Source organism: Dermacentor silvarum, chromosome 1 (genome assembly GCF_013339745.2).
Source record: "Dermacentor silvarum isolate Dsil-2018 chromosome 1, BIME_Dsil_1.4, whole genome shotgun sequence".
Lineage (NCBI taxonomy): Eukaryota > Metazoa > Arthropoda > Arachnida > Ixodida > Ixodidae > Dermacentor > Dermacentor silvarum.
The window spans coordinates 320,718,361-320,790,449 of record NC_051154.1 but is presented as its reverse complement, the minus strand read 5'-3'; the positions used below and the strand labels follow the sequence as shown (position 1 = coordinate 320,790,449).

The following is a 72,089-nucleotide window of genomic DNA, read 5'->3' as shown; positions in this document are numbered from 1 at the left end:
GTTTCCCTCTTTCCATCGCCAGATTGTTGTTCCGAATTTATGAGCTGATTTGCAACAGAGCATTTAGCCAGTAGCCTGCTTTAGCGCTTTCATGCGAAAAAATAGCCCATGCGATGCTTTCACCAAGGTTCACCAACAACTGATTCATTGCCTTACCCTCTACCTTTTGAACATTTTTATAGCTGCAGTGAGAGATGAATCAGGTACTGTATTCGGTTTAGCTGCAACTCCAGCATAGCCAAATGTTCTTTCTTTTACAAAATGTATAGCTTCTCTTCTGGAGCAACGTCTTTTAGCCATGACTTCTAGTATCTGTATTTCTTCGGCCCGCACAGATAAGTTGGAGTAATCAGCCGGAAGGTTTCCATCACAAAGGCAGCCTCGTGCGTTTTCGGAAGAACAATCACTTGGAGCGTGACTTTCCCCGCATGTGCAGCACCATTGGCTTGATTTACACCCACCGATACTATGGCCAAATTACCAGCAATTGCGACATTGAAGCGGACGCGGTGGAAGTGGTTCTATTTTGAATACAAGGGGCCATATCTTGATCTCTGATGGGCAGAAGTGCCAGCAAAAGTGGCCATCACTGATTCTGTTGGTACACTGTTATTATCTACAACTTGATTGCAGCGATATACGGCAATCACGCCAGCCGCAGCTAGCTTTTCCAAATGTTTCTGCCGGAGTTAGGCCTGGGTCGACACCTCGTACCCGCCTTGGTGCGCGTGAGGTGAGTTGGGATAAAGGTACTCAGTGGAGTAGCAGCGAATAATGTGCACTTCACTAAGTCCGCAACACATGTCTGGTCGGGCGACCTACAAACAATGCCTCCACGACTGAAATGCCTTACGTCCAAGATGGTCTGGTATAATGGAGTAGCAGCATGAGGAGCCTCCTGGATAGCCTGAGGGTTATTCCATCTGATGAAGCCTCCATTCGACGGCACAATTGCCACGGGGTTGTTGGTTACACTGCTGCGTGAGAAGAAATTCGAAGGTATCTGATGAGTAGGAAGAGAAGCCGTCCAAGGGGAAAAAACATCTCCCCGAGGAGTTCTTGGACATCAGCCTAAGCGGAAACGGCTAGTACTAGGCAGAGAATACGCTAATAAAGGACGAAAATCGATAAGATCATTCGATACTTAGTGGAACTGAGTTTTGTTTCCGATACTATCAGTCACCGCGATTGTATTCAAATACAGTTGCCCAAAGTGAAAGTGTACAAACATAGACGTGCCAAACATGGTTTTCTCACATATGAAGTATAATTACTACAAAAATCGGTAAATGATTTCATGCCCTGCGTAACATTTATGGTTCTACCAAGAATTGTTCGAAGAGTGCTTGAAGCCTAAAACACGTCACAAACAGCTCAGACATAAAATAACATTACTTGTCGCACATTACACAGTACACAGCCTTTTATTTTTCTCTTTGAGTAGGAAAGCTTCGGGTAGGGCATCTGCCACTATGAGGTACATTGTGGACAGGAAGAAGTTGCCGCCCGAGACTGGAACAGTCTGGTTGTTCGAAATGATTTTTCAAGTGGTACACAATCATGACTGCGCGGTACCAGTTGTTGCTCTGAGTTTATCAAATAACCGTAAATACGAACAGGCAATGTTAACGCTGCAATTCGCTGTCGAAGTCGGTGAGAGCTTAGGCATTGGCATCAAATGGTGTGGAAGCCACGCCACGCTGGGGTGCTATGTCCACTGCTCTAGTGCTTCAATCAAATGATATTTTGAAGAAAAGTGGCTGCGCATTCTTCTTTTGAAGAAGGGTGACCGAAAATTGTCTCGGGAACCTGTTATCGGTGATCCGAATGATCTCTCCTATGCCCGTGTGCATATGACGTCCAAAATGCACTCAGAATCGTATCAGTTCCTATATGCTCAGAGCCTAAAAGATTACCTAAAAGCTCAGAGCTGCCGACAGCAACTAGCTGGTGCATTGATTTTCTGCAGATGTACAAGTACTGCAGACAGAATCTAAGATTCATCGTATGCTGATGACTGTACAGAGATTGGGCCATTGCCTCCAGTAGAAAGTGACATTGTTTCTCACTTGGCCGGGTATGTGGTGAGGCCCTTGTCTCTACTAACAAACCATGCTCTACCGGCACAGAAACCCTCACTGATCATGACGCTTCTGAGGAGCATGGTCTCGTGCAGCTCAACGAGTACAAGCAAGGCTTTAGAAATCTGGTGTATGTGAGCCGTATAGGACTGCACTTTGTTTCTTCCTGCAAAAGTGTGGTAAATACATTTTCATAGGAAGGGGACATTTATCATTTCAGTTATCCAATCAAAACGTTGTTGAGGCTTACGGAGCGATCCATTTCTCTGCCCCCAACTTAGTGCACTCACCCCCAAAGCGCAATGAGAAAAGTGATGTGCCGCTTTGTCGCCATGAGACTACGTAACCTGCGCTGCCTCAGCGACCCTGATTATTCAGACGACGGCTATGGCAGTAAGACTGTGGCTGGCGTAAACTTGCCGTATAGCACCTTGCTTCGCAGGTTACACCACACAAGACATCATCGTCGTCATTAGCCTGTTTGAGTCAACTGCAGTACAAAGGCCTTTCACATTCCTCTGCAACTCTCCTTATCCCGCGTTATGGGTGTCCAGTCTGCCTCTGCGAATTTTTTTCAATCTCGTCTTTCAACCGAATGTTCAGGGTGCCACACTCTACATAAGAACTTTTTACCCCTCTGTCTTGCTTCCTGACTTCGTGGTATGCATCTTTTTTATTCACAATCGACTGCACTAAACACAAATAAATAAATCTACTTCGCACATCTGTCGTGTTCTTGAGCGAACTACACAAGGTTGACCCAGGAAAGTTACGTTACATATTTGTTTGCAGCAGTAATACGGCGTCACTTTCACGTCGTATTTATTTCTCCATCAGCCACACCAGCACCACACAATTTTGCAGGCGAAAGGGGAAGTGTACGCGTAGATATTGTTAAAAAATGTCACAGTTTCGCCCTAAGGGCGAAGCAATGAATGCGATAGCAACACAGCAATGTCATACGAAGTAAGGTGAGCGGCCTTGGTAGCAATATGAATTGTAGTAAACATGAGCTGATTAAGTAAGAAGGTGTGCTGCGGCGTAAGTAGACCGACATGAAGAGAGACTCGATGACCACGAGAAGGCGCGTGTGAAAAGGTGGTGTTGATGAGAAGCGCTTACCGTGGGCAGCGCGTGCGAAGGGACACACCTGTAGTGCTGCACTGCCGATCTGGGCAGCATTGCATGTGTAGCGTGCGTTGGAAAATGTGGCCCGACTATTACTAACTGAATGAACAAGCGTGGTGTGAGCGCGCACAAACAAACATGAATAGAGCACACTGAATGACTGCAGCCAACGACTGTCAAAACGCTGGCAGCGAGCGCATACGCCGCGCAGCGGGCGAAGGTACGTGCGGTCTATCGCTTCAACGGAAACTGAGCGGCGAATGCACGGCGCATAAAGGTCAGAGCCGTGTGGAGATAAGAGACGGTGCGGTCGAACGAACGACGAGCACGGTTGTTGGCAGCGTAGAAGTGCGCCCCCCCCCCCCCCCCCACACCGCTCCCTCCGGCGCTGGCTTCCCGCTTCCTTGCTTGCGCGTGGGAGAGATAAGATGCTGTGCGGACGAGCGAAGAGCGCGGTAGTTGGCAGAGAAGTGCCCCCCCCCCCGGCCCTTGCTCCCTGTGGCGCTGGCTTTCGGCTTCCTTGCTTGCGCGAGGGAGATTGAGTGCGTTCGCTCTCCGTGATAGCGCGCGTCCCCGCACTCTTCCGCTGGGGCATACGGCGCGCGGCGAAGATTTTATCTATGCGGAACCTCACGGCGACGGCGACGCCAACGGCAGAAATCCGGTTGAAGTGTCCATATAATTGCTATCGCAATAAAAATTGCACTATTTTTGAACGATCTAACCTTTTGTGAGTCATTTTTGAATGAGAACGCGATCCCTAGTCAATTTTTGTTATTGCAGATTTAAAATTTCCAATGTCCTGTATGTATTAAAAGAAGCCTCAGTTTCGCTTGAAAGGCGACGCATGGATTGCGATTGCAAATTATATGAATTAGGCAGATATATGAAGTAATTATAGTTTTTATAACTTTGAAAACATTCGCTTACAAACTTAATTGAAAAGCCTGGTGTCACGTCCGCAGAGGCAAACAAACACATTTCACTCGATGACCACGGACACTTTGTCAACACGCTTACGTGAGGAAGAGCGGCAGCATCAGGGAGCGAATTGACCTTCGTGCTGCCTGAAGATAGAGCCCGCGCTCAGCCGCCCCATACGCAGCCACCACTGGAGTGCAACAATTCTCCATAAACTCAAATCGCCTCCGTGGTGCCACCTGTACGACAGTCGCTCACGAAGCACCTAGTCTGGCTTTACTGCGGAATGTCTTTTGGGTTCCACGACTTTTATATACCCACTGAAACGTTATGGTGGTGTTTCTTTTTTTTGCAGGTTGACATCAGTGTAATACGAAATCATCCGTTGAAGTCATTAAATACTTACGTAACCACCACGATACACTATTCGTACATGACTGTCTTGGTTTCATTCGGGAAGTCGCCAAGGTGACCGAGGTTAGAAATGCGCTTTGGTAAGAAAGTCTACGTTGAAGCAGTATTACAGAGCCATGTGCCTTTTTACTCGAGCATCGGATGCCCAATCACAGATGAGCTAACCTTCATGGAGACGGAAAAGAGCAGCTAGCCATTGCTCAATAGCACGGTCGAAAAAGCACTTTCATAAATGAGATATTCATCATTAAGGCGGCTACATCGCATGTTGTGCCTGAACTAGAATTGTGTTTTATCGCGCTAGCACCTAGCGACATTATGTTTCTCAAGGAGCACATTGGAAGTCGGCCTCGATCAGGCAACCGGAAGTTGGTGTCTCCGAAACCGTGGGAATAACAAAAACTCATCTAACAAGAGGTAATGTTTCAAGTTAATAGTAGTATCATCAGCAATTATGATGACGATGATGATGATGATGTCCTCAGCACATGGCTCGTGCCCACTCCGGGGGATTGGCCAAGAATTGAGCACCTGAACTTTTAGATATGCATTCTGAAACTACAGTTAATGTGCAATTTAGTAATCAGAACAACAGACAGATTAATTTTCCTGAACTGCATAATTTATAATAATAATGCCATGAATTAAAACTAGCTCGAGCGTCGTCGACTTCTTCCTCAGCTGGCTGCGTTGCCGCTTATCATTCCAGCGTAGAATTTCACTTCTCTTCTGTCGTCGTAATGAGGAGGCCGCGTTAACGGGGGTATAAGCCATTGCTTAAGGGGGTATGAGCCATTCACTGTTTTTGTCCTAACGCGGTGGCGGAGCCCGCGTTAGAACACGTCATCAGTTACTCCTCTGGGTGTGGTAGGAGAAGGACGTGCGTTAACCTCAGGTCTAGGGTCCAGCGCCATTAAAGACGCTTAAAGGGAACATTATGGTCGCCTAAAGTTTTTTGCTTTTTCAATAAATCGCGTCCGCTGCGCCCCGAGCTGCACAATGAAGCAGACGTTAACGCATCTAGCTCGCGATTGCACATTCTCACACAAATTTCAGTTCAAATTTTGGACGGCAGTTGGTAACGAAATTATGAAGCTTTTCGTTGGTTATCTTGCCTGTTATCGCGTTCACAAAACTTCAATACATTACCATGACAGTAACAATAGAAAAAAGAAAGAAAGCGCTAGACAAAGTGGTTTTATTTCTCAGACGGCACGGCAGCTCACTGCTGCTTGACCCGAGATCGCAGCCGGTGTTATAGCGTTTAAGTTAGGCCGGCAAGAATAACCGGCGTTTCACTCTGGTGCGGTCGCTGTAGAATTGCTGGTCGGTGTTCGCCCTGGATAAGCAGGTCTCCAAAATGGCCACCGGGCGGCACTTGGACGTTATTGGCGCTTGAAGCACAGCAAAGGGCACTTAACTCTGAGGCGTGCGTTGAGGATCACTTGGTGCAGCCGGTGGCGGGCCCTCAGCATTCTCCTTCCGCGTCGTCTTCGCCGTGGCCACACCGCACCGTCGCCTCGGTGCCGGTAGCTCTGGAACACTCGCCGAAAGCTCTGGAATAATCCCTGCCTTCCTTAGCCTGGCCGAGCGTGCGCGAGTCATAACTCCGGTGACTCCGGTATCACCAGGACCCGATGGCCCTCTGCTGGGAGGAGATGAGGCCGAAGGCGCCGGGGCTGTCGTCCGGTCAGTCTGCATTCTCCACCTGATGGGGCGTGCTCGTGAGTCGAACGGGTGATGATGATGATGATGCCTCAACACTTGGCACAACCCTCTGAGGGGGATAGGCCACGAACCGGGTGGTATTTTGATAGAAATTTAAAATAAATTAATTTATAAATACATAAGTATAAGAATAAAAATAAATGACTAATTGAAAATTAGAAATAAAGCAATAATAAAAGAATTAAGTAGTCTATACTAAGTTAGTCAGCCTTGCCTGAATAGGAATAGTACTATGAATTTAATAATAAATTAAATACACCAAAGGAAATACATAGATTTTGAATAATAATAATAATAATATAATTGTGGTTTTGTGATTTACTTTTTGAATTTGCTAAAGCTATAATTTATTGAAGGATAAATAAAGCAATCACGTAACAATGGGAAAATATTAATAAGGCAATCTTTTTGTGTCACATAGAAAGTTATAAATGGCTCGGCAAACATTCCCATGGCCATATCCTAACACCGTGGCTCCAAGTGAGAGTAAAACTGAACTGCTTAACGGCAGTCCTAGATTACGAAGTGGGATTTCTAAACATCGTTGTCGATGACTAGAAAACCGCCGACAGGATAATAAAAAGTAATCGATGGATTCTGGTTCATTGCAGAGGTAGCATAATGGTGATGCCGCCAGACCACATCTGTGCAAGTAAAAATTTAGTTGTGGAATACGGCAACGCAGTTTTGTAAATGTTACTTCGAATTGCCGGTTGGGACACCACTGTCGATTCCAAGAATAATTTAGATGTATAAAGTCTGTTGATTTTGCTAGTGTGAGGCTTTTCTTGTCTTCAGTCAAAGAAAACTGTTGAACGGGCCCCGCAAGAGCAGCACGTCAACTTTCTCTTCTTCCTCCACAGCAAATGTCTCGTTGGCCGGACAAGTAATCGACAAATGGAAAATTGATCAATCCATCATTCAAACGAATTGATTATAGCACGAAAGTGAAACGTAGATTCCAAGAAACAATGGCCAGCTTCATTACACATTCCCAAATACAAATAACGCGTTGTGATGCAGACCTTTACGGGTATAAAATGGTGGCAGGGCCCCTTGCAGTTAGTCGTACTTTTTTTCGTCGAAAATAAAGAAAATAAACAGCATGGAAGACCCAGGCTCCTTTAAACGCTTTCATTTGTCGACATCCTCTACAACTTTTGCATTGAGGCCTTATCAATTAGGTATGATAATTCAATGTTCAATAATTAAAACTAAAGAACTAAAAAAACAGACGCCTTACTTTAGCATCAGCCACGCCGATCAACACACATTGATTACCGTTCGGGTAATACATTCCGTTAATTTTTAAAGCCCAACCCACATGGAGTGATTTTCTTGCGAAAAACTGGCGAACGGCCGCGCGCAGCGTTCGCCCGGCGGCCGGCGGCTTTTCCCCGTTGATCAAGGCGGGCCAGATATGTTCGCAGGCGGTCAACCGCTCGCCGGAAGCGGCGAATGACGGCTGTGAGCGCCGACCAATCGGGCCGTGGTCGCATCCGACTTCCTGCCGCCGCATTTAAATCGGCTAGCCAGCCAAAGAGCCTTGAGTGAATATGGCGACAAAAGCTGCGCGCATCGCGTACAATGATCGACATATCACAGCTGTCCAGGCGCGACCAATATGGTTCAGTTGTAGATAAAAAACTATTTTTTCACTGCATTTTACTGGGAATGGAATCACGCTGTTTCTAGCAACAATGAAATCGTGGCGGCGGCTGCCTGTTTTTCGCCGCATGTGGGTGCACCATGGCGGCGGCACGCTGGCGTTCCGCCGCGCTGGTGTGGGCCGCGAGAATTTCGCCGTGAAAGTTCACTCCATGTGGGCCGGGCTTAATTCGTTACGACATTTAGTTGGGACAAGCGATATACACAAAAAGGAAACAGTCCGAGTAATAACGCCGCCCCAAAGAAAATAAAGTTTTTTTTTTTAACAGCGGAGCTGTTTAAGCCGGCCGTTAATCCGTTAGTCGTCCACAAAAAATGTGGGCCGATCCTGGCGGTCGGGCAGAAAGGGTCCAAGCGCAACGGCACATACCGCTGTAAACTAGCGAAGCTGAGCCTGGCTAAGTCTAGCAAAGCATGGTTGGGACTAGTTAAGCTTAGTCAATCATTGATAGCCAATCAATAGATACTCGATAATCGAACAATAATCAATAAATTTCGGAAAAGGGTGGGGAACACTTGGTAGGGCTTATTCTAGCCCAAATACGTGGCCAATACCTTGCGATAGCCAATCGCTAGCTAATCACTAGCTAATCAATAATCGATCGACACTCAATAAATTGCGGAAAATGCTGGGGATGACTTGGTAGTGCTTAGCCCAGCCCAAAATTCAGGACTAGCTAGGTGCCCATCAGGTCCAATGTCTCTTTAACACAGCACCTCCAGTGCAAGCTACACTAAATTTTTTGTGTTAGATTAAAGAAAATTGCTTTAGCGCCTTACTTGTCGTGTGTCTTTTTTTCTTAAAGTTCTCAAATTTATCATTATCACGAGCAGGACAAACTAATTAAACCGTCAAACGCCTCTACAACGAATGCCTTTATGTGAAATGATCTCTATAACGAAGGATTATGTCACGGCCAATGTGCTATCTTTCACATGTATTGTAAACAGACTTAGGCACGTTACAGAAGAAGAGTGAGCAATTGCAATTAAAATCACTTCTTTCAAAAATATAATAATTCGGATTGCCAATTACTTCCCCGCGAAAGTAATTGAGTCATCAGTAAAAAGTACTCGATTCATTTAACGTTACTTTCGTCGCTATGCTTATTAACATTGTGCGAATACAGTAAATAGAACAACCTGACCTGGATCTTTCATTGCGGATCCTCTGCAAGCCTTCCCATGTTGCCAATCTTCACGAAGAATTGCTTGTCGAAATTTCCGTCGCTAACCTTCCCTCGTTTATTTGAGAAGGCGCGTGCAACGACACTGAGAACTCGCTCGATGTACGCGCGGGAGAGAAAGCTCCCTATTGAAAATTTGCCCGATGCCGGGCATGATGGAATCCATCATCCATCATCACGGTGGAATCATGGTAATGGGCATGCTGGGTGATGCTGGGTGATGGGCAGCATCATGGGTGATGCTGGGTGATGGGCAGCATGCTTGGTGGTGCTGGCAACATGCTGGGTGACACTGGCACCATGCTGGGTGATGCTGGCGGCATGGATATGACAGTGGGCACAGCAGGTCAAGGGCAAAGTGTGCAATGGATTGAAGGAGCAGCCACTGAAGTTGAAAAGCTCATGATGGGCTATATTCATGCGGTCTTGATTCTCGTAAAGTGTGCAGTCTGTATCTACATGTGGCCAAGTTTGCGGCTACATGTACATGCCATATGGAATCAATGTATCCATAATAGGTTGCAAATCTTGATAAGTTTATTTACAAAATACATGCTGTCTAGGCCTCTGTTTTCTTTTGTTGCCTCAATCGTTTGCCCTGCCGGCCAGCTTCAATGAAGAAGCTTCGCAGGTGCTTCCTCACAGAAGCAAGGCGGTGCTCTGGAGGTGGTGCTGGTGGCCCCAAGGGATGCACCTCAATATACTTCTCAAGGCAGTCTGAAAAAGTGCAATAAATGTAGAAATAATTTTTTTACGATTTGTAGGAAATTTGCTGCAATCACTTCAAGCAAAAGATTCAATGAAAGTTTCAGATATTAAAATGCAGCACATGATTTATTACATGTGAACATGCTACCCGGCACACATGCCAGAGCAGCTTTAGTTGCAATGCAAGAACGCATACACATGCTTCACACTGTTTTGCTGAGTTGTACGAGATTTTCATAGGTTTTTGCCAAAGCCGCATCTCTCCTCGTCGAGAGGTTGGCTTGACTGCAAAGTTCAGTCACATGGCAGCTGCACCGAAGCCTTATAGGACGGATTTCAGGCTTCCAATTTTGCATAATTTGTCTGCTCTTCGACCGCCCTAATTCCTGTCGGATTTGGCGAGCTGCAAGGCACTAGCTCCCTGATTTGTCCACTGTGTCATCTGCTACTGTTACATGTTGCTTGCGCCCTGTATTATGTGCAGTAGTTGAGATGGGTCATAACCTTAGCATAGCCATACATATACACACACACACACACACATATATATATATATATATATATATATTTAGTTGCTGGCACTTAGATTCATAAAACAATTGAAACTGCGCAGAAAAAAATCCCAGTTACAGCTACACTATATGGTCGTCCGTTCTAATCCAGGCTGGCAGCGAGTGCTTGAACTTTGCATGATGCCCAATTTATAGGCGGCTTTGGCAGGACAAGCTCAGATATTCATGTCATAACGTACATGGAACGAATGTGTGAGGTGCTCTTTGTGTATTAATTCATTTCTATGCCGAAATAAAATGATACCACTGAAAGTAAGCTGAAAGTGCTGATAGGCCATATCTTTCAACCAATTTAAATAATCAGAAAGGTACGTGTGTTTAAAAATTGCGTGGCTGTGAATGCTGCCGATTGTGAAGCCCAGCAAATCAATTTACCACAGTCAAAACATTGAAAAGGCAGACGCTTAAGAAGCTTCTTTCCAGATTACACAATTTGCCAAGTTATGTAGAACCCAAATAATTTTCTTCACAAAGATTTCTTCAACAACAGTGAAATCAATGCTCCAGCATGGAAAACTATGATTACACATGTGAAGTCTACATTACACTTTTGAAAGACCATCAGATGCTTAAAATCACACTTCTGTAATAAGCTATAGGCACTGACGATAGGCACTGGCATAATTCTTTCTTTGGACTTTCTTTTCGCTCTATGTACACATCAACGCTAATCATACAGATAACTTTCAGATATAGAGTATATAGTGTTTCTTAAATCAGCTGACTGCTCACTTACTCATGACAGCGTCCACTTTTTCTGGCGTTGCCGTAATCTTTCCAGAAGAGTCTGAAATCGTCCGGCAGGCCTGCCCAGTCAGGTTTCTTTCGCTAGCTTCCGCAGGGGTCCACAAGTGGCGTGCCACATCTAAAGTGCACTTCGCATCAGATGTGCACTTTAGAATGAACTGCCACTTGTTTAGTGGCATTTTAAAATGGGCACCAATCTGTAGCTGCAATAGATATGAAGTATTTTTTCTTTGACCAGTACTCTTAACACTAAAGCACACTTGTATAAAACAATATTGTATAAAACAAGGTACAAATACATGCAAGTGTTACTAAACTAATAAAATTTGCCCACCTTGTGTGAGCAAGCAGACATATACAGTCGAACCCACGATACCGGTTTTAACAATGAGAAGCTGCTGCACGGTCAACTTTTGTATGTTTTCTACGGTGAAATAACCCGCTTATTACAATGCCCCCATGCCGCATTATCGGTTACAACGATAAAGTCTGGCTACTGGGTGTCCGTGGTGAAAGTGAATAGAATGCGAACTCCTTGAAAATAAAAAAATAAAAGAAATTTGAGCCGCTACACGCCGCCGCGCCCTGTTTTCCATCCTTCATTGCATCGCCAGCCTCGCGCACCTCTGTCCCAGTGACCTTCCACCTCTCCGAACACGAATGGGCTGCGCCCAGAGCTCTGCGCCATGCTACCCTCCGAAACACAAATGGACCACGCCAACTGCGCTGATAGCACTGGGCTGGCGGAGCGCAGTCATCAGTGAAAATCGTACTGGAAAGAAAGCAATGCCAGACCGCTTCGTGCCTATTTCTGCCTTTAAGGGCTTTATTCTTGCATTCACTGCCGCGCATAGCACCCCGTTGGCCGCGTGCCTTTATGACTGCGTAGTCACCATCCATGATCACGCCGATAGCGGCCGCGATTTCGTCTGCAGTGGTTGCGGCAAAGAGTAGTTTCGCTTTGACTGAGTAAACGCGTCGACGGCATGCCTTCATAACCGAGTAGTCGCCATCCATGATCGCGTCGATAGCGACCGCCATTTTGTCCGCAGTTGCAGCAAACGGTAGTTTCGTTTTGACTAACTGCATAGCTGTCGAGGATGAAGAGCACTTTCTATATCACGATGGGCAAAAAAGGCGAAAAAATAATCAAAATGCGCGCTCGGTAATGAAAAGCGTGTCTCAGATCAAAATGCGCACCGCGGCCACACTGTGACAGAAGTTGCAAGGTCTTCGCCGCTGCGAGCGATGATCAGTCACGAGATGCTAATAATTGCTACTTCCACAGTGCTTTTGCGCAAAATAGAAACAGTATTCTGCTGATTCATTCAGTAAATACAAGCGTGTTGACGTAGAAAGCATTTGTTTATTGTTTCAATCGGACATTGTTTCGGTCCCGTGAAATCCGTTTAATATAGCAGTGCCATTGAATGCCAACATCCGCAACTTATTACACACGATCAGAGTGCGCAGGAAGCAGAGTTAAACGGTGAAACGAGTCAACACAATCAGCAGCCGGATGGAGGAAGGTGGTGGGGAGGGGCAGTGGCCTCCCCGCCATTGTAGTTTTCTCACAACAGCTCTGCAATTCCATTATTTTGGTTTGTTTCATGCAACTTGGTTATAAGAATGGAATTTTCGTGGCACTTGAACACTGTTATAAGTGAGTTCGCCTGTATTATAGTTTAACCTTGCAATAAAGAAATCGACGGAAAAGCAAAAACATTGGTTCAAGTAAGTATAGTGCTGCTCATACAACAGTACAAGAATAAGTTCCATTCATTGTGGCCTCCAATATTGCAAGCGGTGCCACACAGAGGACAGCACAGCACACGACTTAAAAAAGCCACGCGAGCCATTCTCCAAGGCCAGCGCCTTTGTACACTGCACGGCCTGTTCTGAAGCACATTGGAGGGATGCCTTGAAAGCACTATTACCCTTACATAATGGAAAACAAGTCAATTTCCTTGCGGCTTCTGCAATCCAGGTGTGGTGCTCACTCGTCTTGGAGGTTGTGTCTTTGTCAAGATTTAACTGGAGTGTGGAACGCTGCCGCACGCCAAGTCCTGTCGCAATTCCATAGTTCAGAACTTGACGTGCGCCCTCCTTTTACAGCAAGTGGGTTTGGAATGTTTGTTGTAATAGTACAGCGCTATTGAATATGTTCATTATATGCGGACGCACTTTCTATAGAGATATGGTCAAAAAACTGCAAATGCAATAAAATGTAAACATTCTAGCAGATAATTTGTTATATCCAGGACGGTTATCATTGAGAACTGTAGTGCAGATAAACAAAGCCGCAAGAGTATTTCAGATGGTGCTTTTACAACCACCGATAAGCTACCGCTGTTTCTCGCTCCACACCACTCCTGACGCGCGCCCTCTTTCTACAATACAAAGTGCAGCTAAAGCAAGGAATTGCATTGGCATGGGAGAACTGTGAATTACGAGATTTACTGAAAGCACCAGAGTTTAAAATTTAACTAGGGGTAGTTCAGGGCAACTTGCTTTCTCATTGCTATTGATGCCTACACACTTGAGCTCATTTTACATAATTATGCACCTGACGAGCAAAGTGGTTGTGGGGAAGCTTCACAGAATTATGCATGGGACAAAAAATTTTGTCGGAAATCATATCCTGCTGATCTCTCCCTATGTTAATGTGTGTACTACTTGAATGAAAATTCTGAAGTTCAGCACTTTTGCACTGCAGTATCTCACCTTCCCATGGCCCTTTTTGTACTGATGACGAGTTTCATAGTTCAAGCTAACCCATTCTCAAGCTTTGTCCTACAAGTAACAAACACGAGGGTGACTTTTCTTGAGGCCGATGTGTTTATACTGGGAGTCAACCATGTATGCACACTAACGTTGCCTTCCTGACGTCGCAATAGTTGATGATACAAAGATGTTTTTTCTTTGAAATTTCATTGGAAAGCATATCTATGAAGACAAAGTGAAAGAAAAATTCGGCCTCACCTGCCCATCAACAGGAGAAAACAGTCCCCCTGGAGGGGACGATGGCCCTGCAGATGCCACAGGAATGCTGCACCAATTGTATGCGGCACCTGCCGCAGGAACAGCCACTGGAAGTGCACTTTCTTTATCGGTGGCCTCCACTGCAATCAATTCCCGCAGGGGCGTCTGCGTCAGCAGGCGTTTGGTGTGTTGCGACACCACGGACCCGAGCACATGAGGGTTGGCCCCTCCCGCGTGTAGCCGTGCGCGGCTTAGCCGTGTCCGGGGAAAAGAGGATCCTGGAGGTTGAGCCGATGCCGGGTGTTTGGACCTTTACGGCCCCTCGGTGGAGGCAACACACCTCTTTGGCCTCCGCTTCACGTAGACGGCACCCCCGGACTGACCCACCCGGGGGAAAACGGTAGTTGCCTTTTCCTGTCTCTCTCTCTCCAATCTTCGCCTATCCCTCTCACCTTCAATCTTTCCTGTATTCTTCTCTCTTCCATTTACTTCCAACATTCCTGGCAGCAAGGGTTAACCTTGTGTGTTATGATCTACCTTGATTATAACATATGCGGTTATAGTAACAATGTACAGTTGGCATGGCAGTGCTTGCTTCATAACAATCTCTGCCGTGTCCCCTCGTTGGGCTCGGTGGTGGGTGACTGGCATTGATACCGAACAAACAACTCATTCCATGGGACCCTCGAAACCCTTCTCACCTGATCGTCCCCCAAAAAGGGGGCGCACCAACGCAACCTTTGAATTCTTTTTGAAGAAACGAGACACATTCCCAAAGTATCATGTGATTCACTGTGAAAACACTCATAAAAAAGCAACAAACATTTCACCCTTCTTGGTGTCAAAATGTCTCACGGAGGTAATTGGAAGTGGCTACAAAGCCACCAAGATGGCAACTGGGGACCTTCTGATTGAAGTAAAAGACAAGATGCAGTGCGAGAAACTAACAAACCTGGTGGCATTTGGCGATAAAACCATATCTGTTAGTCCACACCGAACAATGAACACCGTCAAGGGTGTGGTTTCAGACGACGACCTCATGGATTTGACTGATGAAGAACTCCTGAATGGATGGAAATAAGAAAATGTTATAAATGTACAACGCATAAAAATCAGGCGCGATAACAAAGAACTACCAACCAAACACATAGTACTTACTTTTGGCTCTAGCACACTCCCGGATGCAATAGAAACAGGCTACCTCAAACTGCGTGTTAGACCCTACATTCCAAATCCACGACGCTGCTACAAGTGTCAGAGGTTTGGTCATGCCTCTCAAAGCTGCCGAGGACGACTAACTTGTGCGAAATGTGCTACAAAAGATCACTCTGCTGATGACTGTACTGCTGAGGCCCATTGCGCGAACTGCGATGCCAGCCACCCTGCATATTCCAGATCTTGCGTAGCCTGGAAGAAAGAAAAGGAGATCATTACTATCAAAGTCAAAGAAAATATCAGTTTCCGGGAAGCACGACAGCGTCTTTCACCTGCATTTTCGATGAAAACTTCTTTTGCCGAAGTGGTGCAACAGGGGGCAGCACCACGACGGACCCCGGCGGTCGCCCAAGGCACGCGTAGCGTATTGAGGCGACTTCCACCCGCCCCCATGGTGGGAGCAGCTGAGGCTGCCCTGCCTCCCTCGAAATCGACCACACCAAAGGCCTCTACTAGCGCTGGCAGCAGCCATCGCAGCTCAGAGGCTAAGGAGGTTCCATCGGCCTCCGGGCTGGTGAGGCCACAGCCTTCGTCCCTCGAGGCGAAGGCTACACGACGTACACATCGCTCGTTAGAGCGAGTGTCCAGCGCTTCACAAGAGGCTATGGACACTACCCCAAGCAAGGTGGTGCAACCAGCACCTAAAGAGCGGCCAAACTCTTTGGACCGCTCTAGAAAAGACAAAACCAAAATTACAGCGCCGCAAACGGCTCTGTAATCTAAGGCAACACTTCCTTTTTGTACACACAGCACCAATTTACTTTCATTATGGATACACAAATCATTCAATCGAACGTCAGAGGCCTTATTAGGAACCTCGACGATGTCCAAGAACTTCTTTACCAACACAATCCAAAAGTGCTGTGTGTACAGGAAACGCACTTAAAATCGAAACATACAAATTTTCTCCGACAGTATGTTACGTTTCGTAAAGATCGCGATGATGCTCTCGCATCATCAGGCGGTGTTGCCATTGTAATTCACAAAAGCATAGCATGTCAACGTTTGCAGCTACAAACGCCCCTTGAAGCAGTGGCAGTTCGACTTGTCCTTCTGAACAAACTCATCACCATTTGTTTGCTTTACATACCCCCACATTACCACTTACACAAACATGAATTTCAGTCCTTTATAGACGAATTGCCAGAACCTTATCTTGTTCTTGGCGATTTCAATGCACACAGCAGTCTGTGGGGCGACTCTCGTATCGATGCGCGAGGCCGTCTTGTTAAACAATTTCTTTTTTCCTCTGGTGCGTGTCTCCTGAATAAGAAGGAACCTACATTTTACTGTATCGCAAATAGAACCTTTTCTTCTATTGATCTTAGCATAGCTTCCCCGTCTCTATTTTCAGAACTTGAATGGGAAGTTATAAAAAACCCTTACGGGAGCGACCATTTCCCAGTACTACTGAGAGCAACAAGACAATACGAGTCTCCACCACATGCCCCCCGGTGGAAGGTCGATGCAGCGGTCTGGGATAAATTCCAAACTCTTACCAGTAAACTCTCGTGGGCTGACATTTCATCGCTCGGAATTGATGGTGCCGTCGAGTATTTTACTAAATTCATAATTGATGCAGCCTCTAAGTGTATTCCCCAAACAAGTGGACTTTCTAGCAAACGTCGTGTTCCGTGGTGGAATGAACAATGCCGGAATGCACGTAGGCAGCAGAACAAAGCATGGAGGCAGCTTCGCGATTATCCTACTGCTGAAAACCTTCTAAATTTCAATAAAATCAAGTCCCAAGGTAGGAGAACACGCAGACAAGCCAGGAGAGACAGCTGGAAAACATTTTTATCAAGTATCAACTCGTACACGGATGAGGCCAAGGTTTGGAGCAGGGTCAATAGAGTAAGAGGACGACAAACACATCCACCTCCCCTGGTACACACGCAGGGAGACAGCCTTGAGGACCAAGCGAACCATCTGGGTGCACATTTTGAACATGTATCCAGTTCCTCACACTATTCACCAGCATTTATAAGATATAAATCAGCTATAGAAAACAAAAAATAGACCGAAAGAGCACTGGGAACGAGCCATATAACCTACCTTTCTCCCTAGCAGAGCTGCATTCATCACTCACCTGTTGCAAGCAATCTGCCCCAGGCCCTGACCGTATACTATATGACATGTTGAAAAACCTACCGTCTGAAACGAAGAAAACCCTTCTCTGTCTCTATAATTCTATATGGACCTCCGGCGAGATCCCCTCTGCCTGGAAAGAGGCCATAGTGATCCCCATCCTGAAGCAGGGCAAGGATCCATTGTCCGTATCGAGTTACAGGCCCATAGCTCTAACAAGCTGCCTCTGCAAGGTCTTCGAGAAGATGATAAACCGCCGTCTGATACATTTCCTAGAATCAAACAAGCTCCTTGACCCATACCAGTGCGGTTTTCGCGAGGGTCGATCCACCACTGACCATCTGATACGTATTGAGGCACAGATACGTGAAGCTTTTGTTCACAAACAATTCTTTTTATCTGTGTTCCTAGACATGGAAAAGGCCTACGACACCACATGGCGGTTTGGTATATTGAGAGACCTTTCCCACTTTGGTATACGTGGTAATATGTTAAATGTCATCGAAAGTTACCTGCTGAATCGCACATTCCGTGTTCGGGTTGGCAGCGCTTTATCACGACCTTTTGTGCAGGAAACTGGAGTCCCACAGGGTGGGGTGCTCAGTTGCACTCTCTTCATTATAAAAATGAATTCCTTGCGTCTATACATCCCACGCAACATGTTTTATTCAACGTATGTCGATGATGTACAGATTGGATTTAAATCATGCAACCTTGCTATCTGTGAGCGGCAGGTTCAGCTTGGTCTGAACAGGGTGGCTAAATGGGCAGACGAGAATGGGTTCTGCCTAAATCCACAAAAGAGCACCTGCGTCCTTTTTTCTCGAAAGAGAGGACTGTACCCTGACCCCGACATTGACCTGCAAGGACAGAGTCTACCTGTAAAAACAGAACACAAATTCTTAGGCATAATTCTTGACACAAAGCTAACATTCATACCACACCTAAAACATCTAAAAAACAAATGCATGAAAACAATGAATATTTTAAAAGTGTTGTCACGCACTACATGGGGTAGTGACAAAAAGTGTCTGTTAAACTTGTATAAAAGCCTCATACGAACACGCCTAGACTACGGGGCCATAATTTATCAGTCAGCCACCCCAACCACGTTGAAGATGCTGGACCCCGTCCACCATCTAGGTATTCGCTTGTCTACAGGTGCCTTTAGGACAAGCCCTGTAGAAAGCCTTTACGTGGAATCCAATGAGTGGTCACTCCACTTGCAGAGGACCTACACAGCTTTTATGTATTTCCTTAGAGTGAATGCAAACAGTGAACATCCCTCATATTCCACCGTAAATGATTTGTCCAGCTCCCACCTCTTTCATAACCGACCTGCAGTAAGAGAGCCCTTCTCGTTGCGTGTGAGAAGTCTGGCTGAGGAAATGGATGTCCCACTCTTTGAACATCGTCTAATGACACCCACTATAGAGGTCTCACCGTGGCAGTGGCAGATTGTAGACTGTGATTTGTCTTTTTTACATGTTACGAAGCACGCCCCGGTTACACACATTCAAATGCACTTCCTTGAACTGCAGCATAAATACTCTTGTCCGGAATTCTACACCGATGCATCAAAGTCTCATGCTGGCGTCTCTTATGCAGCGGTTGGTCCATCATTTTCAGATGCCGACGCCCTGCACCCCCTAACGAGCATTTTCACAGCAGAGGCTTATGCAATACTGTCGGCTCTTAAATACATCAAAGAATCGAAAATACCAAAAGCAATCATCTACACAGACTCGCTGAGCGTAGTAAAAGCCTTAAAATCTCTTAAGAGGCACAACAATCCTGTAATAGTATCGCTTTATTCATTCATATGTAGTATTTATGCATCTGGGCAGCATGTTGTGGTGTGCTGGGTGCCAGGACACCGAGACATCGAGGGAAATGTACTGGCAGACCAGCTTGCCACATCCATCAAGGCAAAAGCTGGCAACACATCTATGCTCGTCCCTGTTCTCGATATGAAGCCATATCTACGCAAGAGACTTCGAGTCCACTGGCAATGTTTGTGGGACGGCCAGACTCATAACAAGCTTCATTTAATTAAGCCCCGTTTAGGGAACTGGCCATCGACCACGAAATCTAGAAGAAATGATGTCCTATTCTGTAGGCTCAGCATAGGACACACTTACGGCACACATAATTACCTGTTGTCTGGAGGCGAACCCCCGACCTGTACTAGATGTGGGGAAGCACTTACTGTACTTCACATCCTACTACAGTGTCCAATAATAGAACCTGAAAGAAAAAAGCACTTTGTTCAAGCCTATAAAGAGAATATACCCCTTCATCCAGCGATGTTTTTACATAACGACCCGATATTTCAGAATGATTCAGTTTTAGCCTTTCTAAACGACATCGACATTTTGCAAGTTCTTCGCCTGGGAGATTCGTAGCGGCATCCTCTTTCAGAGGACGCTGCTGCGACCGCATATTTGAAATGCACTCTCCTCCAGGCCCTTGCTCCTAAGGGTCTCTGTGAGGCAGTAGTGCCTTGTATCGCTTACAACTTTTTATGCTATATTCATTGTGCCCCTATCACGTCATTGTCATGATTTTATTAATTTTGTCTGTTTTACGCACCTTTAGTGCGCAGGATTTTAGGCCCCTTTACAGCCACCCTACACCTACCCACTGTCATTGATCATACCATTGCTCACTCAGTACAATACGTCTTGGCGCTCTTTGGCCATACCTGGCCCTTGCGCCACAAAACAACATATATCATCATCATATATATCCACTGCAATCAATGCCAAAATTTATTGAAACATATAGGGGCCATAGCAGGATTTCAGTGCAGAAATCATGGGACTAAAAACAGATTGATTGATCAATTCTGAGTTTTTTTGTGCCAAAACTAGTTCCGATTATGAGGCACGCCATACTGGAGGGCCCCAGATTAATTATGACCACCTGGGGTTCTTTAATGTGCACCTAAATCTAAGTACACGGGTGTTTTCGCCCCCATCGAAATGCGGCCGCCGTGGCTTGGATTCGATCCCGCGACCTCGTGCTCAGCAGCGCGCCTTAGCTGACTAAGCAAGTCTCGGCACATACTTGCACAGACAAAACCTCTTGTAAGAACGCTTTTTTGTGTCTTGACCCGTTCAATATGTCCAATGTGTTTTCTCCACTAAATAAAGTAAAAAGCACACCCACCTGCAAGTCCAATCCTCCCTGAGGGTGGAGGATGACTGCCACCTGCGACTTCAGCATCCATGGGCTGGAGCACACCTGCGCAATCATAAGTAACTGTGCAAAACGTTTTGCTTACGAGAGTTTTATGCACATTCAAACCTTGACATAACAAACTATTTCATTTCCCGATCTTAGTTCCATTGAAAACCGTGTATTTCTTTATGAAATGTAACGAAGTACTTTTGTGGCACGGTTTTATATGCTTGGAGCTAATGTGGTATGTATATGCTTGGAGTTAATGTGGCATGTATATGCTTGGAGCTAATGGCGCTGGTACAACCAGCAAAAAGCTAGAAATGTTAGCAGACAAATTATTTGCATGCATCCTTAGATTTAGATGGGCACATAAATAAACGGCAGCCACTGGGTGATCTGAAGACGATTCTTGTTGGAAAACATGTTAGCTGGCTTCCATGTTTGCATATGTTCCATGTTTACCTTGTAAACATTTTTACGTATGTGTGCAGCGTGACACAGATGAGGGAGATGGAATGGACGAGATGAGCGTTCACTGACAACTGAAAGCTTACTGCTTGACAAATAATGAACATTTGGTCATGTGGTGAGTACTAGATACGCAAGGCTGCCCAAAAATCAGGCAATTCAAAACTTTTTTTTCATGCTGTGAAATAGATGTTTGGCTTACACACGAGGCAGAAATTATGTGCATGTGATATGCTTCGACTATCTCTGGGCTTGTTTTTCGCTTTTTTAACAGTGTTGTGCTTTGCTGAAATGGGGTTGCATTGGCAGTGCTTGCAATATGCGGCGAGATTTGAGCTTGTAGAATTCCTGACAGCAACGTAGTGCTCCCCAAAACAAACATTTAAGCAGTGTCCAGTCTGTTTATAGTACACTCTGCTGCAAGAGAGCGGTATTGCGTACACCACCACTACTGAACACAAGACAAACTGCCACATGAGCTTAATCTGAAACGAAGTTGTGAACACCTGCCGACACCTATCGAGCAAAAAACAAGCATTCATAATGTGTCGCCTCCAAGATCTGACAGCGCTTACAATCTGAGGCTATATCCAGCCTTTGTTAGGCTTAATGGACCTCAGAAACAGTGCCAAATTGTTGCTAATAGTTTATTGTCGAAGCATCATTACTCAAATCAAAAGCGAATACAGGTACCTATTGGGAGCAATATAACGAAGACTTCATAGATCCAAAGAAGAGGCCGGCTTTCACCTCGAAGGCACTGCCATGTTCAGTCGTGTATGGCCGTGTCATCGCAGTGTGAAAAAAATAATCGCTCAACTCTCCGCCGATGAGTCTGTTCCCGCCGACACAGCCGTCAGCGATCTGGTTGTAGACTGTTCGCATGAGTGCACTGACAGGGGCGCCGACAGGACGGAAAACTCTGTCGCTAGCAGTCAGCAGACCGCAATCGGTGACGTGTTGGTCTAGTGTGAACGGGCCTTTAGAGATTACCACACTGCCGTCAGAAATTCTACGAAGCTCAAATCTGGCAGCACATTGCAAGCGCTGCCAATGCGACTCCATTTCACCAAACCACAGCATTGTTCGAAAATGGAAATCAAACAAGCCGAGACATAGTCGAGGCATGTCACACGCACAGATCTACCTCGTGTGTTAGCCACACATATCTTTCACTACATCAAAAAGAAACAAAATTTTTGAATGGGTAAATTTCTCGGCAACCGTGCATATGTGGTACCCAACACATGACCTAAGTGTTTATAATCATTTGTCAAGCAATAAACCCCCAGTTGTCAGTCAGCACTCATGTCATCTATTCCTCGTCTGTGTCACACTCCACAAGTACGCAAAAAGTTAACCTACCAACTCGCCCAACTTGCTGTGTTGACCCCTGCAAATACACCCCTGCAAATGGTTTCCCTACTGTGCTTGCAAGAAACATGTATTTAGTGGAGGTGTGGGGTATCTCTTCAGACAATAGAGATTTGCCGCAGACACCACCTCGAGCCTACCTCCATGTGATGAAACGTTGCCGCCAGCTACGTTTGCAAGCACCATCCACTTTATCGCCCTCTCACAGCCCCGTGATCCCTGGACCTTCTCTGTGACAAACAGTGTTGAAGTAGATGTGTGGCTCAGCATGTACGAGTGTCAGTGAGCAGAATGAATGGGATCCAGGTATAATGCTGGCAAACGTCATATTTTACCTCGACGGAACCCCTTGCAACTGGTTTCGGACCCACAAGGACGATCTCACCAGCTACGACTCGTTCAAGCGGTAGCTCTGCAACCTTTTAGGCAACCCATTTCGTCGACAGCTTGCCAGGAAACAACTGGCGGTACGTACCCAGATGTCAACTGAGCCTTATTTGTACATACAGGATGTGCTGGCCTTGTGTCTACAAGCTGACCTGAAGATGTCCAAGGTGTAAAGAGTCGCTCACATTTTGAAGGGCATCGTGGATGGTGCATTCAATCTGCTTGTCACCAGCGTAACTTTCACTGAAAGTGTAGTCAGAGTGCTATCGTTTAGAGCAAGCAAAAAGCTGGCACATCTCGCCTTAATTCAAGCATCTGCTGAACAACGCTGCGTCATCTTGTGAGGCAACTCCGTGTGAACCATCCGCATCATACGACGTGATGCGCATCGTCCACCGAGAACTTGAGGTGCATATCTGACTTATAAACCCATGCTATCCGACACTTGAACACCGGCTGTTTAATTTATTCAGGTCGTTGTTGGCCAGGAATTTGCGAACCTGGGTCTCTACTCTAGATTCTGCACCATGAACACTCTTGACGCCACCCTAGCCTCCGAGAGCCCTAGCTAAAAGATGGCTCGGAGTACACCAGCTCACTATCTTTTTCAGCGCAGTAAGAGCTGAGGAGGGGGGCGAGTGCTTGGCAATGTGATAAGCACGTGCTCAGAAGGGAGAGAGGCACAGGAGTTGCACACTCATTTGCCCGCCCCTATAGCATGCAGAGACCAATATCCTCCTCTACCCTGGCTGTGGCTATGCATGGCTGTCCGTGCAGCTGAGCGCACGCTAAGATCACGCGCCATATCGTGGTAGTAATCTGCAGCAAGTGCAAACCGCCAACCAAGATGCCTGGTATCCTTATGCGCGCTGTGTTCCAGCCCGTCCAGTTAGAACTCTTGCAGTCTAAGTTTCTGAGACACTATGCGAAGCATTTGGTTTCCACTGCTGGCACTCGTAGTTTTTTAGGAGCGGATAGCTTTCATGCTTATATGGCCGTCTTTGTGGTAGGTACAATGGTGGTAAGACATGGGCAAGGGAAGGAGAGGAACCATTTCGAAGAAAAGGACCTCTGATTTCGGGCAACCGAGTAGCGAATAAGGACGAAGAAGGGGATCGTCAAGCATGAGCTCTTGCGCAACCGAGTTGCGGGGAGGGGCAGAAAGAAGGGGGCAACTGTTGGCGCGTTAGCTCGTGGGGGAAGGTATCAAAGAAAAGGGGACGTACTAACCAAGTTGCGAGGAGAGGCCAGAGGAAGAAGAGAATGTCATTCCCTTTTTTTTGCTCGTTCGGGCTATTTGCTCACATTGATTACTGTCATCTATGGTTTCCGCAGATTTTTTTACCCAAGACAAATCTTTTTACAGTTTTGCTTTAAAGTTTTTAAACGCCATGCATCTGATAACGGCCGTAGGCACTAGGTGCACTCAGCCATAGCAGCTAAGATTTCCAAAGCTGCATGACTCTACACACGCAAATTGCAGATGCTGTGAGCCACATTGAAGCATGCTCTCAACGCGACCTGCACTGCACGTGCCTGTGCTTATTAATGTACCACAATAACCCGACATACTTGTAATTTGTTCAGAAATGCTTGCTCGGGAGTAGGGTTGGGCGAAAAGCGATTTTTCACACCGAATCGAATATCAATCGAACAGTACCATAAGTGAATCTAATCGTATATAGGATATTTTTCGAATATTTTTCACATACTGAACAGCAGTTTTCACAACCAATTAAATACGATATTCACTTCCAAGTATTCTAAGGGTCGGCAAGTTTCTGTCATTACATATTGCTTTATCAAGCATTGTTTATTAATTGTACAAATGGAGCATTAGGAGTAAACAAGTAGTTCCTCTGCATGCACAGGGCTCTTCAGAGAGTGCGAACGAGTGCAGTACAGCCTGTAAAGTATGGCTACCTAAGTGACGTAGCCTTATGTAATTTCTCATGTCTTATGTCAATATTATGCCCATGGGGGTTACACATATTACCGCAATTTTGCTCCAATTTTATGTTTATTTGGGCGCAGTCAACATATTGAAATTGAAATGTATTCAAAAAATATTTGCATTTACGAATAGTGACTATTCATTTTGAAGACCGAATCGAATGGCACACTATTCGGTTCATTAAGTATAAATCGCTTCCAAGCGATCTTGCATGCAACAGCAACACGATGGAGATGGCTGTCACGTTCGCTCGTCGCCTACAAGTCGTACCGCATGCAAGCGACGACTTTGAGCGATGTCTCCCCGGTGTTGCTGGTACGAGGGCAGCAAAAACGCGCTGAAACTGGCGTGATGCATGCTTTATTATGTCAAGTTGATGTGTTTTACAGTAAAGAGCAGCACAACTATTTCTGAAGGTCTTGTACTAGGTTCTTATGCTTGCACGTATAAAAATCAAGTCATTCACTTGTTCCGTGCGACAATCGGCAGTACTTTACTGATGTACATCCAGTTCCGGCTTCGTGATATTGGCCAGTCACTCATAGCTCTTCCAGGCGATGAATTCTAGATTTTCAGAACCGAGCGATCGAGCGACAAAAACGAGCTATCTGCTTTTTGCAAAATTTTTTGCTGCAAGTTCACAATATCGAGGTCTGACTGCAGTAGTTCCACTGTTAGCCAATTTTATTGCAGATGCATGCAAGAAATGAGGTCCCACACACATTTCACAACTAAAATTACGTCACTCAATGACATCAAGCATACAGTGGTTTTGCAAAAGCTGTAAGCAGCTATCGAAGTGTGCAGAAAGTGAACAAGCAAGTTAGAGGTGCATGTACATTGACAGTGGCAACAGTCGCAGAAAAAATGGTGCCATGCATTTGCGACACCTGCATACTTGTCTGCTACCTACTTACTGAAACTACGGCCAAGAAAGTACAGTTTTCGTGCTAAATTCTAAGGAATAGCTTCGTGTAGGTGGGTGGAGCAGCACTTTTTCTACACCAATTAAACAAATGGTGACTTCCTGCACTAGCTGCACTTGCAGCACATGCATAACTTTTTTGAAACTTGATTGACACTGCATGGGCCCAGAAAAAACGCCAGTTGGCAGTCCAAAAACAGATAGGCACACATAAATAACGGTACCTTCATTCAAAGATGCCGGTGTGTCGGTCACTTCATTTGTCACTTCTGGTGTCTGGCGGCCCAAGACAACAGCAGATGCATTCTGTACCCCTTTAGTGCAGGAACTGCTGGCAATGGCTTCGGCATCCTCTTGTACTTTGTTACGAGCAATCTCTGCATTTAAATTATAAGTGCTGTGTTCAGATAACTGCCAGCAAACACTGCTGTACGTCTCAATTTCCAGAAAAAGTTAATTACTGCCTGCCACTGCTTCACAAACACGAGTTACAGGTCATAAATTGAGTACACAAATTTGGTGCATTCCAATAAGTATGTACAGCATCAAGAACGTGGCATCATGTAATGGTAGCAATGTAGGCTTGTTAGTACATCTCGACAAAATGGAGTTAGAAACAATGACAAAATAAGGCATGGTGGACACAGAGGCACTACTATCACGCGTGCGTAACTGTGTCTACTTCAAGTGCGCTTCATCATTATCATGGCACATCAAATATCCCACCAGTATCTGTTAAGCAACTATCAGCAATGGTGTTTTATTTTCTGCACTGAGTTGAACTAAAGTACCTGCAGCAAGCGTTACCACAATAATCAATCTGCTCAGCTTCAGTTTATTAGGCTACTGACTTTACCATTTTTGCCCACGGTAACTTTGATAACGAGCTGGAACTCTTAAACTTTATGAAAAATTCGAAACAGTTGCCAGCTATGGATAGGGCATGTCCGCAGTGGTCATGACAAATAAATTGGTATAAAGCAAAAATTATCCTGTATGTAAATAATAAAATGCAATGTCTATGAGTGAACTTTGAGTGAAAATGGACGCAGAACAAGGTGAGAATCCTATTTTGCTTTCAATACTGCACACCGTTGAACAAACAGTGTAATTAAAGTCTGGGGTTTTACATGACAAAACTATGACATGATTATGAGGCACGCATTGTGGGGGGACTCTGGATTTATTTTGACCAGCTGGGTTTTCTTTAACTTGGACCGAATGCACGAGCCCATCTTTGCATTTTGCCCCCTTCAAAACGGGAATGCCTTGGCCGGGATTTGATCCCATTCCCTCGGGCTTAGCAGCACAATGACAAATCCATGACGCCACCACGGCGGGCTATCTAGCGAACTATCATGCTCACGAATTTCATGACCATAAGAAGCCAACATGCAATACAGTCGAGGAAAGCATATGGGAATTTTAGTTTTAGACTTAATTGAACAGTAAAAGTCATAAAATAAAAGGAAATTCAAACAGACAAGAAAGCAAACTGCCACGGGTGGGGACCGAACCTACGACCATTGTATTAAAGCATGTGTTTAGTGCGCATAACGTCCCCTATGTTTTTATTGGCTCTATTACCTGTTGGCTTCTTATGGTTGTCATTACCAAGATCAGGACCGTCATTTCCCCTTCTCGTTCAAGTGGAACATCATGGTTTTTGCTAAGGGAGCGTACAGTAAAGAAGATCTATATGAAACCATTGTAATTTCATTCTTTGTGTGGATGGCAGTGCTGGGACAATAGCTCATTATTCACATGTACTTGAGGAAAGAATCAATTGTCCAGAATGGGTTTTTTCAAAATTAAGCATGACCATATCCTTATTCCTTAAGAACCAGCAGTTCGACGCCATTGGAAAGTGTGCACATGCTCTGCAGCGGTTATAGGGGGAAAAACACTACAAGTCATTGAGCACCAAACTGGAGAAGCCAGCCAGGTGAATGTAATTTGTTAATGTGCATCCTCGTAGAGGTTTGATTATAGTGGCCACTATTTCTTGTTGTAGGGTGATAGGGTATAAGAAATGCATTATGTACTCACCAATCTTTTCCAGCAGTGCATTTCTTAATTTTTTATTTAATTCGTTCGCTTCTTTCAATTTTTCCTTTACTCTGCGCAGGCCTAGCCAGGTGACGTCGAGTTTACTCGCGTCTATTGTGGACCCAACAAAGTTAACTCACTCACTCACTCACTGACTCTGCGCAGGTCTCGCGCCTGCTTCTCAATGGTGGCTTTTAGATCAGCCACCATGACGTCTCTTGCTGGTTCACTGGCCTGAAAATTGAAGCAGTGCAAAAAATATCCAGACAGGTTACTATATTTTACTGAGCTGTGTGCTTCTGGCCATTTTACCACATAACGTGGTTCCAAAAAAGTCCTCTATGTTCTCTTCATACCTTGTGCTGGTCCAAAATTCGGCCATGTAGAGCCTCTGTGGCTGCTGCTCGTTGTCTCTTCGCCTCCCTCGGCGTTGGCTCCTTCTACACAGGTGGGATGTGTAACAGAGTAGGAATGAAATGCTCCCTCAAGGTTAAATAGCTAGAGATTAAATCATATAAGTATATTGGAATTTGAAGCCCTCTTTGCCTAATTCTTAGCACTTTGCAGAAGTGAGGTATGCAAGCTTTTGTCACGCCTCGCTTAAATAATAAGAAAATGGGTGACCAATGGTGGAATCACACTTTTACAATTGAGCACCGCAGACTGGTGTTCTAACAATTAGGCCACAATCACACGCATGCTTCTCTGGTTCCAAAGCCAGCCAGCTCTTTCAAACACTCAACGCCCCCAAGCCTTTTCCTCGTCTTCTTTCCCTGTAACCACTCGCACTTTCAGATGCCTTCTTATATTGCACTTTCTCTGGGACCGGCCCACTATTCCCAGTACTTTTGTAGCAGCTTACCCTACGTAATTGTGTAGCATTGTACAAGCTTCATGCATTGCCGAGACTAATATTTTACCATTTTTTCACTGGAGTAAAATGCCATCATTTTCACAAACCCTGCATGACATAGCCTTAAGTACATATGATTATATAACACATAGCCACTGATCACATCAGAATCAGTGTACCTCTCGCTTAGTTCACCCAGTAGCTTTATGTAAAACCCAACAATAGCCATGTTGGAACGTCACGCCAAACAGTCGGCAATGGCCGATCATGACATTGCTGCCTCATGATTGGTTTCAACATGGTCTTCGCCATGCCGCTGTCCTCACACACACATGCGCTAACTACCCCCACACACTACTTAATTTACAAAAACACGCTCGTACACCTGGTCTCCCTTTGCGGAACTCCAAACAATACTGGATAGCCAGGTACCTTCAAAATGCTTCGCATAACAAGGATTTTCACAGTGAATGGAATCTCCACAATTTTTTTAGTGTCTGAAAACACAATTATTACCTCACTTGTATCTTGCCAAGTTCTCAATGCCACATAACTACCATGCAAGCTCCTGGTGGAATCGATATATAGTGGCCAAGTAATGACTACACTTTCAAATTACTAGTGCTTAAAGGACTCACCCGTAGCTTTCGAGGACCTGGCAGCTCTTCGTGCACTTTTATAAGTCGGGGAAAAGCTTCCCTCATTTTTTAACTTTACATTCAGTGCATCCAGGGTGTCTAAAACCAGAAAAGCAGTACAGTATCACTGACCACATTTAACTACAGTCAACAACAACAAGTACATGCAGCTGCACACGGATGTACAAAATAATTAAAAATTAAGAATGATGATGCGATCAGCTGAACAACATTATATTCATGACAATTTGCTTGTACAGCCTTTCTTTCACCCAAATTCCATGACTAGCCAAACAGTCACAGAGGCTGATGGCCATTATATTTTCAACTCTTTTTTGCAGACTGTACTATACTACTGAGGTCAAATGAAATGCAAAAAACGAAATGTGTGGTCAAAGCATACCTGTAGGTAAGGGGCGTGCTGTTGGCCAGCCGTTTTTGTATGAAAGTGCTCGCATACGTTTTTCTACGAAGAATGCATGGTTGCCTGCACTACTACTTTTTTCAATGCTTGTTTTACATAACCTACCGCAGTACTACCATTTCCACCTGCCAGTATCTTTATAGTGGATATAACTGTTTCCACTCGTGCTGCATGATACTGTTACGTGAAGCACATGCTCACTTTCCCAACGACCTGCATCGCTGTGCTTTTGCAACAACAATCAAAGAGCTTCCAGAGTGTAACCTTAATTTATAAAGCACTAGGAATACACTGCACTGCAAGAGCAGCAATGGTGCAGGAATAACGAAGCATAACTATGCTGCGGCCACATGCTCAATCCATCCGGATTTCCCTTTCTCTAAATTGTACCATTTAAGTTGTTATAGTTGGTTGTAAATTTATTGGATAAGAGGAAAGGAAGAGAACAAAATTACAGCTGACTGCCTTGTAGCTTTCCAGGGTAGGCTCCTAATTAATTCAGGGCAGTCTTCTGAACCTCAAGAGAAGTCAACTCTCGACGTAGCGGCCACATATTTTCAGCGATTTCGCAACAAGAAACATAATGGCTATTAGCCCCAAGGCGTACTACAACTATCTGGGCATACTATTTTATGTACTGCCATAAATACCGGATATCTGCCTGCTTATGTACAGTCGAGTACAAAAGTATAGAAGGCACGGAAGCAGCGACGAAACTGCATCGCTATGCCTTCCGATGGCTGCGCGCTTAAGTTTGAGAGCCCTACAGCGCACGCATGCCCTTTTTTACCTGCCAGACTGCTCGTTCGCTCAATTGAACTGCATGCGCACCAGAACACGGGAGAGAGAGCAAGTTGCCACTTCTGCAGTCGCCGTGGAAGCGCCCGAGCGATGATATCGTGGCATGTTACTCTCCACGCCTTGCTTCTAGTCGCTCTGAAGTGCAAAAAACATGCTTTGAATGCGTCACTTTTTCTGAAATCGAATTATCTGATAAGCTTAGCCAGCAGTGATGTCTTTTGCAATCTACATCCGGGAACTTATGCATGATGCCATTATTTCTGGTACTCAGTCCAAATATCATGCTCCCAGACACATGCATGAAACCACCGAATATCGAGCAGCTGGAGATAAGAACCAGGGAAGAGAATGGAGAATAAGCGCAGTTTATTTTTTCTCGGAAGCTGAAAAAAAAGACCATGACAGATGCAAGGTGGGTGAGCGCTTTCAATACTTGATTAGACTCCCATCAGCAGCAATCGCTTGCACCACACGCAGTGGCATCGATTCCCTATTTACAAAACAAGGTAAGCGAAAAACATGGTGATGCTTTGGAAAGGTCCCTTAATGGGAACTTTCACAATTCAATGCGGTAAGTTATGACACTCTGTGTGGCGCAAGTGATTCCCACCGATGGACACCTGACTATATATTGAAAGCGGTGCCTTGCACTTCCCATCATGCTTTCCTTCTTTTTTTCCCTTTCTGAGAACAAATATTCTGCTATTGTTATCCGTTCTCTTCCCTGGCTCTTCTCTCCAGCTGCTTGATATTCAGTGGTTTCACGCATGTGTGTGTGCTCATGATATTTGGATTGAGTACCACAAATAATTGCATCATGCGTAAGTTCCCCGAAGTAGAGTGCAAAAGAAATTGCTGCTGGCTGAGCTTACCAGATAATTCAATTTCAGAAAAAGTGACGCATGCAAAGCATGTTTCCCGCACCGCAGAGTGTCTAGAAGCAAGGCGTAGAGAGCAGCATGCTCCGATCCCTGCCAGTACAAATGAAGTATGTTCCTCACGATATCATCACTCAGGCGCTTCCACAGCGACTGCGGAAGTGACACCTTGCGCACTCTCCCACATTCCGGTGCACGTGCGGTTGAGGCGAGTGAACGAGCAGGCTGGCAGGTAAAAAAGGGCGGGCGTGCACAGTACACGCTCTCGAACATAGGCGTGTAACCGTCAGAAGGCATGCACATTCGACGATGCACATTCGACGCCGCTCACGTGGTTTCTAGACTTTTGCTTTCGGACTGTACCTGCAACCCACAAAGGTCAACAAAGATCCGCCAAATAATTAGCCTGAATTGCGGTTTTCACAAATGATACAAAGCAGACAAAATGTTCCTCCCAAGAAGATATGGCTCTGCCCTATTTATCTGCTACTACCATGAACTCAGGCGGTCTAGACAAAGAATGATTGAGGAGAGCAAATATGCCAAGGCGAAAATTGCAATTCAATGAAATATGCAAAAAAGTCACATGTTTGCGATATGGGCAAAGCAATGAATGAGATAGCAAGAGGTTAGAATATTACACGAAGTGCAACACTCGTAGCGGTAGGGGAAGTTTGAAGTGAATGTCAGCCGACTGAGTAAAAACGAGCTATTGTGCTAGGGGTCTTCCGTTTGAATCCTGCCATTGGACGCTTCACGCTTATTAATTAAAGCCGCCTTTTTTTAGCGACTTTTCCACCACTTTTCCGTATCAGGTGTCTCAAGCCTCTTTCCTGGGCCAATCCCAGAGGTAGTGCATAGCCGCGCCAATAACATTAGATAATTTTCAAGCTTGTTGCAAACAGATCTTGAGACCTGTTTGCAACAACCTTTAAGGACAGGTACATTGACGCGGAAGTCTTAGATATGTAAAATTAGTAACTTCCTGGGACAACTGTTTCGCCTAACTGTCCACGTATGCATCACCACTTCGAAAAGCAGGGGGAAGGCCACGGCGGCCGCATTTCGATGGGGGCGAAATGCGAAAACACCCGTGTACTTAGATTTAGGTGCACGTTAAAGAACCCCAGGTGGTCGAAATTTCCGGAGTCCCCCACTACGGCGTGCCTCATAATCAGAACTGGTTTTGGCACGTAAAACCCCATAATTTAAAAGCAGGGGGAAACACAAATAGGCTCAAGATGTGCACGTCTATCCGTGGAGGTCACATGATAATGCTAACAACGCACGCGCACATTTTCGCAACACGAACGCGAGTACACAATACCGTAGTGCACAGGTAACAAGTTTATGCCCTGTGGTACGATGCTAACACTGCAATTATTAAGGCACATCAGGTACTTTCTAATCTCATAAGAGTGAGGTACTCTGGCGCTTTCCAACGAAATTTCTACAGGGCCCCATTACGAAGCCCAACGATGGTTTTCGCCAGCTTCACAATTTCTGGTAAAAATAACCGCCTTGTCATGTCGACCAAGAAAGCTTTAGACAGCCACGCATCGACGGAAACTACAGAAGACCCAAAAATTGCGCAGTGTGACAAACATCGGGAAGCAAGGCTCACTTACCTGCCAGGGCATGCACAAAGGCTGGGTAGTACCCTTCAGTAGTGCCGTCTTCACTGCTCCAATGAGCTTCAATTTCCTTTGACTTCGAGAAGTCTTCATCGTCGGCAGGCTCGAATGACTTGATGAGCCGCACGGGTAATATAGCGCGGTAATTATCGCGCTACTTTACGTAGGCCAGCATAATACCTGATAAGGCAGCCTAGAGCACACGCCAACAAACGGGACGTCAACAAACACACAGCGTGCACATGGCCTACGCGGCAACGGCTACAACCATAAAGTGGCTACAACTTTGTCTACTTCGTGTACAACGCCATAGCCTGACCAACGCCTCCTTTGGCCTGACACGCAGCCTGCCTTGATGTATGTACGTTGCTGTAGCTTTTCCCTTACTCCGTCCTCGCTTAAATAATAATAATAATAATAATAATAATAATAATAATAATAATAATAATAATAATAATAATAATAATAATAATAATAATAATAATAATTTTATTAACAAATCTTCCAAGTACAATTACAGAAAAGATTCGCCTAAGCAATCACAGTGGCTTGTCACGCGAAACCCGTCAGTCCAATAATAATAATAATAATAATAATAATAATAATAATAATAATAATAATAATAATGCAAGCAGACGTTCACGGCGTGATTAATATAAATAATCGGGCGACATGAAAGCGGTCCGGTAAACGGCAAAGCAGAGCGAGCGCGAGCACCAACAACACTCTTCGTCCACGTCTTTCGCTTGCGTCCGTGTTTGTCGCTGCAATAATAATTCATGTAATAATCTCCGAAATTTTCCTTAGCCTGAACCGCCAGATTTCGGAGGCCATGTTTAAACGGTTTTTGCTTCGCTGCATGAAATTGCCCGCGTGCATTTTGACAGTGGACACACCACATGTGCATATGAGGACATAAATAATTATTAATTTTATAATAAATAAACAGTATTATTATTAAATAAATAAGTAAATTGACCATATAACGCTTCAAATACAAGCAGTGCTTCCTAAAATATGATAGTAATATAAACGTGGGTATCTCCTGGTGTGATCGCATTTTCATCATGCGCACATATTTTCGTAAGAAAGGCTCTTGTAGTCGATTTTGGCTGTCAGTTTAGCTCGTTATAACGCCGCACATGCATGCAATCGTTTGATTTGTCTTCTCTCCTGTCTCTTAAGATGTGCCGCTTATGAAAGTGCGCCGATTACTGTTTTGCTACTCATATCTTCTTACCTTCCTGTATCTCTTAAATAATTTTTTAATTACCTCATGGGAAGCAAACCGGACTTTTCTGTGTTATTCCTTTTGTCCAATTAAGGCAACAAAAAATAACATTAAACAATGGGCATGACGTCTCATTGATATTCGCGTGGGTCGGCGCGTGGTCGGGTCCGCGCCAACTTGGCGCGCACCTGCGCGTAGATCGTCCGAGGCAGTGCCGCACCGACGGGGTGAAGGGGAAAGGGGGTTCTATCACTACCCCCCCCCACCCCCCTGTGGCCACGACCGTTTGGTAAGAGCTTTAACGGATGACCATGTGCACTGCTCTGCTAACCGGTTTCATGGCCCTATCAAACTCTTTCAAGACTTTGAGTAAAACGCTGACGAAATAAACATTGTCATCATCCTTGGTGTCATTATTAGTAGAATTATTAGGTATTTTATTTGCTGTTGGATTCCTCTGGCTAAAGCAAGGAAATTGCATATTTTGCCAAGTGCTTGCCCCCCTCCGGGCAGAGATCCTGGGTGCGCTACTGGTCCGAGGTGCCCTTCGGGCGAAACTGCTGATAGTTTTACAGAGAAGCTGTTAAGGGCTCAGTCTCCGATGGTCGTGTCCGCGTGTAGAAAAAAACTCTCATTGGCTCGGGCATTTTTTGTTTTGCACTTTTAATATTTCAGTCTGAGAAGATTTAACATAAAGGGCATGCGCTGCCGGTGTTTCGTTTCATGAATTTTTGTTTATGGGTTGTGATTCTCAAAATTTTGAGGAGCTGTATACACTTGGACATGTAGCAGCACCAGCAGCGCGCAGAACTGTTGTCGACGGCGGCGGCGTTTTGCCCGCGTTCGCACCGAACGCACGCGGCGTTGGTGACGTGTTTATGAAGAACGTGCCAACGTTTGCCGTACACCATACGGCAGTGTACCGTAGCGACCATAAGGCCATGGTCCATGTGGTCACTAAATAAATGAAAACCACCGGATCATGTATATTTCTCATTTTTTAATACTTCAAATATCCAATTACACCATCATATCTTAATAGTCATATTTGGAAATGCATAATACCCACGTACCATAGTACAGATTCGCTGGTCTTCCATCTCCACCCCAATGGAAGGGCCGGCTGACAGTTTTTTTTTTTGTTACACACACACACGCGCGCGCGCGCGCTCGCTCGCACGCCCGCTTTATATTTCCCCACTTTGTTGTTTTTTGCCCTTGTATAACCCGCACTGTCGAATTAGGAAGTGCTCAGACATTGATTTAATGCGCACTATATCTCCTACCGTGCGGGCCATGCTGGCGAAAATCGGTCATGCATGCTGAAGCATCCCTTAAAACAGTGATTGTAAAATACACACAGTCCTATTACGGTTGTAACAGGCGCTTTATTGATTGCAATCAAGCCTCGGTCGCGATTGGCTACTTTGCTCAATTTGCGGAGGAGGGCCAATCGCAGTCGAAAGTTTCGGTCCAAATCGAGCTCGATCGCGATCGAAAGTGGCGATGTGACACCGGTATAATATGGTACGTGGAATCGTTGAAGCGGAGCGCGTACGGTTTATATTCATCACCAACTCAATCCACCAATGACGACTTTTCGCACCTACAGCAATGACGACTTTTCACCTGTAGCGTGAGGTTTCTGTAAGGATGGGCATCGCCTCCTTGGTTACACGGCATACGCTGCGGAGCGGCATGTTAATGAACATGTTAACTAGTGAGCTTTTGGCGCAGATTGTCGACGTTGTACATCTTCCCCAGGACAAATTTTGCTAAGATAACAAAAGCTGAGCGACCATGACCCAAGCTCGAAATCTCCGCACATATGACGGAAACATCACATTTGTAATTAATTCGTAGCATGCAAGTGTCATAGGACATATCATCGCTGGTAAATTGCAGTTTCGCCAATGTTTGGTCCATTGCATGAGCATCATGCCTCTTGTAAAATGTAAATTTCCTGCATTTCCCAGCCGCATCGCCTCAACCTGACACGCGCATGCCGTCACTTCGTCACTGTCATTCTGCTTAAACTCTACAGCAGAAGAAAGGCTAATAAATGTGCGGTTATAGCATTGGTGGTGCAAAATAGATTATTAGGAAATAAATTACTATCAGGTACAACAAAACACGAACCGTGGTTAAAGTGCTGAAAAAAATGTACAAATACACTTAGCAGCACTCACTGCCCTTCTATTTCAGAAAGGGTGCTTGTAATATCTATCTATAATCACTGTCTTGGTTGTCTGGTCGGTCTAGTGGTCTTAACGCGGCTTTTTTCCGCAGAGGTAGAGTGTACTAGATGAGGGAGGTGGCTGAGTGGGTACAACGCGAACTCCCGCTGAGGCTTTTTTATTGAAAAGTTGGTGGCGCCACCATCGCCTTCTTCTGAGTTAGAGGCGCCGCGCGCCGGCCGGACGCTTGTCGCCTCGGAGATCCTACCGCAATTACTGCGTGGAGCTTAGACATTCGTTTCACTTTGTTGCATCTGGTTTGATACTCGGTGGCGCAAACAGTGATTTTATTCCCCAACTACCTGTGGTCAACGAAATGGAGAAAGAGCGACGGCAACGATGCAAGCGGCGCAACAACGATGGTGCGTCGAGCAGACGACAGCTCTGCCCGTGAGCTCACCTCAGACAATGGGCGCTGCCGAAACAGCCGAAGCCACCGTTTATTGGCTGGAGCTTCAGAATAAGGCGATGGCAGCGCCGCCGCAATTTCAACGTTTTGTGCATCACCCTCGGCACTTGCCAAGGCGTCCGCTGGACCCACTCTAACAGAGAGAACCCAGCAGTGACTAACGTGAGATAGTTCGGTGTTTACTGCGTGTTCGTTCGGTGTTTATCCTCAGCTTAGCGTGCACTAAAAGGAAGCGATGACAGAGAATTCCACTAAAAAGCGGCGCAGATAGTTAGACGCAGATGGCTACTTCGACGTGTCCAACTCTACTTTTTATATGCATGAAAAGGCGCACACCATCGCCATCGCATCGGCAACCTCACGAGCACATTCTCCGATCGTCGGCTCTAGTGCTCATTCGGAAAGCGTGACAGAGGCTTCGCCTGACACATCGCAAGGTGGGACAAATGACGAAGACAACAATGAAATTTCTTCGGACCACAACGGCAGCGACAGCTTCATACTTCACAGTGATGAAGAACCCGACGAGAGGAGCAGCTCAGGAAGTGCAAGTGGCACTTCCGAAAATGGGGACAGCTCTGACGGTAACAACGAATACGATACCAACAATTCATTTCATGATGACACGTTGCCGTCCTGGTTTGCGCAGTACGGCGGCGAAAGATTGCCTAACTCAGATGTAACGAAGGCGGCCGCAATAGCAGCAGCAATGTCGTTTGCGGTTTCGCATGGATTGACGTGGACAGCACTGGGCGACCTAGCAAAGCTAATAAACTTTCTTGTGGGCACAAATGCCTTGCCTCAGAGCAAATTCACTTTTCGGAAGCTCTGGGCGAGAGACATGCAGGATGTTGTGCAGCATCACTTTTATTGTGAACCATGCAAACGCATCATGCGAACACATGGCAATTCTGCAGAGTGCAGCAGCTGTCGCAGCGTCAAAACAACCCAGTCATTAAAAAATGAAGGGTCCTTCTTCTTCATTCTTAACTTTGCAACGCAACACAGTCGTATGATTGAACGGACCAAAGAACTACATGAAAGTCTTGAAGCACTTCAGCAGCCATCATCAACAATTGCTGATATTACGAGAGGCCAATGCTACAGCAGACTGAGAGAAGAACAGAACCTTCGCCCTGATGACTTGACATTGTCAGTAAATACTGATGGGAGCCCTGTATGGAAATCTTCGAAGACGTCAGTGTGGCCCCTGCAATTTATAGTTAATGAACTGCCACCGCATTTGCGATTAAGCACCCGGTTCTCGCAGGGCTCTGGTTTGGTGGAAAGCACCCAGAAATGCAACTGTTCCTTGAGCAGTTTGTGAATGAAGTAAACAGCACAGGGGTGGGGAAGTGGACTCATAAAGGAGACATTCATGTGTCAAAGCCTTATGGTCTCTGTTGATGCACCTGCAAGGGCGGCTGTGTAGAACATGGTGACATTCAATAGATATTTTGGTTGTCCATGGTGCCTGATTCCAGAACACCGAGAAGGTAAGTAAAATATCTTATATTTCTATCAGTCTCTGCAAAATTTATTTAATATGTACGTATATATATATTTTTAATTTGAACGATTTTCTTGCAGCATATAACACTTAGGGTATGTTTATACACGCATACAGTTTGTAAAATATTGGTATTTCACATAAAATGTATGGTACAATGTAAACATGCTGATGCATCTTCTAGGTGCAAGTGTCAAAATTTTACTTTGTTACATTAACCTATGTAATTGTTGCGCTCTTTTATATGCATTAGGGAGCATGCGCTACACAATGGTGTCTCCGGTGGAACAAAGAACTTCACACCGTGTCAAGAGTGAGATGCATCTGGCAACCAGGTTTAGAGACACCATCAATGGCTTAAAGGGGCCGTCAGCCTTGATGAACCTGAAAGGTAAGTAAGAAGCATTGATGCTCTATTGTTTTTACCTAATTGTAGTAATAACTGTGTCACATGGACATGTCTCAACGAAACTGCCAGCCTTTGTTGAACTCGAATGAGTTGTGACGCTGTCACACGGCACTTCTCAAGTGTCATCAAGAGTTTCACCTTACGGACGAGTGGCACGTGCTTTAGGTTGTCACAGTGAAGCTGCACGAAAAACAAAACAAAAAAGCTATAATTTATAGTATCGTCATTGCATATATAAATTGTCTTTAACTTGACACTTGCAGCTTACCCTGATAGTTTTTGGAGAATGTTTTTGTACCAGATATTTCTTTTTCATGTTGATTTGATAATGCTGCTAGAGAGGGTGCAACTGCCACTAGAAGGCCTTCAAGATTTCGAGGGCGCTTCATGGAACTATGTGAACTTGATCCACTTCTGACTTGATGACCATTGAATCTGCCCGTATAGCAGCACCCAATTCGCCGATATGTCGAAAGACTGTCTGTTCGATGTCCTTAGAAGTGCGTGTGTGACCCTGGTATAGATTCCTGGGCAGGTATTTTGTAGCGATGTACTCTATACTAGTCTTATCATCCACCGCTCACGGCCGGCTGATGCCGTTGATAACGTGAGCGGACCGTTGCTCTGACCATTGACCAAGCACGAAAAGTCATTAGCATTGGAAAGGCATCGCTACAAAATACCGGCCCTGGCTTCACAGCTTTGCTACTTCTACGCTTTGGGCAGTACAAATAATTCACTGCTGTACATGTGTCCATAAAAAACCACGTGCCACGAGTTTTAGTGACAATTCTTTTCAACAGAAGGACTCAATGTTGGGCTAGCTGGCTTTACATTATAATTATGGTACATTAGCCCTTGTCCATTTTGTTCTTTGTGTCTGTTATTAATTAGCATTGTACTGTAACTATAATCGTCTTCAATTATCAGAAATATGTGATTAGAGACGAACTAATAATTTTCTCTGCAAATAATGCATGGCGGTGGCAGACATCGCATCATGTGTGATAAGTGCTAGAAGCCAATATTTATATTTAAATCTTCCCAATTGACTTTCCGTATGGCAATTTTAGGGGTCATGTATTAGGTTTTGGTAGGGTCATGGCAGAAGTTAAGATATGTGCGCACAGCATAGCTATTTGTTAAAAACTGTTCACCTGACAACAGTTTCACGAACAGCAGACTTGAAATTGTGAAACCATGAAAGTGCGAAACACACAGGAAAAAAAGAAAGACACAGACAGCACGAGCACTACCTTACAACTGAAGTCAAAAGGAAGCTCTCCACCCCCAGTGTACTTCAGCGCATGTGCAAAAACAACCACAATCACTGAAGTTTTGATGGTAGAGGCTGTAAACCAACATTACAAGGAGCTTTTTTTTCGAACAAGTGCCTACTGTGGACACACTCAAAAAAGCTTATAACCAGCTCAGCAAAACAATTTGTTAGTTAATGACACAGATTGTGTACTAATGACTATGCCCAGCCCTAAACATCGCTGCCTCAATTTGATTGCACAAACATTCTACACTGCCCCAAAAAAATCATCTCCACCGCACAGTTTCATAACGCAATCATTCGACACCACGCTAAAAAAGAGGCAACATGAGTTCAAGTTGCTCCTTTTTGTGTGGAAGCAAGAAAGAAGGTGTAACCAAAATATGCGAGAAAAAGCATGCATAAAAGTATCTTGTGTGTCACAGCAGTTTTCTACTTGATCAGAGGGGCACTTGTACAAAAGAATATCCGACAGAACATGTCACTTCTTTCAAGGGCTAGATAGGTAGTAATCTTGCCATCCATTGTAGCTAGTGCAAGTGTCATCCTGGAAACTTATTCTCGGATGATCACTTTTGACAATTCCATTGCTTTCGCCTCATTTAGTTCATAGCAAGTTGGATGACTCGAGCATTATTAAGTAAAGAGCCCATCAGGGTGTACTGAAGGTGATATTTCCGGAAGTGATTGTCCAAGAATATGTCCTCAGATTTCAACGGGTGCCTTGATTGCGTGAAAATATTGTGAGCAGAGTGCCCGGGAAATATTTGAAGCAGTTTTGATACATAAGAAGGCTTCATTGTGGTATGCAAAATCTTGGCCTCGTGAAAACTATCTGAAAAGACGTCCTCCTTTTTGTGCGGTAAATTATCGCAGATAATAATCTGCAAGTTAGCAGTGATGTTTATATTGCGATCTGATGCAGAAAGAAAAGGCAGATGTCAGCGTAGAATGGTAATGGAGAAATTTGTGCAATGACTCATCAAGAGGAAATAAACCAAACATTCTGAGGCGACAGCAGTTTTTATTTCAAGAAATTTAAATGGTACTTGGCTCGCAGAAAAGGTGCCTGCCATTCTGTTCTGATCATTTTCAGGAGACAGTTTGCCTAAAGCCCCTGGAAGAGAGGTGATGTTTGGAAGAAAAACCGTGGCACCCTTTATGTTTAGGTTGGAAACACGGTTCCAATCAGCATCGCTATCCTTCCTGGGAGAGTGTTTTGCCATGTGCTTGTACATTGCTCATAGTAACTGTAATAGTGAAACTTAATGGTGTATGTATACTTACCCAAGATACATCTGTTCATTCAGGTCTGGACCTTGTGAACGGATACAGCGTTGAGTATATGAACTGTGTCCTACAAGGTGTTGCAAAGCAGTTGACAGAAACAATCCTAGCAAGTTCAAACTCTGACCAGCGCTTCTATTCTGGTAATGTAACTCTTTATGTTCCCATTCATTTTATAATATTTTGATTACACAGCGTATTTACAAGATGCTTGACTTGTAGAATAAGGTGGATTCACGCAGCAAACAAAATCACCAATTGAAATCGCCTGACCATGTGTCATGGGACTTTGCATCATCAGTTTGATGCTTCTGTACCTTCTTTATAATTGTCATGGATACTCCTTAAGTGTCTTTTCACTGGATATTTTTAGTGCGTAAAAGTGCACTAGTCCTGGCTGCCAGCATTTCTTTGACATTTGGCATCACTCTCTTCATTGCCTTTGCATGCATCTGTTGCTATGGGTACAGTGTTTATAAAGCATAGCATCAGCAGCGTCGCATACTCTCAAGCTGTGGCACAGCTAAGCTTTCATTTCATGGACTTTTATTCCTCTTTCTTTCCTGCTCTCCTTCCTATCTTTCATTTCTCTTTGTCTCCTTTCTCAAGAGTAGGCAGGCGTGGTGCCCCTACTGGTGACAGTTCCCAGCCTAGCTCCTCGCTTTCTCTTTCCTGTGTCATCATCATCATCAGCCTATATTTTATGTCCACTGCAGGACGAAGGCCTCTCCCTGCGATCTGCAATTACCCCTGTCTTGCGCTAGCGTACTCCAACTTGTGCCTGTGAATTTTCTAACTTCATCATCCCACCTGGTTTTTTGCCGTCCTCGACTGCGCTTCCCTTCTCTTGTGTATATGTGTATATGTTTACAAATCAAATATTAATAATATTCCTAATCAAGTTGCCTTCCTAGTTTTCTTGCACTTGTGTGCATTCACGCTTTTCTCTTCCAGAAAGTGGCAATGGTTAGTGTATCATCACGTGTGTGTCACTCTACCTTGTTAAATATCCACTCAATCTGGACTGCCATGTTCGCTTGCACATGGAACTCCTGTAGAAAACTTTCAAAAGAATAGGACAACCTAAAATACCATCACAGTTGCTTCATTTCAGAGCCACACCGGGGTGGCACACCAGGCATGTGCACCCCCCTCCCCCATAAAAAAATCTGGTTTAGTATGGGGCCTGCTCAGATCCCCTTCCTCACCATCTCCAATCAAGTTGGAGCCCCACCCTCAAAGAAAAGAAAAGATATATGTATATATAAATTCTGGCCACGCTGCTGCTTAGCTTTAACATCCACACTAGCACTTCTGCAATCAATTACTTTCTTTTTAGTTTTTTATCTATGTTTCCGATTCTTTCTTCGCCAAAGTCAAGACATCAAATATGCAAAGGATTTTTAACTGAAATGACCCTTGTGTTTTATTATGTCCTCAGAATCAAATATTCAACTTCCTTATAACAATTTTTATCCATGTAATGCTGTTTATTTTGATCTGCTTTGAGGAATTCATCCACTTGCTAACCGAGATTTATCGGGTCACACTGATAAAAATATATTAAGTTGGGTGGCATTGTCTTTTATAGGTGCACCATCAGCACTTTCCCGAATAGATGTACGGCTGTTGTCCATCAAGCCACCTCACTGCATTACAAGGCTACCACGGTCCATTCAAGAAAGAAGCCATTGGAAGGCATCTGAATGGAGAAACTGGCTCCTTTTTTATGCTCTGCCTTGCCTTAACGACATTCTGCATCAAGAGTACTGGAGGCACCTTTCTAAGCTTTGTGAGGGTATATATATGCTGCTTCAAGAGGAACTCACCGTTCCTGAAATTGACAAAGCCGGTAAGGTTCAGAAAGAAGTGTCAGCTAGCGCAAGCATGCAAGCCAAATTTGAAGTCAAAACCCTATGCGAGCTTATGGTAATGCTTGCAGATACTGCATGCTGTACACAGACTATTAGTGCACCATTTGTACCGCAGTGAGCTGACCTGTTGAATTTTGTAGCGCTCGTATGGCCAAAAGCGTGTCCACATAGCAGGGATCCGGAAGATGAGCCTGGCAGATAAGATAAAACGTGCTAGCCACCGCTTTATTCAGAGTTAGCGGAGTGAACATGTACAGGTACCTGATGAAGTAAGCATTCTTACACATAGACAAAACGGGCATTAAAATGACACATGGTGTGCATAATGCCACATAATTTATTTTTTTCTGCAAAGTGCAAAGAAATCGAAAGGTCATTAAGGCAGCTAGTGGCCTTCTTTGTGCAAGTACACCTGTGCAAGTTCCCTTACTGTCCCATTCTGTGTTAGTATCTTAATTTCTCAAGAGTGTGACTCTGAGGTGCCAGACAGGGGTGCGTTGGTAAATGTGTACCTACTTTATTTCTGATGAACACTTTATTCTCCCTTGCACAAGACTGGCTGAATGTCTTTCCTGAATTTTGTGTGTGTCCCATGGCACACTGCGTAGATGTTTGCTTCTTCCTGGAGTCATTTTTTTGACTGCCTGAAATCAAGGGACAGGGGTGTGGAAGTCTCATAGAGGCTACAAGAAACTACCAGCGTTCTGTATATATTGTTACGCGGAGGACGAGTCAATTAGAGGAGCAACTATTTATAGGATATGTTTACAACAGCGGTTGCAGGGCTGACCGGTGTGATTCACAGCGCGAGCCCAGTTCATTCTTCCTCCTCTTTTCTCGTGTGATGGCAGCCGCGCACCTCGTTGAAACAACCAAATACAGCACGCGTGTAGCAATATTCTGCCTTTTGCAACTTATGTATGTACAGACCACCCTAGGCTTTGTTGTTCTTTGTGATAACAATGGTTTGATTCTGCTCCTATTCATTGCATTCTTTGGGATATCCTCAGCAACTGTGATCAAACTAAGCAGAGGAAGCCTCCTGCAACCAACCTATTTTCTTGGTTAATAAAACTGCCCTGCCTCATGGAAGGCAGTCTCAACATAAAAGACTTCATATGCAGAGTTGTGTTGCAGTGTGCATTCATCATATTGTAGTAGACCTTTCTTAGCCCTCGTTTGGTGACTAAAGCAAACATGTTCTCAGGATAGCTTCAGGCTGCTTGTCTAATATGCTGAAGTTATTGTGGAACTAGCTCACTTGTAAATGAAAGTTAGTTCCGTGTTTAAAATGGTTAAAATTTGTTTCGAAACACAACAAGGAAAGTCGCAAGACATTTAAGGTGGGTTTCAAATGTTGGAGCAAAAGTGATTACGTCATCGAGATAACACAGACAGATTGTCCACTTCAAGCCTCGGAGAAGAGTCTCCATCATTCTTTCGAACGTTGCTGGAGCATTGCAAGAAGCCCGAAGGGCATGACTCTGAATTGAAAAAGTTCATCAGGCGTAATAAATGCTGTCTTCTCGCAATCCTCATCAACAGCGATCTGCCAGTAGCCTGAGCGGAGGTTACTCAAAAAATATTTTGGCCTATGTAGGCAATAAAGTGCATCATCGATATGAGGCAGTGGATACATGTTCTTTTTGGTGATCTTGTTGAGATGGCAATAGAAAACACAAAATCTCCAGGTGTTGTCTTTTTTCGTGACCATGCAGGATGACTGGTGAGGCCCACGGGCTAGCGGAAGGCTCAATGATGTCGTTCTTCAGCATCTTTGCGACTTTGCTTTGAATGGTGCTGCGCTCTGCAGCAGACACACGGTAGGGGCGGTGATGGACGGGACTTGTGTTTCTGGTGTAAATCCGATGAGTGACGACGGCTGTCTGGCTGAGCGGGCGGTCATCGAAATAAAAAATATCGCGGTAACTGAACAGTATGTGCCTAAGGTCTTCAGTTGGAGCTGGAGAGAGGTCGGTAGCGATCATCTTATCGACGTCATGGTAGGATGACGAAGCCGAACTGGAGCACATGACAATAGAACTTACAGCGGCAGAAATAGCGGGCGGGAACAGAGATATGTGGCACTTGTGCATGGGGGTCAGATGAGCCACTGTCATGTTACCGGAAAGAACATGTGCAACACATCCAAAGTTCAGAACAGGAAGCCAAGTAGAATTATCTACAATAGTGACAACGGTACTTGGGAGCACCATGCCATGCTGCAGAATAATGTCGACAAGGGGAGAGATGATGTGGTTGTCATCAGGAACATGTGCTTGAGTGTTAAAAAAGTACAGTATATAGAAGCTGCATGAGGTGGCAACCGGCCGAATTCGGCAGCATACAGGGACGGGCTATGTGCATCAGAAACAAAGTTGCTGTTGGAAGGAAGGTCCAACTGCACGACACCGATAGTGCAGTCTGTTAGGGCAGAATGGGTCGAAAGAAAGTCGAGCCCCAAAATCAGGTCTTGTGGACAGTGCTCTAACACAATAAATAAGACGTACGGTGGTTTGGTGGCTGGCAATTGTTACTCGTGCTGTACACATGCCCACAACCGGTGGCATACTGTCATCGGCAACGTGTACTGTGCACGGTGCAGCAGGAATGAGGACCCTTCTGAGTCTTGCGAAGGGTGGCACTCATTACAGACATCTGCGCACCGGTGTCGACGAGGGACTTAACTGGGACTCCATCCACCTCAACGTCTAGTGTACTTCATCCACGGGTAGGCAAAGTTATCAGGATTTCGAGGCCCGGTCGTTTATGCAGCGTCACCTTCAGGAGCTGCACTGACTAGTTTACCAGTGGCACGAATGCAGGGGAAAAAAAGCGGCGGGCCTGCGGCGAACGAGACCGACGACTTAAGGGCGATGGTGACTGGCTGGTACGGAAGGTTGGTGGTATGTTGTCAGTATTCACAGTCGGAAGACTTAGAGAAACGGCGAGAATCTTGATCTGAACGGTCGGACAGGAAGCTCCACCTACAGGGGAATGACCAACGACTATGGCAATAACCAGGGATATGTCCAACACGCAAGCATTTGAAACAAATCGGCCTATCGTCCGGTGTTCTGCAGTCAGCCGGGTTACGACGGCGAGTTGGAAATGCTGAAAACTAGGATGCAGTAGTTGGGGGGGCCGTTCTTGACTAACAGTGGCATCACGAATGGGGCAGAGAGACTGGAGGCCTCAATTTGTCATGTCTTGTTTGACAATGGCCTGTATAAGCGAGACAGAGCATGCATTGTCTTGGCAATGCTGACGAGGAACGGCTGGAGACATGACTTCGAGCTTCACAACAAATTAACCGCATCAAGTTTTCGTATTCAGACAGATGAGGTTCATGTGCCTGGTCCTCACACAAAGACGTCGAAGCTGAATTTGGTAGCCTGTTAAACTACAGCGTAATATGGTGACCCTTAATCAGTTTGGAATTGTTGCACTCTTTGATGATCGCATCTACCGCGTCATAGTTCTTGCAGATAAGCAGGTTGGATGCGTCATCTGCTATTCCCTTCAACATGTGGCCAATTTTTTCCGTCTCGTTCATGTCTTTGTCAACTTTACAGCAGAGTGCGAGGACACCTTGAATATACGCCACGTAAGATTCTGTCTACGTTTCAGCATGGGTTGATAGGTCCTTCTTCACTGCCAGCTGATCGCCAAAGGGCTTTGAAAAGAGGTGTAGAAGCTTCTCCTTTCCCGCAGGGGCGTCTGCGCAAGCAGGCCTTTGGTGAGTTGCGCCACCACGTACCCGAGCACAAGAGGGTTGGACCCTCCCGCGCTTAAACGTGCGTGACTTAGCCGTGTCCGGGGAAAAGGGGAACCTGGAGGTTGCGCCGAAGCCGGGTGTTTGGACCTTAATGGCCCCCCCGGCGCAGGCAACACACCTCTTTGGCCTCGGCTTCACGTAGACAGCACCCCCGGACTGACCCACCCGGGGGAAATCGGTAGTTGCATTTTCCTGTCTCTCTCTCCAATCTTCGTCTTTCTCTCGCCTTTTCATCTTTCCTGTCTTCTACTCTCTTCTATATTACTTCCGATCTTCTTGGCAGCGAGGGTTAACCCTGTGTGAGTAGCCAGCCTAGGTTATTTCATATTCGGTTATAGTGGTGACGTACGGCTGGCGTCTGCAGGACCTGTGTACAGGCCCTGCAGCGTCCCCTTGTTGGGCTCCGTGGTGGGTGGCTGGCGTTGCTGCCGAAAAATCCATATACCTTATGGCTAGTTCCTTCCCATCACTCCCTGATCGCCGTCTGAAACGAGGGCGCACCGAAGATGTGTTCCAGTTCTTTGGACAACAAAGAGAAAACTTCCCACGATTCCATGTAATTCACTCCGAAAAAGCAGGAAACAAGTACGAACAATCTCTCCTTTTCTAGTCTCTAAATCCTTAACTGAGGCTCTTGAGCCAGGTTATAAGGCATCGAGGATGGCCAGTGGTGATCTCCTCTTGGAGCTCCATGATCAGAAACAATATGACAAGCTTCCTAAGCTAGTGTCCTTCGGGGACATCCAAGTAACTGTAACCCCACACCGCACCATGAACACCACCCGCGGCGTTGTCTCAGACGACGATTTGTTGGAACTGACTGAAGCTGAACTCTTGGAGTGCTTCAGTGAACAGAATGTTATCAATGTTAAGCGAATTAAAATGAGGCGTGACGGAAAAGAAATCCAGACTAAGCACCTGATACTTTCAACTCAAGTGTTCTGCCCGAGTCCATCGAGGCCGGGTACATCAAACTTCGTGTAAGGCCATACGTGCCAAATCCTCTGAGATATTTTAAGTGCCAGCGATTTGGGCACAGCTCACAGAACTGCCGAGGTCGGCAAACTTGTGCGAAATGCAGTGCTCACGAACACACTTCTGAATTTTGTGAAAACTCTCTCCACTGTGTAAACTGTGATGGGGAACACGCCGCATACTCGCCGTCCTGCCCATCCTGGATGATGATGATGTGTGGTGTTTTATGGCGCAAGGGCCAGTTATGGCCAAAGAGCGCCATGCTAGTGTTTGTGAGTGTGCAGTGGAGCGATGAATTCTGAGAAGTAGATGAAGCGTGGCTGTAAAAGGGCCTAAAAATAATCGCTGTAAAGTGCGTAAAATATACATGTACTAAAATCATGGCAATGACATAAGGTGTACTATGAAATGAAGAATGCATTGAGAGGTAATGACACGATATTTAAAATATTTAAGATGCAGTAATTGGCAAGAAGCACTACTGCCTAAACAGAGCCCTTGAACCACAAGGGCCTGGAGGCATGTGCTATAAAAAACTATCACAGCGGCATCCTCTGGAGAGAGGATGTGCTACGAACTAGTTGGGCTAATAACATGCAGGACCACATCGTTCAAAAAATCAACGACTGCTTTGGCATTAAAAATCGGTTCTTCGCCAAGAAACATAATGGGGTGAAGCGGGACATGATATCGGTACGCTTGAGGAAAATATTTCTTTCCCTCTCTTTCAGCTTCCCGGCACTCCACGAGGACATGGAGGACGGTCAGCCTCTCACCACATCTACCACAGGTTGGTGGTTCATCACCAGTAAGCAGAAAATTGTGGGTGCCATATGTATGTCCTATTCTTAGACGACAGAACAGGACATCAGTTCGTCGTGTTTTCAATACGGGTGGCCAGAAACCTAACTGTGGTTTTATCAAGTGAAGCTTATTATTTCTTTCAGCGTCCCACAAGCGCTGCCAGTGGTCTCGCAGTTTTCTTCGCAGAAAAGGCTTCAGATCTGCGGGAGGAATAGTAGCCGCAGGATTAATAGCTTGCGATGTAGTTGATGTGGCCAACTGGTCTGCAAGCACATTACCCTCAATGCTTCTATGGCCAGGCACCCAGCATATAGTCACATGCTGGTTAGATATATACGCTCTGCATAAACTGGAATAGAGCTCAGTAAGTACAGGATTTTTGTTTTTGCAGAGTGACATCAGAGCTTTCACCACGCTTAGGGAGTCTGTAAATATAATTGCTTTTTGAAGTTTTGATGCCCTTATATGATTCACAGCCGACAATAGTGAATAGGCCTCAGACGTAAAGATACTCGTTTCCGGGTGGAGTACACCGGTTTCCGAAAAGGATGGGCCGACGGCTGCGTAAGATACCCCGGCATGTGACTTGGAAGCATCTGTGTAAAACTGTGTACACGAGTATTTAGATTGGAGTTCTAAGAAATGCATTTTACTGTGTGCCTCTGGCGCGTGTTTAGTGACCTCTACGAAAGATATCTCACACTCTATGAGTTGCCAGTGCCACGGCGGCAACAGTTTCGCTGGAGCCATAGGACATTGTTCAAGCAGCGGAACACCCATTTCCTCACTAAGTTTCCTAACACGCAAAGAGAACGGTTTCCTCGCTGCAGGTCGCTTATGGAAGAGTGTAGCAGCGGTCATATCGTTTATGGTGGAATAAGAGGTATGTTCAATGTTTGCTTGTACTTTCAGAAAATATGTAAAACTGCTGTATGACCGCTGCAGATGAAGTGACCACTGATTTGACTCTACGTAGAGGCTCTGGATTGGACTTGTCCTGAAAGCACCGGTCGCAAGGCAGATACCCAGATGGTGAACGGGGTCTAGTATTTTTAATGCACTTGGCGTTGCGGAATTATACACTATATCTCCGTAATCGAGGCCTGAGCGGACAAGACTTTTATAGAGGTTCAGCAGACACTTTCGATCACTACCCGAAGTCGTACGCGACAGAAGCTTTAAAAGGTTCATTGTCTTCAGGCATTTTGCCCTCAGATACTTAATATGAGGAATAAATGTAAGCTTCGAATCTAAAACAATGCCTAGAAACTTATGCTCGCTGCTCACAGAGAGCGCATCTCCTTTGATTGCAATACTTAGGACTGGCGTTACGCCTCTTTTGTTAGTAAAGAGTACGCAAGTGCTCTTCTGGGGATTCACCTTAAAACCATTTTCATCTGCCCATTTGGACAATTTGTTTATTGCAAGCTGCACTTGTCGTTCGCAGATGGCAATATTGCATGACTTGAAGGCTATCTGCACATCGTCGACATAAACAGAATAAAACATAGTACGTGGGATGACTGTGTGCAGGGAACTCATTTTTACGATAAATAGTGTGCAACTTAGCACGCCCCCTTGTGGCACACCGGTCTCTTGGGTGAATGACTTAGAAAGAGCGTTACCCACTCTTACGCGGAATGTGCGATTCGATAGGTAACTTTCGATTGTGTTTAACGTGTTGCCACGGACACCCATCGCAGAGAGATCTCGGAGAATGCCGTAGCGCCATGTTGTGTCGTAAGCTTTCTCTAGGTCAAGAAACACTGAAAGACAGATCTGTTTATGTATAAATGCATCCCTGATATAAGACTCAATGCGAACAAGGTGGTCTGTTGTGGACATACCTTCCCTGAAACCACATTGTAAGGGGTCTAGTAATTTGTTATTTTCAAGGAAACAGATTAGGCGCCTGTTGATCATTTTTTCAAATAGTTTGCACAGACAGCTTGTTAGCGCTATTGGCCTGTAGCTGCTGGCTAGGGACGGGTCTTTGCCTTGTTTAAGCACGGGAATGACTATAGCTTCCTTCCACGAGGACGGGATATATCCATGCGCCCACATGACATTGAAAAGATACAGGAGTGTTTTCAGCGCTTCAGGATTCAGGTACTCAATCATTTCATACATGACACGATCACCGCCTGGCGCCGAGTTATTGCCGCAAGCGAGAGATGCTTTGAGTTCAGTTAAAGTAAATGGATAGTTGTAGGCCTCACTCGATGAACCTTTACGTTTTAGGGCCTGTCGCTCTTCGCGTTCTTTAACTCTCAGAAATGCTTGTGTGTAGTGGGACGCACTGGAGATATATTGAAAGTGTTCGCCCAGACAACCAGCCTGATCTTCCAGGCTCTCTCCTTGAGTACTTACTAAGGGGAGTGGGTGTACCTCCCGGCCTTTTAATTTATTTACTCGATTCCACACTTTCGTCTCATCCGTGTAAGAATTTATACTGGAGATGTACTTCTCCCAACTCTCCCTTTTAGCACGTCGACGTGTTCTTCTAGCCTGGGACTTTATTTGTTTGAAACTAATCAAGTTTTCGGCGGTTGGAGAGTCGCGAAGTCGTCCCCGAGCTTTGTTTTGGTTTTTCCGTGCTTGGTTACATTCTTCATTCCACCACGGGATGCGACGTTTATTCGCTAGTGCATTAGTTTGACGGATGCATTTCGTGGCAGCGTCAATTATAAAGCCTGTATTATACGCCACAGCGTCTTCTGTATTAAAGGATGCAATATCATCCGTGCTTAAATACGTAAGTTCTCGGAAACGTTCCCAGTTAGCTGTGTCAACCTTCCATCGGGGAATGTCTGGTGAGCTTATATCTTGTTTTGTTAAGTTTAATATAATAGGGAAGTGGTCGCTCCCAAAAGGGTTCTTAAGAACGGACCACTCCAGGTACGGCATTAGTGTGCTCGATACTATAGTTAAATCTATGGAGGAGTATGTATTATGCGCCACACTGTAGTATGTTGGCTCTTTCTTATTAAGTATACATGCTCCTGAGGAAAAGAGGAAGTTTTCGATTAGGCGACCTCTCGCATCGCAACGAGAGTCTCCCCACAACGAGTTATGTGGGTTTAAATCTCCGACAACTATGTATGGAGCCGGAAGTTCATCTATGTAGTTTTGAAATTCGGTTTTATTAATTTCATAACTTGGAGGGATGTATATAGAACTGATAGTGACTAGCTTGTCAAACAGCACCCCTTGGATAGCAACTGCCTCCAGGGGCGTACGAAGTTTCATTTCCCGACAGGCAACACCTCTGTCAACTATGTTAGCAACACCGCCGGATGACACAACAGTGTCATCGCGGTCTTTGCGAAAAATAGCATACTGTGTGAGGAAATTTGTTTGTGTATGTGAGGTTTGTTTCCTTAACACACAGCATCCTGGGACTAAACTTGCGGAGGAGTTCTTTAACGTCGTCAAGATTTTGGAGGAGACCTCTGACGTTCCAGTGAACTATTTGAGTGCCCATATTAAAAGGAGTGTTGTGCTGTGTGCTTAGGTGTGCAATACCTTAGACTACAGAGCCCTTCTCAGGCCCCGTTATGCGCAGTTTCTCTTCTTTTGAGCGGTCGAGAGACGCCCGCCGCTCCATAGGCGCTGGATGCGCCGCTTGGCTGGAGGTTGTGTCCATCGCCTCTCCTGAGGCGCTGGGCATCCGCTCTTGCGAGCGGTGTGTTCTTCTTGAGGGTCTCGCCTCAAGAGGTGGGACCCTAGAGGCCACCAGCCCGGAGGTCGATGGCCCCTTGTTCTGAGTTGGCGGAGCAGCGCTAGCTGCAGCCGCCGAGGGGGCGGATCGCATCGCTGGCGGCTCACTACGCGTGAGCTGGACAGCAGCCGGTGGCTGTTGTGACGCTGCCCCCTGACGCGCCACTTCAGCAAAGCTGTTCTTTGGCCGATACGACACCCGCCTTCGTGCTTCCTTGAATGATAGATTCTCTTTTACTTTAATCGTCACGATTTCTTTCTCTCTTTTCCAAGACGGGCAGGACCGCGAGTATGCGGCATGCTCCACATCGCAGTTTACACAGTGTAGAGCGTTTTCACAGGATTCGGATGGATGTTCGTGGGCACATTTGGCACAGGTGAGGCGGCCACGGCAGTTCTGAGAACTGTGGCCAAATCGTTGGCACTTAAAGCATCGCAGAGGATTTGGGATATAAGGCCTAACCCTGATCTTCATATACCCTGTCTCGATAGTATCGGGCAGGTTGCTTGAACCAAATGTGAGTACTAGGTGTTTGGTATTGATCTCTTTTCCGTCGCGCCTCATTTTAATTCTTTTGACATTGATCACATTCAGATCATTCCAACCCTCTAGAAGTTCGGCTTCAGTCAGTTCCATCAGGCCATCATCGGACACGACACCTCGAATTGTGTTCATAGTACGATGTGGGCTAACTGTCACCGGGATGTTCCCGAATCACACTAGCTTAGGCAGATTTTCATATTGCTTCTTGTCACGGAGCTCCAGAAGGAGATCACCGCTCACCATCTTAGACACTTTATAGCCTGCATCAAAGGTTTCCGTCAAGGATTTTGCAACTACGAAAGGTGACATAATTCTTGCTGTCTTTTCTGGTTTCTGGGAATGTATTACATGGTATCTCGGAAAACTTTCTTTTTGTCGTCAAAAAAACTGGAACACTTCATCGGTGCACCCCCTTTTCTGGGGGCGATCGGGTAAAGCGAGGAAGGACCAAGCCATAAAAATAATATTCATTCGGCAGGAACGCCAGCCACCCACCATGGAGCCCAACAAGGGGACGATGTAGGACCTGTAAACACAAGTCCCACAAATGCCAGCTGTACGTTCCCGCTCTAACCAAATACGTATAAGCAAGGGTGGTTATGACACACAAGGTTAACCCTCGCCGCCAGGAAAGTTAGAAGTAAATGGAAGAGAAAAGAAGACAGGAAAGATTAAAAGTGAGGGAGAAAGACGAAGATTGAAGAGAAGGACAGGAAAAGGCGACTACCGATTTCCTCTGGGTGGTTCAGTACAGGGGTGCCGTCTACGTGAAGCGGAGGCCAAAGAGGTGTGTTGCCTCAGCCGAGGGGCCATGAAGGTCCGAGCACCCGGCATCGGCTCAACCCCCAGGATCCTCTTTTCCCCGGACACGGCTAAGCCACGCACGGCTACATGCGGTAGGGTCCAACCCTCCTGTGCTCGGGTACGTGGTGGCGCAACTCACCAAACGCCTGCTGACGCAGACGCCCCTGCGGGGGCCCATCCTGGAAAAAGGAGAAGGAAATTGTCACAATTAAAGTAAAACAAAACATTTCGTTCAAAGAGGCACGTCGGCAGGTGTCCTTCCTGCCAAAAACCTGCTTTGCCGAAGTGGTGCGTGAGGGGGCGGCGCCACAACGGCTTTCGGCGGCTGTCTGGCACACGCGTAGTGAGCCAGCGGTGACGCCATCCGCCCCCTCGGCGGCTGTAGCTAGTGCTGCTTCGCCATCTCAGAAGAAGGGGCCATCGACCTCCGGGCTGGTGGCCTCAAGGGTCTCGTCTCTTGCGACGAGGCCTTCAACGCGAACAAACCGCTCTCAAGAGCGGGTGTCCAGCGCGCCGCAAGAGCCGATGGACACATCTTCTAGCCAGACGGCGCAGCCAGCGCCTAAGGAGCGGCGAGAATCTCTCGACCGCTCCAAAAAACAGAAACCCCGCATTACAGGGCCTCTAAAGGGTTCTGTAAGCTAACTTTCTTTTCTTGAACACACAGCACAAAACTCTTTTTAATATGGGCACTCAAATAATTCATTGGAACGTCAGAGGTCTCCTTCAAAATCTCGACGACGTTAAAGAACTCCTCCGCAAGTTTAGTCCCAGGGTGCTGTGTGTTCAAGAAACACACCTCAAACATACAGAAATTTCCTTAGACAATATGCTATTTTTCGCAAAGACCGCGAGGACACTGTTGTGTCATCCGGTGGTGTAGCTATCATAGTAGACAGAGGTGTTGCCTGCCGGGAAATAAAACTTCGTACGCCCCTAGAGGCAGTTGCTGTCCAAGGGGTGCTGTTTGACAAGCTAATCACTATCAGCTCTATATACATCCCTCCCAGTTATCACCTTAATAAAACCGAATTTCAAAACTACATAGATGAACTTCCGGCTCCATACATAGTTGTCGGAGATTTGAACGCACACAACACACTGTGCGGAGACTCGTTGCGATGCGAGAGGTCGCCTAATCGAAAATTTTCTCTTTTCCTCAGGAGCATGTATACTCAATAAGAAAGAGCCAACGTACTACAGCGTGGCGCATAATACATACTCCTCCATAGATTTAAGTATCACGTCGAGTACACTAATGCCGTACCTGGAGTGGTCCGTTATCAAGAACTCTTTTGGGAGCGACCTCTTCCCACTTATATTAAACTTAACAAAACAAGATGGATGCTCGGCACACATTCCCCGATGGAAGGTGGAGACAGCTAACTGGGAACGTTTCCGAGAACTTACATATTTAGGCACGGACGATATTGCCTCCTTTAATATAGAAGACGCTGTGGCATATATAACAGGCTTTATAATTGATGCTGCCACGAAATGCATCCGTCAAACTAATGGACTAGCGAATGAACGTCGCATCCCGTGGTGGAATGAAGAATGTAAACAAGCACGGAAAAACCAAAACAAAGCTTCGGGACGACTTCGCGACTCTCCAACCGCCGAAAACTTGATTAGTTTAGTCCCAGGCTAGAAGAACACGTCGACGTGCTAAAAGGGAGAGTTGGGAGAAGTACATCTCCAGTATAAATTCTTACACGGATGAGACGAAAGTGTGGAATCGAGTTAATAAATTAAAAGGCCGGGAGGTACACCCACTCCCCTTAGTAAGTACTCAAGGAGAGAGCCGGGAAGATCAGGCTGGTTGTCGGGGCGAACACTTTGGATATATCTCCAGTGCGTCCCACTACACACAAGCATTTCTGAGAGTCAAAGAACGCGAAGAGCGAGAGCCCCTAAAACGTAAAGGTTCATCGAGTGAGGTCTACAACTATTCATTTACTTTAACTGAACTGAAAGCATCCCATGCTTGCTGCAATAACTCTGCGCCAGGCGGTGATCGTCTCATATATGAAATGATTAAGCACCTGAATCCTGAAGCGCTCAAAACACTCCTGTATCTTTTCAATGTCATGTGGGCGCATGGATATATCCCGTCCTCGTGGAAGGAAGCTATAGTCATTCCCGTGCTTAAACAAGGCAAAGACCCATCCCTAGCCAGCAACTACAGGCCAATAGCGCTAACAAGCTGTCTGTGCAAACTATTTGAAAAAATGATCAACAGGCGCCTAATATGTTTCCTTGAAAATAACAAACTACTAGACCCCTTCCAATGTGGTTTCAGGGAAGGTATGTCCACAACAGACCACCTTGTTCGCATTGAGTCTTATATCAGGGATGCATTTATACATAAACAGTTCCGTCTTTCAGTGTTTCTTGACCTAGAGAAAGCTTACCACACAAGGCGCTACGGCATTCTTCGAGATCTTTCGGCGATGGGTGTCCGTGACAACAAGTTAAACGCAATTGAATATTAACTATCTAATCGCACATTCCGCGTAAGAGTAGGTAACGTTTTGTCTAAGTCATTTACCCAAGAGACCGGTGCGCCACAGGGAGGCGTGCTTAGTTGCACACTATTGTAAAAATGAATTCCCTGCACACAGTCATTCCACGGACAATGTTTTACTCCGTTTATGTCGATGATGTGCAAATTGCCTTCAAGTCATGCAATATTGTCATCTGCGAACGACAAGTGCAGCTTGTAATAAACAAATAGTCCAAATGGGCAGATGAGAACGGTTTTAAAGTAAACGCCCAGAAGAGCACTTGCGTACTCTTTACAAACAAGAGAGGCATAACGCCTGTCCCCAGTATACAAATCAAAGGAGATGCACTCTCTGTCAGCAGCGAGCATCAGTTTCTAGGCATTATTTTGGATTCCAAGCTTACATTTATTCCTCATATTAAGTATCTTAAGGCCAAATGCCTGAAGACAATGAACCTTTTAAAGCTTCTGTCGCGTACGACTTGGGGTAGTGATCGAAAGTGTCTGCTTAACCTGTATAAAAGTCTTGTCCTCTCACGCCTTGATTACGGGTCTATAATTTATAATTCTGCAACGCCAAGTGCATTAAAAATACTAGACCCTGTTCACCACTTAGGTATCCGTCTCACGACTGGTACTTTCAGGACAAGTCCGATCCAGAGCCTCTACGTAGAGTCGAATCAGTGGTCACTTCATGTGCAGCGGTCATACAGCAGTTTTACATATTTTCTGAAAGTGCAAGCAAATATTGAACATCCGTCTTATTCAACAATAAACGATGTGACCGCTGCCACACTATTCCACAATCGACCTGCAGCGAGAAAGCCGTTCTCTTTGCGTGTGAGGAATCTTAGTGAGGAAATGGGTGTTCCGCTGCTTGATCATCGTCCTATGGCCCCAGTGAAACTGTTACCTCCGTGGCAGTGGCAGCTCATAGATTGTGACACATCATTTATAGAAGTCACGAAACACGCACCAGAGGCACACATTAAAATGCATTTCCTAGAACTTCAGTCCAAGTACTCGTGCACAGAGTATTACACAAATGCTTCTAAGTCCCACGCCGGGGTTTCTTATGCAGCCGTCTGCCCATCCTTCTCGGAATCCTGGTGTACTCCACCCGGAAACAAGTATCTTTACGGCTGAGTCCTATGCACTTTTATCAGCTGTAAAGCATATAAAGAAATGAAAACTTCAAAAGACTATCATATATACAGACTCTCAAAGTGTCGTGAAAGCCTTGATGTCATTCTGCAAACTAAGAAATCCTGTACTCAATGAGCTCTATTCTGTTCTTTTTAGAGCTTACGCAACTAACCAGCATGTCATTATATGCTGGGTGCCTGGGCATAGAGGCATCGAGGGCAATGTTCTTGCCGACCAAATGGCCACATCAGTGACATCCCCCGCTATTAACTCTACAGCTGCTGTTTCTGCAACAGATTTGAAACCTTTCTTGCGAAAGAAACTGCGAAGCCACTGGCAACGCTTGTGGGACACACAAACAAGTAATAAGTTTCATTTGATTAAGCCAGTTAGGTTACTGGCCCCCCATAACTAAAACACGACGAACTGATGTCCTGTTCTGTCGTCTAAGAATAGGACATACATATGGCACCCACAATTTTTTTGCTTATTGGTGATGAACCACCAACCTGTGGTAGATGTGGTGAGAGGCTGACCGTCCTCCATGTCCTGGTGGAGTGTAGGGAAGCCGAAGCCGAGAGAAGGAAACATTTTCCGGTAGCATACCGCTACAATATCCCTCTGCATCCCATGCTGTTTATTGGCGAAGAACCGCTTTTTAATGCCAAAGCAGTCCTCGATTTTTTTAATGTTGTTGTGATACATGTTATTAGCCCAATAAGTTCGTAGCACATCCTCTCTCCAGAGGATGTTGCTGTGATAATTTTTTATAGCACATGCCTCCATTCCCTTGTGGTTCAAGGGCTCTGTTTACGTAGTAGTGCTTCTTGCCAATTACTGCATGTTAAATATTTTAAATATATTATTCTTCTTTCTCATTGCATTCCTCATTTCATAGTACACATCATTAGTCATTGCCATGATTTTAGTACATATATATTTTACGCATTTTACAGCGATAATATTAGGCCCCTTTACAGCCACGTTTCATCTACTTCTCAGAATTCATTGCTCGACGGCACATTCACAAACACTGGCATGGCGCTCTTTGGCCATAATTGGCCCTTGCGCCAAAAAACACCACACATCATCATCAGAAGCTTCTCCTTGCAGACATCCCAGCTGGTTATATCATGTTTGTGGTTGTCCTGCCATGATAGCACTGTGTCTCGGAGGTGGAATATCACATTCGCTAGCATTAGCGTTGCGTCCCACCGACTATTTTCGCTTACGCGCTCATAGCAGGAAATCCAGTCTTCAATGTCCGTACCATCGATGCATTGAAGCTCCCTGGTTCCTGCGGCTGGGACAACATGACAGAGGTCAGTCTGTGGCACCCGAGGAGGGGGAGGTCGGTCCTTGTGGCGCATTGGCCATTGGTCATCGTGTCAGGGCTCACGCGGCGACCGCTACGGAGCTCCGTGTTGGTATGTCGGAGCTAACACGAGAAAGATCCAGCCCTGACAGCGTTGAGTTTTCGAACTGATTTTTTATTCTCGCTCTGCACCTGCCGCGCGTTCGAATGCCAACTTCGTCTTCCTTGACGGGCGCCGCATGCTGAGGCGCTACAGGGCTCCCCCCCGTAGAGCGTGAGCCATAGGAGTCGCCCAGTGAACGTGCTTGGATGTGGGAGTCCAGACTTGAGATGGAAGCTCCGCGGACGCGAGAGCGGCAATGTATGCAGGTTTTAGTCGATCGGCAGCCACGACGTCTTCACGGCCGTTGATGTCCAGCGTGAACGTTTTAGGTGTACGATGGAGGACGCGAAATGGGCCATCATAGGCCGGTGTGAGTGGTGGCCGTATTTGGTCACGCCGAACGAAAACGTGACTGCAGTCATGCAGATCCTGGCTGACGAAGACAGATTGGGGGTGTCGGTCGGCAGGAATTACAGGAGCAAGGTCGTGAAACGTGGTGCGCAGCTCTCGAATGTACGTAGCGGCATCATGAGTGGAAGGGGGCGACGAGGCTCAAAAAATTCACCTGGAAGACGCAGAGACACGCCATAGACTAGTTCAGCTGACGAGCAGCCGAGATCCGTCTTCAATGCTGATCGGATGCCCAGAAGTACGAAGGGGAGGTGATCAAGCCAACGTTCTCTTGGCTGGTGAGCAGTGAGGGCAGCTTTCAGTTGTCGATGAAGCCGTTCGACCATGCCATTGGCGGAAGGATGGTAGGCAGTCGTGTGGATGTGTCGAATGCCCAAGATATTGGCAAGTGCGGTGAAAAGGGCCGATTGAAATTGACGACCGCGATCAGTGGTGACGACAGAAGGGCATCCAAAGCGTGATACCCAGCCGTTTGTGAAAGCCTTGGCCACTGTCGGTGCTGTAATGTCGGAAACGGGAAACGCTTCCGGCCATCTGGTGAAGCGATCCACACATGTCAGTAGGTAACAGGCCCCTTGTGATGGTGGAAGAGGGCCGACGATGTCGAGATGGACGTGGGAAAACCTTGCGTCGGGAGGCCGAAAGGGGGATGGTGCAGTGACCGTGTGACGGTGAATTTTAACACGCTGGCACTGAAGGCAGGTTCGCGCCCAGCGTCGGACGTCAGCATTGATACTTGGCCAAAGGAAATGAGATGTGACTAGCTTCTGGGTCGCACGAATACCCGGATGGCTCATGTTGTGCAATTGATCAAAAATTGCACGACGAAACGCTTTAGGCACGAAGGGCCGAGGAACACCAGTAGACGTTTCGCACGTTATTAATGAGGTAGAAAATGGAAGTAGGCACTCCGTGAAAGATAGAGACGTGGATGAAGAGCGAAGACTATGCAGCTCAGGATCGTTGCTCTGGGCAGCTGCTAGCTCTTCCATGTCTAGTGGTGGCTGGGTCGACAAGGCATCGATGCGTGAGAGTGCATCAGCGGCGGCATTTTCCGACCCGTGTACGTGTCTGAGATCCACGGTGAATTCGGAGATAAAGCATAGTTGACGGATCTCCCTTGCAGTGTAATTGCTGTGATTGCGATGGAAGGCAAACGTCAGGGGCTTGTGGTCTGTAACGACGTAAAAGTCCCGGCCCTCCAGTAAATGGCGGAAATGCTTGATGGCGAGGTACACAGCAAGGAGTTCTCGGGCAAACGTACTGTATTTTACTTCCGGTGGTTTGAGTTTTTGCGAGAAGAATCCAAGGGGCTGCCAACCTGATGCGTGCTGCTCGAGAACAGCGCCAACTGCTACACTCGATGCATCGGTGATGAGACGAATTGGGGCATCAGGAACGGGATGTATGAGTATGGTGGCGTCTGCCAGAGCCTTTTTGGCGGTGGCGAAGGCAGATGCGGCGTCGTCGGTCCATTCCAGTGGTGCAGCCGGGTCTTTTTTTATAGCTAATAGGTCGGTTAAGGGTTTTAGGAAAGTGGCACACTTAGGAAGAAAGCGGCGATGGAAGTTTAGTAGGCCCAGGAATTCTCGGAGTCGTTTCATTGATGTCGGGGGTGGAAAGTCTTGGATAGCCTTCACTTTGCTGGCGAGCGGTTGTATACCCTGTGGAGTGACAAGGTGGCCTAAGAACTCGATTGTAGCGACGCCGAAGACGCACTTATTGGGATTTATGACGAGGCCGTAATCATCCAGACGGTGAAACAGGGTGCGCAGGTGGTATTCATGCTCAGGGCCCGATGAGCTTGCTACCAGGAGGTCATCAAGGTAGGCAAATACGAAATCGAGACCTCGCGTGACCTCGTTGATAGTGCGCTGAAAAGTCTGTGCTGTGTTGCGCAGTCCAAAAGGCATCCTTACATATTCGAACAAGCCAAATGGGGTGATGATGGCCGTCTTCGGAATGTCAGCGGGTTCTACAGGAATCTGATGGTAAGCCTTCACTAAGTCAATCTTAGAGAAGATCGTGCACCCAGCCAAATTTGATGTGAAATCCTGTATGTGAGGAAGTGGGCAGCGGTCTGGTAAGGTGTGGGCATTGAGAGCGCGGTAATCCCCACATGGTCTCCAGTCGCCAGGATCTTTCTTCGGGACCATGTGGAGTGGCGATGCCCAGTTGCTGGAGGAAGGCCGCACAATGCCAAGTTCAAGCATGTGCTCAAACTCACGGCGGGCGATGGTGAGGCGTTCACCAGAAAGTCGACGAGGCCGTGTAAAAACGGGAGGTCCAGTGGTCACAATGTGGTGAGTGACGGAATGCTTCACCGGTGACTCTCTGGTGTGCGGCTTCGTGAGGTTGGGGAAGTCAGCGAGAATTTGCGCATACGGCGAAGCAGGTGTGAGAGTTCGAAGGCTCGTTGACGAGGAAGTGCAGGGTATACCGTTGATGGATAGGCGCGTGTTGAGATCGATGAGGCGATGAGCATGCATGTCCACAGCAAGGTTGAAAAAACTGAGGAAGTCAGCTCCAAGAACAGCCTGCGAGACGTCAACGAGGATGAAAATCCAGCGGAACGTACGGCGTAGTCCAAAGTCAAGTGTAAGAGAGCGTTGGCCGTATGTGGGAATGGCGGAGTTGTTGATCGCTTGGAGTGGGCAGGTCTGTTCGTTGCGACGGCGATCTGCACAGGAGGCCGGTATGACGCTAACCTGGGCTCCTGTGTCGACGAGGAAGCAAGCGCCAGTGATCTTATCGGAAACATGGAAAAAGCGGCATGACGTTCTACCAGGACCACTCGCCGCCGTCAGTGGCCGGTCGTCGCATTTCCCGACCAGGAGCACGGGCGAGTGCACTTGCGTGCAGAGGCCCCAAATCGGCGGTGGTACCAGCACATGGTCGAGGACGAGTCGTCCCATGGCGCGTCGGTTGTCTGAAGTCCCGGAGAGCGTGGAGACGTCGAGAAGCGACTGTGGAACTGGAACCTGGATGCCGATCGGCGATGCGCAGGTACGCAGTCATCGAGACGTCTGACAATGGCGTCCAAACGGTTGTCGATGCTCGCGAGCGCGGGGTCTGCAGCGGTGGCCGGTGGCGACGTGGTCATGGCGTTGAGGCTATGTGCCCGCGAGTAGTCTGCCACTCGATCAGCCATTTCAGCGAGCGTGTCTACTGGGACATCTCCTGCAGCGACGAGGACCGGGACCATGCTCTGCGGTAAGCGCTGAAGGAACAACTCACGCAAAAGCTTCTCCTCTTGAGGGGCGGAGGTCCCGCCAATGAGCTGGCGCATGTGTCGCAGGAGCTGGGATGGGCGACGGTCACCGAGCTCTGTGGCCGTGATGAGCTGTTGGAGTCTGCTGTGTTCAGACTCGGACTTGCGGGAAATGATAGCTTCCTTCAACGTGTCGTAGGGATGGCTCGGGTGCGGCGAAGCTAAAATATCTGTGAAGTCTTCGGCTACGTCCGGAGGTAAGGAGGACACCAGATGCCAGTACCTGGTCTGTTGGCTGGTGATTTGCCGTAGACGGAAGTACGCCTCGACCTGCAGTAACCATGTGTAGGGGTTGTTTGGCCAAAATGGTGGCAGGTTGACGTGTTGGATCGCAGCCACCGCAGCACTGTTAGGTCTGGCGTCTTCTTGGGCGTCAGGACCGGTAGGCTGGGTGGAAGAGCCGGCGGGATCCATGCGGGATGGTTGGGGTTGCGTGTTCATTATCGGGTCACCATTAACTGTCGGAGCTAACACGAGAAAGATCCAGCCCTGACAGCGTTGAGTTTTCGAACTGATTTTTTTATTCTCGCTCTGCACCTGCCGCGCGTTCGAATGCCAACTTCGTCTTCCTTGACGGGCGCCGCATGCTGAGGCGCTACAGGTACATTGGTACCCCGCACCTCCACCAAAATGTTGTGCGGCGGAAACAAGCACAAATGTCGTTTATGGAAGGCGAATGCTGAAGGCACCAGCTGACGCTAGAACATTGCAGCAGAAGCACCAGCAGCAAGAACACAACTTCGTCATCGTCTCTTGCCTGCTTGTCCTGTTCTGCATTGCGACAATATGTTAAAGGAAATTCTTTTAATATAAATGAAGTGTCAGCATACCTAAGAACTTTTTAAGACTGTCTGTGTGCACAAAAGTTGAAAACTTGCACTGCCAGCGCATGATAAAGTATGACACAGGATGGAAGCCATGCAAGAACTGGTGCCAGTAATGCCATTGTAAAAACATTTCGTTAAAGGTGATAACAGTGAACGCAAGGTTCTAAGGAGCTTATAAGATCATTGGCAGACATGTATCAGCTGAATTCTGTAACGAAATTGCTCTACTCTTGCGCGTACAGTCCTTGACTGGTACAAAATAAGCATATGTGTACAAAGCGTCAGCATCACCTCAGATTGTGCTGCCGACCAAAAAAGTTTACGGACCAATGGATCTGACAAAAAGCTGAATATCTCCGAAGCCTCAAAACGCAGCCTGGTATTCCCATTTTCAGCCTCTGCTGGTATGTGCATTGAACATTGTGATGTACGATTTTACTTGATACTTTTAGAGGCTGCTCGGATATTTAGCGTTTTCCGAGATCCCGTGGTCCTTAATTGTTTTGGTCGATAGTACATTAAATATCGTAGTCACACGTAAGAGTAATGAAATCACTAGAATCTTTGATGAAAGGATTTACCTTTAGGGTGCTGTCCCTTTGCATCTTGATCATGAAAGTGATGTGTGAAGCAAAACTTACAAACTTGTGTTTAGCTAGCCTAACCAGCTCAGGCCACTTGCACATTGCCCCTGCTTTCCTCCTATTTGTAGCACTTGTCCTAACTGCGATGAAGTATTCTGTGATGACAGGGGGAAAAGCTATTATTGTAGACACTAAAAATCGCAAAACCACTGACCTTGTTAGCATATTGAATCTCGGGTCATTGCCCCCTAAAAATGCACAATAGTTGTTATGGTGTCTTCATGTTATAGAGCTTTATCATGAGCATTCTGAACCTATTTTTGATGTGCTTGTATATGTTCACACAGCTAACTCTGAGTAGAACCTCGTCTTGTCTGTTGTGCTTATATTTGTTGTTTCACCTATTTATTTTCCCTTAGAAGCCATGCACCTGCTAGCCCCGCAATGCAGAGCAAATTTCTGTTTAATGCTGAAAGTTCTTGTTGGCTGCCACAAAGCGCTCCGCTGTGGTTGCGTGTGGCGAGACTGTCGAGGCTACATGTTAAAATTTGTGAAAGCACTGTATTCCTTCTAAACATAACACAGTTTTCTATGCACAAACCCTGTATGCATGTTTTCATGTCGGGCAGCATGAGAATACATGTGTATGGCTTGATGCATTCTTTATCTGAAAATATTTAAAACAAACATATTAAGGCATGCCCGGTTCTGAAAACTATTTTACTTTTCAGAGTCTCTTCTGAAGAACTTCGTGTCAAGGTGTGAAGCATTATATGGTATGGAATTCATGACGTATAATGTCCATGCACTCCTCCACCTTGGAAACTGTGCTCGTTCCCTTGGGCCCCTTTGGGAACATTCTGTCTTTGTTTTTGAAGGGGGCAATGGCACCATTCTGCAGCAGATTTCTGCAGTTAAGGGCCTTCCGGACCAAATTGTAGAACGTGTCATCATGTTCCAGCAGCTACAGCGTGTGCTTGCAAGTCCACTTCTATCTTCTGAATAAAAAAGGTTGGGCAATGGCTTCCTTGGATATGCACCTGTAAAAAACTTTTTGGGTGTGGATGGCCTATCGCTGTTGGGCATAGGCAAGAACACAGTGCTAAGTGCCGAAGAGCAGGATGCCGTGTATGGTCGGTGTGGAGTGGCTGCGCCCACTGCTGTGGAATATGAGCGGTTTGTGCAAAAGAAGCAAGTTTTCCACAGCACTGGATTCGGAAGACCTTCAAAATCTGATACAACCTTTGTGCGGACAGATGCTGGGTACTATGCACGAATTGAGAGGATACTTATGCTTCAAGAGACAGGCTGTTGCGTTGTCATCTGCAGACCCGTAATTATAGCAGATGTTCGTGCCATTCCTCCTTACATAAAAGAGTGTTTTCTTTCGTGTGATGGAACGCGTGACGCGTTCCTGCCTGATGACATTTTGAAAGCTGTTTGGGCATAGATTTTGTGCAAGAAGATAAGATGTTCATTTGTGACCTCCCAAACAAGATTGAAAGGGATTAAAGGGACACTAAAGAGAAAAATTTGCTTAGCTGTTCCGCATTACCAAAGCAAATTGTCTAAAGCTACGGCGGATTGTAAGATCCATAAGGGGAACACTCTACTGCAACTGCATTCCGCAAATCTCTTCGCTGTTTTCAGAATAACGTACCGAAACACGTACCGAGCTGCTTATCACTCGTCTATACCACCCCGTCATCACCTATGGAAAGGGGGATCCTGCAGAAATGAGGGAGGAGTACGTGCTGCCGCGCACTTCGATGCCAGTTAGTACTAGCAAAGCAAAGGGCTTGCTCTATTGTAACGAGAGTCATTTACAAGTGGCTCTACACATTAAATGTTACATATAATAAGTTAGAAGAGAATGTGCGTAATGCGCACATGAATCTGCTTTCAAAATACCTAAATCAACAAAAATAATGCAGCATAGGCCTAAACAGTTTCCAGGTAGCGGTTAATACAACAACTGAGGACGCAGCTCATGAATCTACAGAAGGATCTTAGCAGTAGTATCTAATTCCCACACTGTAGTCTAGAGTTCGATTTTCTACCACACCTAATGTTTTTGTATGATCTCTTTGTCTTTCTTTTTTGAGGCAGTTTCCATCACAAGGGTTCCAAGACTGGGTTCTTCACGACCCAGAGGTTCCTCGAATGGAAATTTAGAGTTTTGCGAGCAGTAAAACGAATCTAATCCCATGTTCCTTTCAGTGCATTTTCACATTTGAGTGAATTTAAAAATCAAAGGCACCACATTCCCACTTCGGTAGTGTTCATGGAAAAGATCATTCTGGCAGGGGCAAGGGTCACTCGCGCCTGTTTCTAAACGAAAACTTCAGGTGACTTGAAAAGCGATAATCAGAGCTAACTTAGAAGAGGTGCGCTTCTCGGCTTTCATTACATCATGATTCTGTTAATTTGAGGGTTACAGTTTCAACTTTGTAGTTGTGATATGATGCTATATGAACATATTTTTACGAATTAAGGGGACTGGTAATGCAACATAATTGCACCATTGTACTATTTGCGATAAGCACATAATAGTGTTATTGTGTTGAAGGCTACCAAGTGGAATACATGTCTCTTGCTGTGAAATTGCCCATCAACACTATGGGAGCAGATGAAGTTGTTGCTGCAATGAAGAGCATACCAATCTATGTGGGCTGTGCCAAAACAGGCATGCTGCACTATAACACACGGAATAAGTGTTAATGCAAGAGTAACATCTATTTAGCTGTTCAGTATGCTTATGCTAGACGTATGTTAACATAAAACAAGACGACCAACAAAAAAATGTCAGACGGACTTCCATAATATCAGCGCCGGATCAGTCTAACATACCTGTAAAGAAATTTGGTGGTAGACGTAGGCCATACATTTAGTCACAACTTACGAACTAAGCCACCCTTACTATAAGAAGATGCTGTGTTTGCCTGAAAAAATGTGAAGTGGCGAAACTGTCTTGAAATTGTTGCGCCAGCTTGCCATGACGTTACATAGATTTTGACATCTGCTCGACCTTAATTGAATCTTTATCAGTAGAAATGGATACATCGCTTTCTAAAGGAGCCAATGACTCAATTCAGGAAATTTGAACAACTTTTAATGAATTACAATGGCCTAAATGTGAAAAAATGGGTTGCAATCTGTGATGTCACACTGACTGGGGTTCTGGTGTGAAATTAAAAAAAAGAAACTTTTATCATCATTTTCTCTGCTAATAATCACCGTAGTTGTTGCTGCAAAATCAATGCAACTAGTATTTGAAAGATACTTTTTATCATTCTGAGCTGAATCAGTATCTCTTTATTGTCCCTTTAGTGTCGCAAGGTAGGCTCCGCACTTGCTGTGCAATTTTGCGCATAAGGCACTTTTTCTGGAAACACATGCATTTGTCTTATTGGTACCTGGAAATTTAATGTTCGTCATTTTATTTAGCTTTCAGCTTCCTGCCCACATTTTTCTGAAGCGAAGGTCTGTTAGAAGAGCTGACTGTTCTGTTTGGTCACTTTATGACATCTTTAGAAACCTACATTTTCTTTTTCTATTGTGGGGGGGGGGGGGGTAAATAAGCTTCTAGTAGAAAAGTGTGTGTGGATAAAGCCAAGTATAGCGGGACAGCCAATTTCCGAATCAAAAGATTTGAATATTTTCACATTCCTGCTTGATCCACCATGCGTGCCTGGTGCTTTCCTTCTTTTTGAGCAAAGGATAGTATCGCTTGCATTTTGCTAGTAATGTAAAATCATGTGCTCAGTGCTCTATCCACCGTTGTGTCAATTTCACCAGTCCACGTTTCATGAAATCTGCTGCATTCATAAACAAATGAGATGCCTTGTGCCAAAGCTGTGCCAAAGACCGGTGAACAATGTATGTGACATGAGTATATGCAAAGGATGCTGTACTTGTGTGCGTTTCTCCACTCAGATGGTAGAGGGCTGCGACTGACATATTTAAAACTGCAACTGTTGACGTATACTGAGTAATATTCTGTCCATTTATCTGTGATCTTAGTGATAATGGCTGTTTTTGGCTACAGCTGCTTTATGCTTTATTACTACAGTCACCTACTGATACTTTGAATGTCAGTTCTATTAGACTTGCTTGATAATTTGGTCATCCAAGCACTACTCCATAGAGCCACTCTCCAGCCACTCCTTATACCTGCTTCATAAAGCCATATGCATGGTATGACGAATTTCGAAAGCCATATAGAAATTTCGCTACACATTTATAACACTTCCACGCATCATGTCGTAAAACTTGTAGCTGCAAGCAAATTGAAGCCTTCATTTTTAGGGTTATCATCCTCACCCTTGTCATTGCCAAATTATTTCTGACTTCCACATGCATTTCGAGTGCTTCAAGAAGATACGTTGACTTAGTGTCAAACTGTAATTTTCCACCACATAGTTTCTACAAAATAATGCACATTAGACCTACCAGTGTAGCTGCGACGACTCTGGATGGGATAGTGGCAGGTGACAAGCCATCGTAAGAAGGTTGCTGCGAATTAGGGGCCTTGACTGGTAATCAGGCCCAAGACTGTTTACTGATGACTGATTGCTTATTTGCGGGCAGCCTTCTGGTTGCATACAATTTGCCTGTGAATTAGTTTGTTTTGCTGTTTTGCTTTCTATTCTTTCTGCGTGTCCAGTTATATGTTTGCGTTTCTGTGCACTCCCCTCTGTTTCTGAAAATTGGTTGGCTGCTATATATATATATATATATATATATATATATATATAGTGTACACCCTTTTTCTATTGCAGCATCTGTGCTAGGTAGTTTTTTACCTCTGTGCTATGGCTTCGATGCTGTCGCAAAAGAGGCATACCTTTGTGCACTAAGCCCCATTTTGGAAAGCAGTATATGCACATTTTAGTTGGACTACTTTGTATCTTGCTTTGTATACTTTACATCAATTGCTTTGTTTACATGACAGCAAAATATTTGTATATACTAACTGTTTCTTTTTTGTACTTTCGTTTTTGCACTAGTGTTGCTATTAAGTAAGGGGGTGGAAATATTCCAATATTAGAATTCAAATCAGACTAGTTCCAGCCATTTTTGTTTTTTGATGCACTTCTTTAGAAGGGTGGTTTTTCTTTAGGAGTTTAAAAGTACAAGGGCTATGTTTTTTATGACTCGATCGGTCACAAAATGATAACCACAGTGAAAATCAAAACTTTTATTTAGAAGATTTAGCTACACTTTCCAGCTACTTCACTACATAGTCACCGCTCCGACTGAGACATTTGTCGCAGCGTGGTACCAACTTTCCTATACCCTCGTCATAGAAGGAAGCCGGCTGTGCTTTCAGTCTATTCCGTACACTGGTCTGCAGCTCGGTGATGCGGTGTCACAGGCTACTGCTGCCGCCGCCATGTTCACGAGTTCAACTCGACGGGGGTTACGCGATGCACGAGTTTGGCACGAGTTCGCCTGTCAATCAAAACCATAGGTCACACCCCGCGCGAGGCATGTAACTCTTGTGCGCGCCCACCCCGGTGGGGCCACGCCCAACTTATTTTTCGGCAACAGCAACGTGGTATGGAACTGAGTGGCATTAACAATCTTGACCGGCGAAATAAAACACGCACAACGCAATGTTTCGGTGATGACATAAAAAATGACATTATCAAAAAAAGAAAAAGCGTCGACTTTCGCTGGCTTATGCATATATCTTCTTGGGCTGTAATGGCCCCACAACACGGTTCATTGCCTGCATTGTGGCGACGTAGCGCACAGCAAATTATTATTGACTGGTCACTGCAGCTGCCTGCAAGGCATCGATGCACCGCGGTGGACGACGATCCTGAGCAGTACGTAGTGTTTTCCAACGACAACGTATCGCAGCTGTCATTTGAGATGGCTGCTCTGTCATCGGTGATGTATCGGAGCCACAGTGTCGCAAACACGTTCAGCGGTCATTTCATTGTTCAGCGTTCACGTTCAGTGTTCAGAAAACACGTTCAGCGCAAACAAGTTCAGTGCGATGGCATTTCTTCATCACAAGCACGGCACACTAAACAATTCCAACACCTTCCTGCGTTCGAAGTCTAATTTCCTAACTGCACACAAGAGCCCTCACCCGCCAAAATGCGATTGCTGCGCTGTCGTTCTGATATTAATCTGCGATCGCTGTTAGCTCAGCAGCAGAGGCAATCGGCAAGCACATTGGAGTGAACAACACACTCAAATTCTGCGTACATGCGCACGGAGGCACCTTCACTGGGCAAGCGGTGACAAGCGATGACTTGTGTCGCTGGGCAGCACGCTCTTCTTCGCAATGCATCGCGGAGGCTTCGCGCACGCAGATAAACTGGTGCATTTTCACTTTGCTGCGTCACTACGGATCCTACAATACCGCACAACAATTTTCCAGCGACAGCCGTTACCCCCGTCTCTATGGCTAGAGTGTCGTTTCAGTTGGTAAAGCGGCGGCCTTAAAAGCCGCCTCAGTGAAAGCAGCTGCGGTGAACAGCCATGCCGCAGCGCTGCGTTGCCATTCCCGTAATAGACAGGCAATGGACAGATCATTGTCATGACTGACTTTATGCGTCATTATCGCATCGATTTTATCGAGAATAGCACTGCAGCGCCCCTGGTGACTGCTAACCATATGAACTCCCTCGTGCGTGCGACGCTCTAGAATGTATCCGCTTGTAATCTTTCACCTCACTGTCGCCACTCACGGCAAAAGAGTGCACAATTTAATAATTCACTCGATGTCCGTTTGTCATCCCAAATTTATAGCACTGAAAACGAAAAACCGATAATTTAAGAAATAAAATGTTTGGTATTGTTGCATTTCAATGTATTCGATTGAGGGAAAGTGTAGGTGCAAGAATGCACCGCATGTGCCCTGTTCGCATTTGACAGAGGATAGAAAGATAATGCTCGAAAGATGAGGCACGCCCTTGACGCGCCCGAGAAAGGCGTGGCAAGCGGCTCACGGCAAGTATGCAGATAGACAGCGGGACAGTGACGGTATTGCTAAAGTGCGATATTACGTTGATAACAATACGCGGTGCTGGCACGTTTTGTGGCGCAGTCCTCTATGCTTGAAGCGCGTTAGCACTGTACTGCGCAGGGTGCGCTCATGCTGTCATACCCGGCTTTATCTCGACATTTATTTTTGCCTGCTGTTATTGCACATTCCTTGCTATCTCCGTTCACTGACTGCCATCGAGCAAACTCGGCTAAAACTCGTGCGACCGAGAAACTCGGCGCATCCTGCACAGCACCCCTTGTCTTATCTCTGCGACGAGCTGCTCATGTGATCCATGGCGCAGTACTGAGAGTAAACTCTGGAGGGCTGCCTTGGAGTCACAGAAGATTGACCATGAATGGGGTGGTTCCTCCAGAATGAAATGAAGAGCCGCACGGAGGGCTACCAGTTCAGCAGCTGTTGTTCATGAGACATGTGACGTCTTTAGCTGTATCTTGACGGATCTTGCTGGAATCACCCCTGCGGCAGCTGAACTTGTAGGTGTGACTGACCCATCGACATAAACATGTACGCGGCCACTGTGAACCTCATGTAAAAGTCCTAACGTGGCCTGTTTCAGGGCAAATGACGGCATGTGAGCTTTCTTCTGGGATTGTGAGGCGTATGTCAGGTTTGTGCAGGCACCATAACGGTGACGATGGTCTTGCTGCAGGCATGTAGTTCGATGGCAACGAGGTACGATTGGCAGCAATTATACGACTGAAAGTTGTGTGCGGCCTTTCTGTGGGTAAAGATTCAAGATGGTGGGAAGGTAGTCGGGCAACGTGCCGAATATGCGCCCTGAGAACGTCAGTGGCTAAGTACGTTGATATTGGGTGATCTCGCGCTATGACAATCGTTGCCGCCGTAAACGCACACTTTGGAAGACCGAGACACGTCCTTAGGGCTTGAGCTTGTAGTATCTGGAGTACACGCAGGTTTGTTTTGCAAGTGTTTCCTAGCACCGGGAGGCTGTATCTTGCGAAACCGAGGAACAAGGCATTATAAAGCTGCAGCATTGACCGCACCGATGTGCCCCATGATTTTCCACC

At 45.9% G+C, this 72,089-nt stretch overlaps 1 protein-coding gene across 1 annotated transcript; it reads left to right on the top strand.

Annotated features, from left to right (window-relative positions):
* The first annotated feature begins 38,655 nt into the window (after window positions 1–38,655).
* On the top strand, window positions 38,656–65,040 carry LOC125943205 (uncharacterized). Its single transcript, XM_049661839.1, has 4 exons — window positions 38,656–38,788; window positions 41,396–41,515; window positions 42,964–43,224; window positions 64,766–65,040. Exons 1-4 carry the CDS (start codon window positions 38,656–38,658, stop codon window positions 65,038–65,040), a joined length of 789 nt encoding a protein of 262 aa, XP_049517796.1.
* The last annotated feature ends 7,049 nt before the right edge of the window (window positions 65,041–72,089 follow it).

Bases quoted from the DNA above. Each gene is read 5' to 3' on its own strand.
- LOC125943205 (XM_049661839.1), top strand. From the start codon at position 38,656: ATGCGCTACACAATGGTGTCTCCGGTGGAACAAAGAACTTCACACCGT. The intron at 38,789-41,395 runs GTAAGTAAGAAG...CTGTTCATTCAG, and splicing joins AGCCTTGATGAACCTGAAAG to GTCTGGACCTTGTGAACGGA. The intron at 43,225-64,765 runs GTAAGGTTCAGA...TTTACTTTTCAG, and splicing joins TCCTGAAATTGACAAAGCCG to AGTCTCTTCTGAAGAACTTC.